The sequence below is a fragment of the Melozone crissalis genome, unplaced genomic scaffold (genome assembly GCF_028551555.1).
Source record: "Melozone crissalis strain CALT ecotype California unplaced genomic scaffold, PUWL_Pcris_2 ptg000036l_1, whole genome shotgun sequence".
NCBI lineage: Eukaryota > Metazoa > Chordata > Aves > Passeriformes > Passerellidae > Melozone > Melozone crissalis.
Window position 1 is genome coordinate 8042147 of NW_026535814.1, and position 65826 is coordinate 8107972.

Consider the following 65826-nt stretch of genomic DNA (forward strand, 5'->3'; position numbering starts at 1 on the left):
AAAAACAACAGAGCTTTAAATTGAACCTAACAACATATCTAACCCAACCTAACCTAACCTAACCTAACCTAACCTAACCTAACCTAACAGCTAACCTAACAGCTAACCTAACAGCTAACCTAAGAGCTAAACTGAGCAAATATTTACACTCTCGTGTTTCCTATCTACAGCACAGCTCCTCTTCAAACTCGGGGGATGGCTGAAGCTCGGCCTAAAGATGACGCATCCCCTTTTCCCTCCTCTCGGCTGGCGGGGCATCAGGGCCTCCTCAGGCGCAGGTGTCTCCTCTCCAGTCTTCCTGCACTCGCTTGGCTGAGATGATCAGAGCAGCCAGGCTGGAGGCAGGATCGCCTGAGGTCACAAAGGGATGCTGCCCAGAGGAAAAAGAACAAAGAAAGGAACTCTTACTTTCCAGGATCACATCCTCGCGGGCTCAAGCAGGATTCCCTGGCTATCAGCAAGACACACATCGAGCACCGAGGGCAGCATGTCACCCTGCGCCTTCCTGTCCTGGCAGCTTTCTGTGCCACGTGGCCCACACTCCTCCTCCTCATCCCTTCATGCAGGTGTCCTCAGCTGCCAGGCCTTTTTGCCCCTTTGCTTTTCCTTACCTGTAGGAGCTCCTGGGCAGACCAGCGCCTGTCCTCATCTGCCTGCAGGCAGCAGCGGAGGAAGTCGCGCAGGAGAGCCGAGTGGTGCCTGGGGTTCTGCAGTTTTGGGGGCCCGTTCCTTTCTAGCAGTTCAAAAACCTACAGCACATGGATGCAAGAGGACACTCCACCTGCTCCTTTGCTAGCCACACACAGCTCTCTCCACACAGAGCCCTCTTGCTAAGCTGCACCTTACCCGGAGACGGGCTTCCCGCTGGTAAGGAGCTTCCCCTTCCACCATTTCCAGCCCCATGATCCCCAGGGACCAGATGTCCACTTTGGGGCCGTAGGCTTCTCCTCTCACCACCTCCGGTGCCATCCAGCTGGGAGTGCCGACGCTGGAGCTGCGCTTGCTGTGCTCAGGGCTGAGCTGAGCACAGAGGCCAAAGTCACCTGAGGACAAAAACAAAGCCTGTCAAAGCCAGCTACCACTGGCAAAGCGGCCAAAACCATTGCCCACTCCAAGCCTGACCAGGCCATGCTGAATCTAGCTGAAAAAGCAGCTGAGCTCTCCTTCCACATGCCTGGAGCCAGGCAAATAAGGCATCGGCCGCTTCAAAAACACCCTGACGATTCACGCACTGGCCAAGCCGCGCTTCTGCCCCAGTGGCCGTCACCAAAATGCAAGCGCACGGCATATGCTGGACATGCTGCAGCCCAGCAGGGACACCCACCCAACTTGACGGATCCGTCCGTGCTCACAAGGACGTTGCAACTTTTGATGTCTCTGTGGATGACTTGGCGGCAATGAAGGAAATGCAGTCCTTGCAGGCACTGAGAGAGAAGAAGGAGGGAGGGAAAGTTAACGTGCAGGATCTGATTTCATCCCACCCGCAAGGAAAGAGCTCAACGGGATTGGCGGCTTTCTCAGGGAATTGTGAGCCAGGGCGAAACATCACGCTGCTGTCATCATGAAGAGCTTGCTGCTTCAACACTCTTGGAAGTTTTTTCTAGATTTCCAAGCAAAGGCACCTGGGCTCCCAAAAGTTCCACCGGCCTTGGGTAGGAAGCGCGTCACCTTTGGCTGGGAGGCGGCACGGTAAAGAATTTTGGGGAAGCCTAGTGGCAGCAGAAGAGGAAGCTGCTGGTGACAGCAGCACCTTCGAGCTGTTCCAGAATGCATCGCCATCCAGGCTGCAATGCTATCCTTTGAAGCTGAGGACAGCTCTTTGCCCTTAGCTTGAAATTCTGCCACCCGCATGCTGCCTTCCAGTGGCAAGCAATGTAGGACAGACAGACAGGCTCCAGGCAAACATTCCCAGGCAAAGCTGAGAAGAGGAAGAAAGAGAAATTGAGCCAGTGAGCGAGCACCAAGGCCAGACAACAGACAGGATGGAAGAGTGCAAGAACAGAGCCTGAGGAGTGCGAGGGCACCGGCAGGCAGTACACTTCCCATGCTCTTTCTTCTCCTGTGTGGCATGAGAGCAGCAACAGCAGCAGCAGCAGCAAAAGAAGGGTGAGAGCAAGAAATCTCGGCTCTCCTTAAGCTCCAGCTGGCAAGCAGCATCCGGGCAGGCTTGGGCAAGCACAAGCGGGATCCCTCACCTCCCGACAGACAGCGCCTATCTGTCCTTCCTCCAGGTACACTGCCCTCAGCACATCAAACAAGGTGCCGCCGTCCATGAACTCCATGGCCAGCCAGAGCTCCGCATCCACCAGGTAGCTGAAAGAAGAAAACTACGGCATGGAGAAACAGAATGGGCACAGCCTCAGTCACCCCAGGGCCTGAGCCAGGTTTTTGCAGCTGCTCTCCAAGCTACGTGGGCCACAAGAGACTATTGAACAGCAGCTCCACCTCCTCCCACGCTCTGGAGACCAGCAGAGAAATCATCCCCAGCTCTGTTCTCTGCCAGTGACCAAAGGGCATCGTCTCTTTGCGCTTGCACCAGCTAAAGCTACATTGACACCAGAATATGCCAACCTGTCTAAGTAGGTAACGATATTGGGACTCCTGTTGTCCCTCATGGCCAGGATTTCATTGGCAGCCAGCTCCTCGGACATCTCCTCCTCGAGTGACATGATCTTGATTGCCACCTGCAATGACATTGGCCACCGGTACCTTGAGAAGACGCACCCTGCTCGAGATCACAAGGAGCACGGAGCGAGTGCTGGTGCAATGAGGCAGCACGCTGGGCCAAAGCGCCTTGTCACTAGACAGCAGAGCTTAGCAGAAGCACCAAAGGCCAGCCCAAATGCATTCTGCCCCCTGAGCCTAGACTGCATTTCAGAGGAACAGCCTCTGCTGCAGACATGGAGCTGCCACCCAAACCTCCAAGCAGAGCTCACAGCAGCGGGCAAAGCGCTCCGGAGCTGCAAAATGGCATGGGGCTGTTGGCACTTTACCTGTTGTCCGCTGCTGGTGTCAAGGGCTTTATAAACAGCTCCAAACCCCCTAGAAAGACAAAAGCAGCAGAAAGACACCTTTATCCCTTTGGCAGTGAAAGCAAGCCCAGGTAGCAGATCTCCCCAGGCTGCCTGGACGCCTTCCTCAGAAAAAATGCCTGGCTGCAGCATCTCTTCTGCCAACGGCACCTCAGCCCATCAGCCCTCTGCCATGCGGCGCAGGCTGTCCGAGGGAACACTAAGGTGCAGCATGAAGACCAAGGGCCGCTGGAAATCTCCAAGGCGCACGCCCTGCCAGGTCATTTCACAACCTAAGGGGAACTCTCTCCTTGTGCGGGTGTGCATGCATGTGTGTGTCAAAAAAGGGAGAACAATTTGAGTCAGAAGACTGTCCTTGACAATCTGACCTTTCTTGGATGGCAAGGTGCTCTTTCAGGCCCGAAAGCTGCAGGGGCAGGGGTTTTCCCAGCTCCTGCTCCTCACTGCTGCAAGCAAGACACTGCCAGCATCAACTTGTCTTTGATGAGGCCTTTGGATTGCTCTGACCAAGCAGTCCGGGCAGGCCACACGAGGTCAAGCCAGAGCCTGACCATGATTGGGGCTTGCCTGACTTCACGCTTGATATTGCACCAGCCAAAGACCTGGTCCACACTTTTGTAAAATGAGCTGACGTCACGCTTACCCTCGCCCGAGTTCCTCAAATGCCGTGTATTTGCCTGTTGGCCGGCCCGGACTCACGATGCTCCCTGAAAGACAAAAGCAGTGCAGGGCGCTCACTGGCACACAGAGACGCCGCTGCCCAGAGCGTCCCAAAGGCAGCCCCACTGCCCGCAGCTCTGGGCCCTTTGCGGTCCCTCGGCTTCCAGCTGCTGAGACCAGCAAGTGGGAGGGCCATCTTCTCCACCTTTCATCAGGTGGCCTTTCCAAGAAGGCCTTGATTTCTTTCAAGAGCAGCATCCCACGCGATAAGCCAAAATGATGAGCCCTTAAGAAGGGGGCCCTAAGAGGTAACCAAGGGCCTTTGCAGCCTCCTCACTCACACCCACCATCACTGGCAGGTCCACTGCCAGGGGCACAAAGTGTCTGGGCCGGAGGAGGAGTAAGAACCAGAGCCAGAAAACAGCTGGCGCCAGACAGCTGCCTGGGCAATAGTCACTTGCTAGGTGCCAGCCTTCTGCTCAAGCAGAAACAATCTCTGCTTTTGTCTTTGGCCCACAAGGCAGCCCAGGCAGGGCCAAGCCAGGCCCAGCCGCCCTCACAGGCAGCAGGGACTCCCTGAGCGCTGCCGCGCTGCCTCAGAGCACAACAACACCTTCTGCAGAGAGGCCTAAGTGCCTCTGAGACCGAGGGGCAGCATCTGGCGCAGCCTACGCCCAGACACGCGCACAACACCCTGCTCTGGCAGACAAGAAATGCACCGGACGTACTCAGTGTCTTCAGGCCCTCCCTCATCTCGGGCTGCTGGGCTGCGCTGCTGCAGGAAGTGCCGGCAGCGGGGGTTGAGCTGGCTGCTGCAGGCCACGCTGGTCCGGCGGCACCAGGCTGAATGGCAGAGCCTGTCTTGCGCTGGGACAAGAAAGGATTGCCCGTCAGAAGGGTGGCTGGCACACATGCCCCCCCTAAGCGCACGGCAAAAGCAAGGCCTTGGGAAGGTGCTGCCAGCCACGGCCAGGCCTCTCCAGCTGGGGCAGTTCCCATGTCCCCTTCTCAAAGGCACCTTCGGGAGAAGCCCAAAGGCTACTGGCATCCAGCCCCTCCCGACCACCTCCATGCTCCACGTCTTCAGCTGTTCTGCAAGACACTGGCAACAAGGTATCGATGGGGCTGCCAAGATCCACAAAGAGATCAGAGCAGGGCCCCAGAGCCTTGCTGCTTTCCTCCTCCTGTCTTTTCCTGGGCAATGAAATCAGCCCGGAGTTGGCACGCAACAGTCTGCTCAGAAGCCCGCAGCGTGTCCCTTCTCTGATCTGTTTCACGGATTTCCCTTCTCTATGGCAGCCTTTAGGGAGCGGCCCTTGGGAGCCGCCTTCCAGCCCTGCCCAGACCCACCGGCCCTTTTACAGTGCAGGCCTGCCGAGGATTCTCCTCTCCAAACTCTGCTCTGACCGGCTGGAAGGGAAGCACAGCCTGAAGCTAATTAGTCCACGGAGAGGGCAGGTCCCTTCCAGGGCCCAGTGTCTCCCAGGTACCCTGCAAGGCTGTCAACTGCGAATTTGGGCCGCGCTGTCCGCTGACCACTGGCAGCCTGCACTGACCACGGGCACAAGGGGCTGACTCCTACACTGAGAGTCACTGAATGCTGCCTCCTGTCTGATCCCAAGAGACACTCTGGCACCCTCTCAGCATCCCAGCTTAAATGTCAAACTTCAGAACCCATTGGCCAGGGCTCCGCGGCTTGCCTGAAGCCGCACTACGCCTCAGCAGGCACACGGCCGCCAGCATCTTCCGCCACGAGCAACAAGGGCTGCTCCAAAACGGGGAAGCCTGGCCCTGCACCAAAGGCAGTGCCAAGCTCAGCTGTCACTTACTGGCTCAGCAAGTTCAGGCTGTGAAGGGACAGCAGCTGAAGGCTTCATCTTCCTTTGCTCCTCTTCAGCCTCTTCCTCAATGACAGAGGCAGCCAGAGGAGCTGCTGACCCTGCTGTTGTGCCCTGCAGGCAGACAGAAGTGAGAGAGATGGGCAAAAGCCAGTGCCTTAGGAGCTGCTTTCTATAGAGCTGGGAAAGGACCCAGAAGAAGGGCAAATCATAGACTTGGATACAAGTGGGCCTCTGAGTCACGCAAACCCGAGGAAGTTGGCTGAATGAGCTGCTACTCCATCTTGCTGTGCATTTGAGCTTCCCTGCTGCCTAGAAGCAGCAAGATGCCTCGGAGCTGTCCCATTTGCCTTTCATCTCTTGAAAGGCTCTTCACTGGAAAATCAGCAAACAGCCAGTGCTCCCTTTGCTACTGCTGATGCCAGCGGGCAGCTGGCCTTTCCTTCAGCCTCCCACGCCGGCACTCCACACTGGGCTGCAACAGGCCAAGCTGGCAGAATTGCTGCACCATTCTCACACGCCAGCAACGGCACAGCTTCCTTTGCCACTCACCAAAGGACAGGCATGTCTCCATCCGCGTGTCAGGTGACCTGCAGCCAGCAAGGCAAAAGGAACCAGAGGCCCTTAGAAAAGTGCCTGTGCTGGCCACTCCCACAGCACAAGGCAGCCCCAACACAGAGCATTTCCCTTTCCCAACATGCCTCCAGGAGCAACAGCTCTTTCCCACAGCAAGCAAGAGAACAACAAGGACGCTAGAGGAGGCTCTGTCTGCATTTGGGCCTCTTTTGCAAGGAGAGAAATAGGAAGACGGTGCTGGAAATGCCCGCTGCTCTTCAAAACTTTGAGCTCCTCTTGTGCCCAACAGCTCAAGCTGCATTTCCCTCTTCTCTTTCCTGCATTTTCCTTATACATTCTTTTAAATGGCATGCCCTAATTCCCATCCCTTGGCTGAAGATGATAGCCCAGCAAAGCTTCCACAAAGGGTCCCTTCCCTGTGGCAGCTCCCTGCTGAAGCAGCCCAGGAACAGCTGCTGGGCTCAGTAGCAAACCCTCCCTGCACTGCAGTTTCTGCTGCATCGCCAAGGCAATCGCAGTCTTGGCACAGCATCAAAGGCTCAAGTCATGCAGCCAAGGCCTCTAAGGGGCAGAATATGGAGCAAAAGGTGCTTTCCTTCACTCCTGGAGAGAACCACTGAGTTGGTAGAAGTACTTCTGAGGATCTCCCCTCAGGGTCTGCAATTTGCAGCTTGTCTTGCTTGAAGCAGCAAGCCGAGGAAATGACGGACTCCGCTGCCACGCACTCTCCCGGGGAAGGAAGGCAACCGCTGCAGGTTGCATGGCAAATACTCTGCACGCGCCACCCAGTACAGATGCCCCCTTTGGAGCTGATGCTGCTGGCAGGACACTGACCAAAGCGGTGGCACCTTCAGGGCCATTTTGTTCCCACAGAAACTGGGCCACTGGTGCGGCATAAAGAGCAGAGCCAAGCAAAAGTCGGGGGATGCCAGCCCCAGGAGAAACCTTTACTTACGAGTCAGCTGGGTCAGGTAGTAGCCAGAATAGACAACAGAAAAGACGGTGCAAACGGCGGCACAGACTTGCCCGATCATTTTGGCAGCGCTGTGCGCGTTTGCACGCTGAGTACCACCCAAGGGAAAGCCAAGACTCCTCTCGGGGTGCAGGCCGTCTGCTGAGAGCTCCTTGAGCACAAGGATCCTCCTGCAGGGAGCCAGCGGAAGAGCTGCTCTGGACGACCAGGCCTGGCGCGCACCGGGACAATGCTGTGCTGACAGCACTGTGACGTGGCACCTCTGGCTTGACCTCACAAAGGCAGCTGCTCTGGGGCTTTCTTGTGCCCAGCAAGACAACCTTCTGTACAGCTAATGCAAAAGAAAAGCCTGGGAAATTCTCCTCACTCACAAAGGCAGTGCTCAAGGCATCCCAGGGGAACTCAGAAAATGCGCCAATCCAAGCAGCATTCAAGCAATGCAAGCAAACATGACTTTTGGTCCCCAAAGCTTTGACTGAAAGCAAGTCTGCTTCTTCTAGGTGGCATCCTAGCTGGTTTGGAAAATGTCACTAACTTCTTCAGTGACATTTAGATGGCAAACAAAGCAAAGACAATAAATTTCCAGGACTATTGTAGGCTGCAGTTGCTCCTTGAACACGCGGGCGCATGCTGACCTATGGAGGGGCTTGGCAGCTGGCCTGCAAGCACAGCCGAGTTCATGGAAGAAATAGCAGTTGATGGTTTTTGAGTGTATCCATAGCAAGGAAGAAGACAAGGCTGTCAGCATGGAAACCCATTAGAAGAGATAATGGAAAACTTGCGTATGCTAGACTAGGTGCCTAAGTAGATGTGCATACGTGCCTCATAAATTTCTGTAAAACTTTTGCCAGTTATATTGACGTTAATTGCTTTGCACCACTGGATAGAAGAAGTTATTGTGATGTAGTTAGTGACTTGAGATCACGCTTTGTTAAGAGTGTATAAGCTGGAGAACATGCAGAATGAAAAAAACAAACCTTTTTCTTCTTGGACCGTGATCACGTGTGTATGCCACGTCCGGCCTAACGGTGATGCTTGCCCCATCTCTGGGTCAAGAAACAAGTCTTGTCTGACTGGTAACTTTTCAACAAGCTGAGAAAGAAATTAGTACCTGGACATGCAGGTTTCTGAAGGGAGGAAAGAAAAGTGTTGACAAGAATAAAGCTAAGTTTTAAATGCCTGAAACACTCAAACATGACATGTTGTGGGATAGTGTACCATATGTTAGACAGAGGCAAAACAAACCACAACTCATTAGTATCTGGACTTCATTGCCCACTATGCTTAGAAATGTTGCTTGAAGGCACTTTGTGTCAAGGATCCAGTTCCTGTAGATGACTGTCGACGTAGATCAAAATCCTACCAACAAATCAGTGTCAAAACCAGCAAGAGGGAGACTTTTGTCCTTGGCAGGAGCTTCCAGGTGCTCCTGGAAGTCACCAGGCCTAGACACAAAGATGTGTATTCAACGGAGGCAGAGAAGCATCATGCTTAGCTCTAAATGTGACCTTTGCTAGCAGATCATACTAGCAGCTACTAAATTACATTTCTTCTGCTCTTAGCCAGAGCCAAGATGGGAATCAAAGTCTAGATCACAGGAGAAGATCACACGAGCCTCAGCTTTTCCAGAAGAGGAAAACTACAAAGGATAGTAAATTTGCGTCGCATTTACAGGCTATTTTTGCAGATCGATAGACAAGGGATGAAGCTTAAAAGATGAGAGCAAAGGAAAATCAACAGATGTGCTGAAAGGGAGTGAAGAGGAAGGAGACCTCAAATTAACTGAAAAGCTGCACAGAAAGCTTCTCTACTTTGTGCACTTGCCTCAAGTTTTAAATGGCAAAATCTAGGAGTATTTCCAACTTAGTTTTATTAATTCTAGAAGAAAGACAATCAAAACGGTGTGCTTCTGCTTACAGTATGAAGTAAAGCACAGGAAGCCATTAGAGTAAGAAAAATTGTGTTCAGAAGGCTGAGGCAGCCTTAGGGGTAGGAGGCATGGGGACTGCTGTTAGGGACTGCTCAGGGACTGGGTGCTCCTTGAAGGTTGCCCACAGGCCTGAGTTCCACGCCTGTGGGCAACCTTCAAGGAGCACCCAGGCCCTGAGCAGTCCCTAACAGTGCGTATGCCAGCAGATGGAGGCGAAGTGGAGCCCCAGCTCGGTGGGAAAAGGGCCGGGGTGGGGAGCCGTGCTCAGCAGGGGCTCCTGCATCAAATTGCTCAAAGACAGGCGTGCTATGGTGTGTGCATGTTTCCAACACCTGGCAACAGCAGGCTGGCCCAGATGTGGGAAAAGGCCAAGGAGGCAGCAGAGTGGGAATGGGGCTCTGCAGGAGGCCCGGGCGGTTGCACACCCCTGTGGGGGATGAGGCTGGCCCAGAGGGTCCCTGGGGGTCTGGGGTGAAAAGGGGGGAGAAGAGAAGCAGGGAGGAAATGCCAGATGCCGCTGTGAGAATGCCATTCCGTCCCACAGGTGACATAGTGAGAGGAGGGTGGCAACAAAATGGTGATTGCTGCTGATCAGCCTGACATCTTCAAGACAAGAGGCCCAGAAAGGACTGCACATCTGCCTCCTAGTGTTGTCCTGAATGGGAGCTCATTACCCGGTGTTCATTACCTGTAGGTCTCTCAGCTTCCCGCAGGCATGCCACACTTGCGGTAAGCAAAGCTGCTTACCTCCCTATGTTCTTTGGGCCTCTGAAAGGGACTGTCCACTTAGCTGCAGCCTGGCAAGGAAGGGAGTCTTACAACACTGTGGATATTTTCGACTTTTATTGACACTCGGGCTGAAACCAAGTATCCCCTCGCTGCTTCTCCATCTTCAGCATTCTGTCCTGCAGGTGGCCTGCTCAGGCTGACAGCTTGGAGCGCCTGCAGGCTCCAGTTCTACTGCAGCCCAGCTTTTCCTCTCACTGCTTAATTCTTATTATGACAATTCTTTCATTTCTACTTCAAAGCTTCCCTAAATTAACAACACTCTATCCTAAGCTAAACAATCCTCTACTATCCAAGCTCTCTATGTTCTATAGTCCTTAAAAGTTGATCCCTACATCTCCTAATTTTTTTAAACTTTCATCTTTTGCAGAAAGAAAAACAACAGAGCTTTAAATTGAACCTAACAACATATCTAACCCAACCTAACCTAACCTAACCTAACCTAACCTAACCTAACCTAACCGCTAACCTAACAGCTAACCTAACAGCTAACCTAAGAGCTAAACTGAGCAAATATTTACACTATCGTGTTTCCTATCTACAGCACAGCTCCTCTTCAAACTCGGGGGATGGCTGAAGCTCGGCCTAAAGATGACGCATCCCCTTTTCCCTCCTCTCGGCTGGCGGGGCATCAGGGCCTCCTCAGGCGCAGGTGTCTCCTCTCCAGTCTTCCTGCACTCGCTTGGCTGAGATGATCAGAGCAGCCAGGCTGGAGGCAGGATCGCCTGAGGTCACAAAGGGATGCTGCCCAGAGGAAAAAGAACAAAGAAAGGAACTCTTACTTTCCAGGATCACATCCTCGCGGGCTCAAGCAGGATTCCCTGGCTATCAGCAAGACACACATCGAGCACCGAGGGCAGCATGTCACCTTGCGCCTTCCTGTCCTGGCAGCTTTCTGTGCCACGTGGCCCACACTCCTCCTCCTCATCCCTTCATGCAGGTGTCCTCAGCTGCCAGGCCTTTTTGCCCCTTTGCTTTTCCTTACCTGTAGGAGCTCCTGGGCAGACCAGCGCCTGTCCTCATCTGCCTGCAGGCAGCAGCGGAGGAAGTCGCGCAGGAGAGCCGAGTGGTGCCTGGGGTTCTGCAGTTTTGGGGGCCCGTTCCTTTCTAGCAGTTCAAAAACCTACAGCACATGGATGCAAGAGGACACTCCACCTGCTCCTTTGCTAGCCACACACAGCTCTCTCCACACAGAGCCCTCTTGCTAAGCTGCACCTTACCCGGAGACGGGCTTCCCGCTGGTAAGGAGCTTCCCCTTCCACCATTTCCAGCCCCATGATCCCCAGGGACCAGATGTCCACTTTGGGGCCGTAGGCTTCTCCTCTCACCACCTCCGGTGCCATCCAGCTGGGAGTGCCGACGCTGGAGCTGCGCTTGCTGTGCTCAGGGCTGAGCTGAGCACAGAGGCCAAAGTCACCTGAGGACAAAAACAAAGCCTGTCAAAGCCAGCTACCACTGGCAAAGCGGCCAAAACCATTGCCCACTCCAAGCCTGACCAGGCCATGCTGAATCTAGCTGAAAAAGCAGCTGAGCCCTCTTTCCACGTGCCTGGAGCCAGGCAAATAAGGCATCGGCCGCTTCAAAAACACCCTGACGATTCACGCACTGGCCAAGCCGCGCTTCTGCCCCAGTGGCCGTCACCAAAATGCAAGCGCACGGCATATGCTGGACATGCTGCAGCCCAGCAGGGACACCCACCCAACTTGACGGATCCGTCCGTGCTCACAAGGACGTTGCAACTTTTGATGTCTCTGTGGATGACTTGGCGGCAATGAAGGAAATGCAGTCCTTGCAGGCACTGAGAGAGAAGAAGGAGGGAGGGAAAGTTAACGTGCAGGATCTGATTTCATCCCACCCGCAAGGAAAGAGCTCAACGGGATTGGCGGCTTTCTCAGGGAATTGTGAGCCAGGGCGAAACATCACGCTGCTGTCATCATGAAGAGCTTGCTGCTTCAACACTCTTGGAAGTTTTTTCTAGATTTCCAAGCAAAGGCACCTGGGCTCCCAAAAGTTCCACCGGCCTTGGGTAGGAAGCGTGTCACCTTTGGCTGGGAGGCGGCACGGTAAAGAATTTTGGGGAAGCCTAGTGGCAGCAGAAGAGGAAGCTGCTGGTGACAGCAGCACCTTCGAGCTGTTCCAGAATGCATCGCCATCCAGGCTGCAATGCTATCCTTTGAAGCTGAGGACAGCTCTTTGCCCTTAGCTTGAAATTCTGCCACCCGCATGCTGCCTTCCAGTGGCAAGCAATGTAGGACAGACAGACAGGCTCCAGGCAAACATTCCCAGGCAAAGCTGAGAAGAGGAAGAAAGAGAAATTGAGCCAGTGAGCGAGCACCAAGGCCAGACAACAGACCGGATGGAAGAGTGCAAGAACAGAGCCTGAGGAGTGCGAGGGCACCGGCAGGCAGTACACTTCCCATGCTCTTTCTTCTCCTGTGTGGCATGAGAGCAGCAACAGCAGCAGCAGCAGCAAAAGAAGGGTGAGAGCAAGAAATCTCGGCTCTCCTTAAGCTCCAGCTGGCAAGCAGCATCCGGGCAGGCTTGGGCAAGCACAAGCGGGATCCCTCACCTCCCGACAGACAGCGCCTATCTGTCCTTCCTCCAGGTACACTGCCCTCAGCACATCAAACAAGGTGCCGCCGTCCATGAACTCCATGGCCAGCCAGAGCTCCGCATCCACCAGGTAGCTGAAAGAAGAAAACTACGGCATGGAGAAACAGAATGGGCACAGCCTCAGTCACCCCAGGGCCTGAGCCAGGTTTTTGCAGCTGCTCTCCAAGCTACGTGGGCCACAAGAGACTATTGAACAGCAGCTCCACCTCCTCCCACGCTCTGGAGACCAGCAGAGAAATCATCCCCAGCTCTGTTCTCTGCCAGTGACCAAAGGGCATCGTCTCTTTGCGCTTGCACCAGCTAAAGCTACATTGACACCAGAATATGCCAACCTGTCTAAGTAGGTAACGATATTGGGACTCCTGTTGTCCCTCATGGCCAGGATTTCATTGGCAGCCAGCTCCTCGGACATCTCCTCCTCGAGTGACATGATCTTGATTGCCACCTGCAATGACATCGGCCACCGGTACCTTGAGAAGACGCACCCTGCTCGAGATCACAAGGAGCACGGAGCGAGTGCTGGTGCAATGAGGCAGCACGCTGGGCCAAAGCGCCTTGTCACTAGACAGCAGAGCTTAGCAGAAGCACCAAAGGCCAGCCCAAATGCATTCTGCCCCCTGAGCCTAGACTGCATTTCAGAGGAACAGCCTCTGCTGCAGACATGGAGCTGCCACCCAAACCTCCAAGCAGAGCTCACAGCAGCGGGCAAAGTGCTCCGGAGCTGCAAAATGGCATGGGGCTGTTGGCACTTTACCTGTTGTCCGCTGCTGGTGTCAAGGGCTTTATAAACAGCTCCAAACCCCCTAGAAAGACAAAAGCAGCAGAAAGACACCTTTATCCCTTTGGCAGTGAAAGCAAGCCCAGGTAGCAGATCTCCCCAGGCTGCCTGGACGCCTTCCTCAGAAAAAATGCCTGGCTGCAGCATCTCTTCTGCCAACGGCACCTCAGCCTATCAGCCCTCTGCCATGCGGCGCAGGCTGTCCGAGGGAACACTAAGGTGCAGCATGAAGACCAAGGGCCGCTGGAAATCTCCAAGGCGCACGCCCTGCCAGGTCATTTCACAACCTAAGGGGAACTCTCTCCTTGTGCGGGTGTGCATGCATGTGTGTGTCAAAAAAGGGAGAACAATTTGAGTCAGAAGACTGTCCTTGACAATCTGACCTTTCTTGGATGGCAAGGTGCTCTTTCAGGCCCGAAAGCTGCAGGGGCAGGGGTTTTCCCAGCTCCTGCTCCTCACTGCTGCAAGCAAGACACTGCCAGCATCAACTTGTCTTTGATGAGGCCTTTGGATTGCTCTGACCAAGCAGTCCGGGCAGGCCACACGAGGTCAAGCCAGAGCCTGACCATGATTGGGGCTTGCCTGACTTCACGCTTGATATTGCACCAGCCAAAGACCTGGTCCACACTTTTGTAAAATGAGCTGACGTCACGCTTACCCTCGCCCGAGTTCCTCAAATGCCGTGTATTTGCCTGTTGGCCGGCCCGGACTCACGATGCTCCCTGAAAGACAAAAGCAGTGCAGGGTGCTCACTGGCACACAGAGACGCCGCTGCCCAGAGCGTCCCAAAGGCAGCCCCACTGCCCGCAGCTCTGGGCCCTTTGCGGTCCCTCGGCTTCCAGCTGCTGAGACCAGCAAGTGGGAGGGCCATCTTCTCCACCTTTCATCAGGTGGCCTTTCCAAGAAGGCCTTGATTTCTTTCAAGAGCAGCATCCCACGCGATAAGCCAAAATGATGAGCCCTTAAGAAGGGGGCCCTAAGAGGTAACCAAGGGCCTTTGCAGCCTCCTCACTCACACCCACCATCACTGGCAGGTCCACTGCCAGGGGCACAAAGTGTCTGGGCCGGAGGAGGAGTAAGAACCAGAGCCAGAAAACAGCTGGCGCCAGACAGCTGCCTGGGCAATAGTCACTTGCTAGGTGCCAGCCTTCTGCTCAAGCAGAAACAATCTCTGCTTTTGTCTTTGGCCCACAAGGCAGCCCAGGCAGGGCCAAGGCAGGCCCAGCCGCCCTCACAGGCAGCAGGGACTCCCTGAGCGCTGCCGCGCTGCCTCAGAGCACAACAACACCTTCTGCAGAGAGGCCTAAGTGCCTCTGAGACCGAGGGGCAGCATCTGGCGCAGCCTACACCCAGACACGCGCACAACACCCTGCTCTGGCAGACAAGAAATGCACCGGACGTACTCAGTGTCTTCAGGCCCTCCCTCATCTCGGGCTGCTGGGCTGCGCTGCTGCAGGAAGTGCCGGCAGCGGGGGTTGAGCTGGCTGCTGCAGGCCACGCTGGTCCGGCGGCACCAGGCTGAATGGCAGAGCCTGTCTTGCGCTGGGACAAGAAAGGATTGCCCGTCAGAAGGGTGGCTGGCACACATGCCCCCCCTAAGCGCACGGCAAAAGCAAGGCCTTGGGAAGGTGCTGCCAGCCACGGCCAGGCCTCTCCAGCTGGGGCAGTTCCCATGTCCCCTTCTCAAAGGCACCTTCGGGAGAAGCCCAAAGGCTACTGGCATCCAGCCCCTCCCGACCACCTCCATGCTCCACGTCTTCAGCTGTTCTGCAAGACACTGGCAACAAGGTATCGATGGGGCTGCCAAGATCCACAAAGAGATCAGAGCAGGGCCCCAGAGCCTTGCTGCTTTCCTCCTCCTGTCTTTTCCTGGGCAATGAAATCAGCCCGGAGTTGGCACGCAACAGTCTGCTCAGAAGCCCGCAGCGTGTCCCTTCTCTGATCTGTTTCACGGATTTCCCTTCTCTATGGCAGCCTTTAGGGAGCGGCCCTTGGGAGCCGCCTTCCAGCCCTGCCCAGACCCACCGGCCCTTTTACAGTGCAGGCCTGCCGAGGATTCTCCTCTCCAAACTCTGCTCTGACCGGCTGGAAGGGAAGCACAGCCTGAAGCTAATTAGTCCACGGAGAGGGCAGGTCCCTTCCAGGGCCCAGTGTCTCCCAGGTACCCTGCAAGGCTGTCAACTGCGAATTTGGGCCGCGCTGTCCGCTGACCACTGGCAGCCTGCACTGACCACGGGCACAAGGGGCTGACTCCTGAGAGTCACTGAATGCTGCCTCCTGTCTGATCCCAAGAGACACTCTGGCACCCTCTCAGCATCCCAGCTTAAATGTCAAACTTCAGAACCCATTGGCCAGGGCTCCGCGGCTTGCCTGAAGCCGCACTACGCCTCAGCAGGCACACGGCCGCCAGCATCTTCCGCCACGAGCAACAAGGGCTGCTCCAAAACGGGGAAGCCTGGCCCTGCACCAAAGGCAGTGCCAAGCTCAGCTGTCACTTACTGGCTCAGCAAGTTCAGGCTGTGAAGGGACAGCAGCTGAAGGCTTCATCTTCCTTTGCTCCTCTTCAGCCTCTTCCTCAATGACAGAGGCAGCCAGAGGAGCTGCTGACCCTGCTGTTGTGCCCTGCAGGCAGACAGAAGTGAGAGAGATGGGCAAAAGCCAGTGCCTTAGGAGCTGCTTTCTATAGAGCTGGGAAAGGACCCAGAAGAAGGGCAAATCATAGACTTGGATACAAGTGGGCCTCTGAGTCACGCAAACCCGAGGAAGTTGGCTGAATGAGCTGCTACTCCATCTTGCTGTGCATTTGAGCTTCCCTGCTGCCTAGAAGCAGCAAGATGCCTCGGAGCTGTCCCATTTGCCTTTCATCTCTTGAAAGGCTCTTCACTGGAAAATCAGCAAACAGCCAGTGCTCCCTTTGCTACTGCTGATGCCAGCGGGCAGCTGGCCTTTCCTTCAGCCTCCCACGCCGGCACTCCACACTGGGCTGCAACAGGCCAAGCTGGCAGAATTGCTGCACCATTCTCACACGCCAGCAACGGCACAGCTTCCTTTGCCACTCACCAAAGGACAGGCATGTCTCCATCCGCGTGTCAGGTGACCTGCAGCCAGCAAGGCAAAAGGAACCAGAGGCCCTTAGAAAAGTGCCTGTGCTGGCCACTCCCACAGCACAAGGCAGCCCCAACACAGAGCATTTCCCTTTCCCAACATGCCTCCAGGAGCAACAGCTCTTTCCCACAGCAAGCAAGAGAACAACAAGGACGCTAGAGGAGGCTCTGTCTGCATTTGGGCCTCTTTTGCAAGGAGAGAAATAGGAAGACGGTGCTGGAAATGCCCGCTGCTCTTCAAAACTTTGAGCTCCTCTTGTGCCCAACAGCTCAAGCTGCATTTCCCTCTTCTCTTTCCTGCATTTTCCTTATACATTCTTTTAAATGGCATGCCCTAATTCCCATCCCTTGGCTGAAGATGATAGCCCAGCAAAGCTTCCACAAAGGGTCCCTTCCCTGTGGCAGCTCCCTGCTGAAGCAGCCCAGGAACAGCTGCTGGGCTCAGTAGCAAACCCTCCCTGCACTGCAGTTTCTGCTGCATCGCCAAGGCAATCGCAGTCTTGGCACAGCATCAAAGGCTCAAGTCATGCAGCCAAGGCCTCTAAGGGGCAGAATATGGAGCAAAAGGTGCTTTCCTTCACTCCTGGAGAGAACCACTGAGTTGGTAGAAGTACTTCTGAGGATCTCCCCTCAGGGTCTGCAATTTGCAGCTTGTCTTGCTTGAAGCAGCAAGCCGAGGAAATGACGGACTCCGCTGCCACGCACTCTCCCGGGGAAGGAAGGCAACCGCTGCAGGTTGCATGGCAAATACTCTGCACGCGCCACCCAGTACAGATGCCCCCTTTGGAGCTGATGCTGCTGGCAGGACATTGACCAAAGCGGTGGCACCTTCAGGGCCATTTTGTTCCCACAGAAACTGGGCCACTGGTGCGGCATAAAGAGCAGAGCCAAGCAAAAGTCGGGGGATGCCAGCCCCAGGAGAAACCTTTACTTACGAGTCAGCTGGGTCAGGTAGTAGCCAGAATAGACAACAGAAAAGACGGTGCAAACGGCGGCACAGACTTGCCCGATCATTTTGGCAGCGCTGTGCGCGTTTGCACGCTGAGTACCACCCAAGGGAAAGCCAAGACTCCTCTCGGGGTGCAGGCCGTCTGCTGAGAGCTCCTTGAGCACAAGGATCCTCCTGCAGGGAGCCAGCGGAAGAGCTGCTCTGGACGACCAGGCCTGGCGCGCACCGGGACAACGCTGTGCTGACAGCACTGTGACGTGGCACCTCTGGCTTGACCTCACAAAGGCAGCTGCTCTGGGGCTTTCTTGTGCCCAGCAAGACAACCTTCTGTACAGCTAATGCAAAAGAAAAGCCTGGGAAATTCTCCTCACTCACAAAGGCAGTGCTCAAGGCATCCCAGGGGAACTCAGAAAATGCGCCAATCCAAGCAGCATTCAAGCAATGCAAGCAAACATGACTTTTGGTCCCCAAAGCTTTGACTGAAAGCAAGTCTGCTTCTTCTAGGTGGCATCCTAGCTGGTTTGGAAAATGTCACTAACTTCTTCAGTGACATTTAGATGGCAAACAAAGCAAAGACAATAAATTTCCAGGACTATTGTAGGCTGCAGTTGCTCCTTGAACACGCGGGCGCATGCTGACCTATGGAGGGGCTTGGCAGCTGGCCTGCAAGCACAGCCGAGTTCATGGAAGAAATAGCAGTTGATGGTTTTTGAGTGTATCCATAGCAAGGAAGAAGACAAGGCTGTCAGCATGGAAACCCATTAGAAGAGATAATGGAAAACTTGCGTATGCTAGACTAGGTGCCTAAGTAGATGTGCATACGTGCCTCATAAATTTCTGTAAAACTTTTGCCAGTTATATTGACGTTAATTGCTTTGCACCACTGGATAGAAGAAGTTATTGTGATGTAGTTAGTGACTTGAGATCACGCTTTGTTAAGAGTGTATAAGCTGGAGAACATGCAGAATGAAAAAAACAAACCTTTTTCTTCTTGGACCGTGATCACGTGTGTATGCCACGTCCGGCCTAACGGTGATGCTTGCCCCATCTCTGGGTCAAGAAACAAGTCTTGTCTGACTGGTAACTTTTCAACAAGCTGAGAAAGAAATTAGTACCTGGACATGCAGGTTTCTGAAGGGAGGAAAGAAAAGTGTTGACAAGAATAAAGCTAAGTTTTAAATGCCTGAAACACTCAAACATGACATGTTGTGGGATAGTGTACCATATGTTAGACAGAGGCAAAACAAACCACAACTCATTAGTATCTGGACTTCATTGCCCACTATGCTTAGAAATGTTGCTTGAAGGCACTTTGTGTCAAGGATCCAGTTCCTGTAGATGACTGTCGACGTAGATCAAAATCCTACCAACAAATCAGTGTCAAAACCAGCAAGAGGGAGACTTTTGTCCTTGGCAGTAGCTTCCAGGTGCTCCTGGAAGCCACCAGGCCTAGACACAAAGATGTGTATTCAACGGAGGCAGAGAAGCATCATGCTTAGCTCTAAATGTGACCTTTGCTAGCAGATCATACTAGCAGCTACTAAATTACATTTCTTCTGCTCTTAGCCAGAGCCAAGATGGGAATCAAAGTCTAGATCACAGGAGAAGATCACACGAGCCTCAGCTTTTCCAGAAGAGGAAAACTACAAAGGATAGTAAATTTGCGTCGCATTTACAGGCTATTTTTGCAGATCGATAGACAAGGGATGAAGCTTAAAAGATGAGAGCAAAGGAAAATCAACAGATGTGCTGAAAGGGAGTGAAGAGGAAGGAGACCTCAAATTAACTGAAAAGCTGCACAGAAAGCTTCTCTACTTTGTGCACTTGCCTCAAGTTTTAAATGGCAAAATCTAGGAGTATTTCCAACTTAGTTTTATTAATTCTAGAAGAAAGACAATCAAAACGGTGTGCTTCTGCTTACAGTATGAAGTAAAGCACAGGAAGCCATTAGAGTAAGAAAAATTGTGTTCAGAAGGCTGAGGCAGCCTTAGGGGTAGGAGGCATGGGGACTGCTGTTAGGGACTGCTCAGGGACTGGGTGCTCCTTGAAGGTTGCCCACAGGCCTGAGTTCCACGCCTGTGGGCAACCTTCAAGGAGCACCCAGTCCCTGAGCAGTCCCTAACAGTGCGTATGCCAGCAGATGGAGGCGAAGCGGAGCCCCAGCTCGGTGGGAAAAGGGCCAGGGTGGGGAGCCGTGCTCAGCAGGGGCTCCTGCATCAAATTGCTCAAAGACAGGCGTGCTATGGTGTGTGCATGTTTCCAACACCTGGCAACAGCAGGCTGGCCCAGATGTGGGAAAAGGCCAAGGAGGCAGCAGAGTGGGAATGGGGCTCTGCAGGAGGCCCGGGCGGTTGCACACCCCTGTGGGGGATGAGGCTGGCCCAGAGGGTCCCTGGGGGTCTGGGGTGAAAAGGGGGGAGAAGAGAAGCAGGGAGGAAATGCCAGATGCCGCTGTGAGAATGCCATTCCGTCCCACAGGTGACATAGTGAGAGGAGGGTGGCAACAAAATGGTGATTGCTGCTGATCAGCCTGACATCTTCAAGACAAGAGGCCCAGAAAGGACTGCACATCTGCCTCCTAGTGTTGTCCTGAATGGGAGCTCATTACCCGGTGTTCATTACCTGTAGGTCTCTCAGCTTCCCGCAGGCATGCCACACTTGCGGTAAGCAAAGCTGCTTACCTCCCTATGTTCTTTGGGCCTCTGAAAGGGACTGTCCACTTAGCTGCAGCCTGGCAAGGAAGGGAGTCTTACAACACTGTGGATATTTTCGACTTTTATTGACACTCGGGCTGAAACCAAGTATCCCCTCGCTGCTTCTCCATCTTCAGCATTCTGTCCTGCAGGTGGCCTGCTCAGGCTGACAGCTTGGAGCGCCTGCAGGCTCCAGTTCTACTGCAGCCCAGCTTTTCCTCTCACTGCTTAATTCTTATTATGACAATTCTTTCATTTCTACTTCAAAGCTTCCCTAAATTAACAACACTCTATCCTAAGCTAAACAATCCTCTACTATCCAAGCTCTCTACGTTCTATAGTCCTTAAAAGTTGATCCCTACATCTCCTAATTTTTTTAAACTTTCATCTTTTGCAGAAAGAAAAACAACAGAGCTTTAAATTGAACCTAACAACATATCTAACCCAACCTAACCTAACCTAACCTAACCTAACCTAACCTAACCTAACCGCTAACCTAACAGCTAACCTAACAGCTAACCTAAGAGCTAAACTGAGCAAATATTTACACTCTCGTGTTTCCTATCTACAGCACAGCTCCTCTTCAAACTCGGGGGATGGCTGAAGCTCGGCCTAAAGATGACGCATCCCCTTTTCCCTCCTCTCGGCTGGCGGGGCATCAGGGCCTCCTCAGGCGCAGGTGTCTCCTCTCCAGTCTTCCTGCACTCGCTTGGCTGAGATGATCAGAGCAGCCAGGCTGGAGGCAGGATCGCCTGAGGTCACAAAGGGATGCTGCCCAGAGGAAAAAGAACAAAGAAAGGAACTCTTACTTTCCAGGATCACATCCTCGCGGGCTCAAGCAGGATTCCCTGGCTATCAGCAAGACACACATCGAGCACCGAGGGCAGCATGTCACCCTGCGCCTTCCTGTCCTGGCAGCTTTCTGTGCCACGTGGCCCACACTCCTCCTCCTCATCCCTTCATGCAGGTGTCCTCAGCTGCCAGGCCTTTTTGCCCCTTTGCTTTTCCTTACCTGTAGGAGCTCCTGGGCAGACCAGCGCCTGTCCTCATCTGCCTGCAGGCAGCAGCGGAGGAAGTCGCGCAGGAGAGCCGAGTGGTGCCTGGGGTTCTGCAGTTTTGGGGGCCCGTTCCTTTCTAGCAGTTCAAAAACCTACAGCACATGGATGCAAGAGGACACTCCACCTGCTCCTTTGCTAGCCACACACAGCTCTCTCCACACAGAGCCCTCTTGCTAAGCTGCACCTTACCCGGAGACGGGCTTCCCGCTGGTAAGGAGCTTCCCCTTCCACCATTTCCAGCCCCATGATCCCCAGGGACCAGATGTCCACTTTGGGGCCGTAGGCTTCTCCTCTCACCACCTCCGGTGCCATCCAGCTGGGAGTGCCGACGCTGGAGCTGCGCTTGCTGTGCTCAGGGCTGAGCTGAGCACAGAGGCCAAAGTCACCTGAGGACAAAAACAAAGCCTGTCAAAGCCAGCTACCACTGGCAAAGTGGCCAAAACCATTGCCCACTCCAAGCCTGACCAGGCCATGCTGAATCTAGCTGAAAAAGCAGCTGAGCCCTCTTTCCACGTGCCTGGAGCCAGGCAAATAAGGCATCGGCCGCTTCAAAAACACCCTGACGATTCACGCACTGGCCAAGCCGCGCTTCTGCCCCAGTGGCCGTCACCAAAATGCAAGCGCACGGCATATGCTGGACATGCTGCAGCCCAGCAGGGACACCCACCCAACTTGACGGATCCGTCCGTGCTCACAAGGACGTTGCAACTTTTGATGTCTCTGTGGATGACTTGGCGGCAATGAAGGAAATGCAGTCCTTGCAGGCACTGAGAGAGAAGAAGGAGGGAGGGAAAGTTAACGTGCAGGATCTGATTTCATCCCACCCGCAAGGAAAGAGCTCAACGGGATTGGCGGCTTTCTCAGGGAATTGTGAGCCAGGGCGAAACATCACGCTGCTGTCATCATGAAGAGCTTGCTGCTTCAACACTCTTGGAAGTTTTTTCTAGATTTCCAAGCAAAGGCACCTGGGCTCCCAAAAGTTCCACCGGCCTTGGGTAGGAAGCGCGTCACCTTTGGCTGGGAGGCGGCACGGTAAAGAATTTTGGGGAAGCCTAGTGGCAGCAGAAGAGGAAGCTGCTGGTGACAGCAGCACCTTCGAGCTGTTCCAGAATGCATCGCCATCCAGGCTGCAATGCTATCCTTTGAAGCTGAGGACAGCTCTTTGCCCTTAGCTTGAAATTCTGCCACCCGCATGCTGCCTTCCAGTGGCAAGCAATGTAGGACAGACAGACAGGCTCCAGGCAAACATTCCCAGGCAAAGCTGAGAAGAGGAAGAAAGAGAAATTGAGCCAGTGAGCGAGCACCAAGGCCAGACAACAGACAGGATGGAAGAGTGCAAGAACAGAGCCTGAGGAGTGCGAGGGCACCGGCAGGCAGTACACTTCCCATGCTCTTTCTTCTCCTGTGTGGCATGAGAGCAGCAACAGCAGCAGCAGCAGCAAAAGAAGGGTGAGAGCAAGAAATCTCGGCTCTCCTTAAGCTCCAGCTGGCAAGCAGCATCCGGGCAGGCTTGGGCAAGCACAAGCGGGATCCCTCACCTCCCGACAGACAGCGCCTATCTGTCCTTCCTCCAGGTACACTGCCCTCAGCACATCAAACAAGGTGCCGCCGTCCATGAACTCCATGGCCAGCCAGAGCTCCGCATCCACCAGGTAGCTGAAAGAAGAAAACTACGGCATGGAGAAACAGAATGGGCACAGCCTCAGTCACCCCAGGGCCTGAGCCAGGTTTTTGCAGCTGCTCTCCAAGCTACGTGGGCCACAAGAGACTATTGAACAGCAGCTCCACCTCCTCCCACGCTCTGGAGACCAGCAGAGAAATCATCCCCAGCTCTGTTCTCTGCCAGTGACCAAAGGGCATCGTCTCTTTGCGCTTGCACCAGCTAAAGCTACATTGACACCAGAATATGCCAACCTGTCTAAGTAGGTAACGATATTGGGACTCCTGTTGTCCCTCATGGCCAGGATTTCATTGGCAGCCAGCTCCTCGGACATCTCCTCCTCGAGTGACATGATCTTGATTGCCACCTGCAATGACATTGGCCACCGGTACCTTGAGAAGACGCACCCTGCTCGAGATCACAAGGAGCACGGAGCGAGTGCTGGTGCAATGAGGCAGCACGCTGGGCCAAAGCGCCTTGTCACTAGACAGCAGAGCTTAGCAGAAGCACCAAAGGCCAGCCCAAATGCATTCTGCCCCCTGAGCCTAGACTGCATTTCAGAGGAACAGCCTCTGCTGCAGACATGGAGCTGCCACCCAAACCTCCAAGCAGAGCTCACAGCAGCGGGCAAAGCGCTCCGGAGCTGCAAAATGGCATGGGGCTGTTGGCACTTTACCTGTTGTCCGCTGCTGGTGTCAAGGGCTTTATAAACAGCTCCAAACCCCCTAGAAAGACAAAAGCAGCAGAAAGACACCTTTATCCCTTTGGCAGTGAAAGCAAGCCCAGGTAGCAGATCTCCCCAGGCTGCCTGGACGCCTTCCTCAGAAAAAATGCCTGGCTGCAGCATCTCTTCTGCCAACGGCACCTCAGCCCATCAGCCCTCTGCCATGCGGCGCAGGCTGTCCGAGGGAACACTAAGGTGCAGCATGAAGACCAAGGGCCGCTGGAAATCTCCAAGGCGCACGCCCTGCCAGGTCATTTCACAACCTAAGGGGAACTCTCTCCTTGTGCGGGTGTGCATGCATGTGTGTGTCAAAAAAGGGAGAACAATTTGAGTCAGAAGACTGTCCTTGACAATCTGACCTTTCTTGGATGGCAAGGTGCTCTTTCAGGCCCGAAAGCTGCAGGGGCAGGGGTTTTCCCAGCTCCTGCTCCTCACTGCTGCAAGCAAGACACTGCCAGCATCAACTTGTCTTTGATGAGGCCTTTGGATTGCTCTGACCAAGCAGTCCGGGCAGGCCACACGAGGTCAAGCCAGAGCCTGACCATGATTGGGGCTTGCCTGACTTCACGCTTGATATTGCACCAGCCAAAGACCTGGTCCACACTTTTGTAAAATGAGCTGACGTCACGCTTACCCTCGCCCGAGTTCCTCAAATGCCGTGTATTTGCCTGTTGGCCGGCCCGGACTCACGATGCTCCCTGAAAGACAAAAGCAGTGCAGGGCGCTCACTGGCACACAGAGACGCCGCTGCCCAGAGCGTCCCAAAGGCAGCCCCACTGCCCGCAGCTCTGGGCCCTTTGCGGTCCCTCGGCTTCCAGCTGCTGAGACCAGCAAGTGGGAGGGCCATCTTCTCCACCTTTCATCAGGTGGCCTTTCCAAGAAGGCCTTGATTTCTTTCAAGAGCAGCATCCCACGCGATAAGCCAAAATGATGAGCCCTTAAGAAGGGGGCCCTAAGAGGTAACCAAGGGCCTTTGCAGCCTCCTCACTCACACCCACCATCACTGGCAGGTCCACTGCCAGGGGCACAAAGTGTCTGGGCCGGAGGAGGAGTAAGAACCAGAGCCAGAAAACAGCTGGCGCCAGACAGCTGCCTGGGCAATAGTCACTTGCTAGGTGCCAGCCTTCTGCTCAAGCAGAAACAATCTCTGCTTTTGTCTTTGGCCCACAAGGCAGCCCAGGCAGGGCCAAGCCAGGCCCAGCCGCCCTCACAGGCAGCAGGGACTCCCTGAGCGCTGCCGCGCTGCCTCAGAGCACAACAACACCTTCTGCAGAGAGGCCTAAGTGCCTCTGAGACCGAGGGGCAGCATCTGGCGCAGCCTACGCCCAGACACGCGCACAACACCCTGCTCTGGCAGACAAGAAATGCACCGGACGTACTCAGTGTCTTCAGGCCCTCCCTCATCTCGGGCTGCTGGGCTGCGCTGCTGCAGGAAGTGCCGGCAGCGGGGGTTGAGCTGGCTGCTGCAGGCCACGCTGGTCCGGCGGCACCAGGCTGAATGGCAGAGCCTGTCTTGCGCTGGGACAAGAAAGGATTGCCCGTCAGAAGGGTGGCTGGCACACATGCCCCCCCTAAGCGCACGGCAAAAGCAAGGCCTTGGGAAGGTGCTGCCAGCCACGGCCAGGCCTCTCCAGCTGGGGCAGTTCCCATGTCCCCTTCTCAAAGGCACCTTCGGGAGAAGCCCAAAGGCTACTGGCATCCAGCCCCTCCCGACCACCTCCATGCTCCACGTCTTCAGCTGTTCTGCAAGACACTGGCAACAAGGTATCGATGGGGCTGCCAAGATCCACAAAGAGATCAGAGCAGGGCCCCAGAGCCTTGCTGCTTTCCTCCTCCTGTCTTTTCCTGGGCAATGAAATCAGCCCGGAGTTGGCACGCAACAGTCTGCTCAGAAGCCCGCAGCGTGTCCCTTCTCTGATCTGTTTCACGGATTTCCCTTCTCTATGGCAGCCTTTAGGGAGCGGCCCTTGGGAGCCGCCTTCCAGCCCTGCCCAGACCCACCGGCCCTTTTACAGTGCAGGCCTGCCGAGGATTCTCCTCTCCAAACTCTGCTCTGACCGGCTGGAAGGGAAGCACAGCCTGAAGCTAATTAGTCCACGGAGAGGGCAGGTCCCTTCCAGGGCCCAGTGTCTCCCAGGTACCCTGCAAGGCTGTCAACTGCGAATTTGGGCCGCGCTGTCCGCTGACCACTGGCAGCCTGCACTGACCACGGGCACAAGGGGCTGACTCCTACACTGAGAGTCACTGAATGCTGCCTCCTGTCTGATCCCAAGAGACACTCTGGCACCCTCTCAGCATCCCAGCTTAAATGTCAAACTTCAGAACCCATTGGCCAGGGCTCCGCGGCTTGCCTGAAGCCGCACTACGCCTCAGCAGGCACACGGCCGCCAGCATCTTCCGCCACGAGCAACAAGGGCTGCTCCAAAACGGGGAAGCCTGGCCCTGCACCAAAGGCAGTGCCAAGCTCAGCTGTCACTTACTGGCTCAGCAAGTTCAGGCTGTGAAGGGACAGCAGCTGAAGGCTTCATCTTCCTTTGCTCCTCTTCAGCCTCTTCCTCAATGACAGAGGCAGCCAGAGGAGCTGCTGACCCTGCTGTTGTGCCCTGCAGGCAGACAGAAGTGAGAGAGATGGGCAAAAGCCAGTGCCTTAGGAGCTGCTTTCTATAGAGCTGGGAAAGGACCCAGAAGAAGGGCAAATCATAGACTTGGATACAAGTGGGCCTCTGAGTCACGCAAACCCGAGGAAGTTGGCTGAATGAGCTGCTACTCCATCTTGCTGTGCATTTGAGCTTCCCTGCTGCCTAGAAGCAGCAAGATGCCTCGGAGCTGTCCCATTTGCCTTTCATCTCTTGAAAGGCTCTTCACTGGAAAATCAGCAAACAGCCAGTGCTCCCTTTGCTACTGCTGATGCCAGCGGGCAGCTGGCCTTTCCTTCAGCCTCCCACGCCGGCACTCCACACTGGGCTGCAACAGGCCAAGCTGGCAGAATTGCTGCACCATTCTCACACGCCAGCAACGGCACAGCTTCCTTTGCCACTCACCAAAGGACAGGCATGTCTCCATCCGCGTGTCAGGTGACCTGCAGCCAGCAAGGCAAAAGGAACCAGAGGCCCTTAGAAAAGTGCCTGTGCTGGCCACTCCCACAGCACAAGGCAGCCCCAACACAGAGCATTTCCCTTTCCCAACATGCCTCCAGGAGCAACAGCTCTTTCCCACAGCAAGCAAGAGAACAACAAGGACGCTAGAGGAGGCTCTGTCTGCATTTGGGCCTCTTTTGCAAGGAGAGAAATAGGAAGACGGTGCTGGAAATGCCCGCTGCTCTTCAAAACTTTGAGCTCCTCTTGTGCCCAACAGCTCAAGCTGCATTTCCCTCTTCTCTTTCCTGCATTTTCCTTATACATTCTTTTAAATGGCATGCCCTAATTCCCATCCCTTGGCTGAAGATGATAGCCCAGCAAAGCTTCCACAAAGGGTCCCTTCCCTGTGGCAGCTCCCTGCTGAAGCAGCCCAGGAACAGCTGCTGGGCTCAGTAGCAAACCCTCCCTGCACTGCAGTTTCTGCTGCATCGCCAAGGCAATCGCAGTCTTGGCACAGCATCAAAGGCTCAAGTCATGCAGCCAAGGCCTCTAAGGGGCAGAATATGGAGCAAAAGGTGCTTTCCTTCACTCCTGGAGAGAACCACTGAGTTGGTAGAAGTACTTCTGAGGATCTCCCCTCAGGGTCTGCAATTTGCAGCTTGTCTTGCTTGAAGCAGCAAGCCGAGGAAATGACGGACTCCGCTGCCACGCACTCTCCCGGGGAAGGAAGGCAACCGCTGCAGGTTGCATGGCAAATACTCTGCACGCGCCACCCAGTACAGATGCCCCCTTTGGAGCTGATGCTGCTGGCAGGACACTGACCAAAGCGGTGGCACCTTCAGGGCCATTTTGTTCCCACAGAAACTGGGCCACTGGTGCGGCATAAAGAGCAGAGCCAAGCAAAAGTCGGGGGATGCCAGCCCCAGGAGAAACCTTTACTTACGAGTCAGCTGGGTCAGGTAGTAGCCAGAATAGACAACAGAAAAGACGGTGCAAACGGCGGCACAGACTTGCCCGATCATTTTGGCAGCGCTGTGCGCGTTTGCACGCTGAGTACCACCCAAGGGAAAGCCAAGACTCCTCTCGGGGTGCAGGCCGTCTGCTGAGAGCTCCTTGAGCACAAGGATCCTCCTGCAGGGAGCCAGCGGAAGAGCTGCTCTGGACGACCAGGCCTGGCGCGCACCGGGACAATGCTGTGCTGACAGCACTGTGACGTGGCACCTCTGGCTTGACCTCACAAAGGCAGCTGCTCTGGGGCTTTCTTGTGCCCAGCAAGACAACCTTCTGTACAGCTAATGCAAAAGAAAAGCCTGGGAAATTCTCCTCACTCACAAAGGCAGTGCTCAAGGCATCCCAGGGGAACTCAGAAAATGCGCCAATCCAAGCAGCATTCAAGCAATGCAAGCAAACATGACTTTTGGTCCCCAAAGCTTTGACTGAAAGCAAGTCTGCTTCTTCTAGGTGGCATCCTAGCTGGTTTGGAAAATGTCACTAACTTCTTCAGTGACATTTAGATGGCAAACAAAGCAAAGACAATAAATTTCCAGGACTATTGTAGGCTGCAGTTGCTCCTTGAACACGCGGGCGCATGCTGACCTATGGAGGGGCTTGGCAGCTGGCCTGCAAGCACAGCCGAGTTCATGGAAGAAATAGCAGTTGATGGTTTTTGAGTGTATCCATAGCAAGGAAGAAGACAAGGCTGTCAGCATGGAAACCCATTAGAAGAGATAATGGAAAACTTGCGTATGCTAGACTAGGTGCCTAAGTAGATGTGCATACGTGCCTCATAAATTTCTGTAAAACTTTTGCCAGTTATATTGACGTTAATTGCTTTGCACCACTGGATAGAAGAAGTTATTGTGATGTAGTTAGTGACTTGAGATCACGCTTTGTTAAGAGTGTATAAGCTGGAGAACATGCAGAATGAAAAAAACAAACCTTTTTCTTCTTGGACCGTGATCACGTGTGTATGCCACGTCCGGCCTAACGGTGATGCTTGCCCCATCTCTGGGTCAAGAAACAAGTCTTGTCTGACTGGTAACTTTTCAACAAGCTGAGAAAGAAATTAGTACCTGGACATGCAGGTTTCTGAAGGGAGGAAAGAAAAGTGTTGACAAGAATAAAGCTAAGTTTTAAATGCCTGAAACACTCAAACATGACATGTTGTGGGATAGTGTACCATATGTTAGACAGAGGCAAAACAAACCACAACTCATTAGTATCTGGACTTCATTGCCCACTATGCTTAGAAATGTTGCTTGAAGGCACTTTGTGTCAAGGATCCAGTTCCTGTAGATGACTGTCGACGTAGATCAAAATCCTACCAACAAATCAGTGTCAAAACCAGCAAGAGGGAGACTTTTGTCCTTGGCAGGAGCTTCCAGGTGCTCCTGGAAGTCACCAGGCCTAGACACAAAGATGTGTATTCAACGGAGGCAGAGAAGCATCATGCTTAGCTCTAAATGTGACCTTTGCTAGCAGATCATACTAGCAGCTACTAAATTACATTTCTTCTGCTCTTAGCCAGAGCCAAGATGGGAATCAAAGTCTAGATCACAGGAGAAGATCACACGAGCCTCAGCTTTTCCAGAAGAGGAAAACTACAAAGGATAGTAAATTTGCGTCGCATTTACAGGCTATTTTTGCAGATCGATAGACAAGGGATGAAGCTTAAAAGATGAGAGCAAAGGAAAATCAACAGATGTGCTGAAAGGGAGTGAAGAGGAAGGAGACCTCAAATTAACTGAAAAGCTGCACAGAAAGCTTCTCTACTTTGTGCACTTGCCTCAAGTTTTAAATGGCAAAATCTAGGAGTATTTCCAACTTAGTTTTATTAATTCTAGAAGAAAGACAATCAAAACGGTGTGCTTCTGCTTACAGTATGAAGTAAAGCACAGGAAGCCATTAGAGTAAGAAAAATTGTGTTCAGAAGGCTGAGGCAGCCTTAGGGGTAGGAGGCATGGGGACTGCTGTTAGGGACTGCTCAGGGACTGGGTGCTCCTTGAAGGTTGCCCACAGGCCTGAGTTCCACGCCTGTGGGCAACCTTCAAGGAGCACCCAGTCCCTGAGCAGTCCCTAACAGTGCGTATGCCAGCAGATGGAGGCGAAGCGGAGCCCCAGCTCGGTGGGAAAAGGGCCGGGGTGGGGAGCCGTGCTCAGCAGGGGCTCCTGCATCAAATTGCTCAAAGACAGGCGTGCTATGGTGTGTGCATGTTTCCAACACCTGGCAACAGCAGGCTGGCCCAGATGTGGGAAAAGGCCAAGGAGGCAGCAGAGTGGGAATGGGGCTCTGCAGGAGGCCCGGGCGGTTGCACACCCCTGTGGGGGATGAGGCTGGCCCAGAGGGTCCCTGGGGGTCTGGGGTGAAAAGGGGGGAGAAGAGAAGCAGGGAGGAAATGCCAGATGCCGCTGTGAGAATGCCATTCCGTCCCACAGGTGACATAGTGAGAGGAGGGTGGCAACAAAATGGTGATTGCTGCTGATCAGCCTGACATCTTCAAGACAAGAGGCCCAGAAAGGACTGCACATCTGCCTCCTAGTGTTGTCCTGAATGGGAGCTCATTACCCGGTGTTCATTACCTGTAGGTCTCTCAGCTTCCCGCAGGCATGCCACACTTGCGGTAAGCAAAGCTGCTTACCTCCCTATGTTCTTTGGGCCTCTGAAAGGGACTGTCCACTTAGCTGCAGCCTGGCAAGGAAGGGAGTCTTACAACACTGTGGATATTTTCGACTTTTATTGACACTCGGGCTGAAACCAAGTATCCCCTCGCTGCTTCTCCATCTTCAGCATTCTGTCCTGCAGGTGGCCTGCTCAGGCTGACAGCTTGGAGCGCCTGCAGGCTCCAGTTCTACTGCAGCCCAGCTTTTCCTCTCACTGCTTAATTCTTATTATGACAATTCTTTCATTTCTACTTCAAAGCTTCCCTAAATTAACAACACTCTATCCTAAGCTAAACAATCCTCTACTATCCAAGCTCTCTATGTTCTATAGTCCTTAAAAGTTGATCCCTACATCTCCTAATTTTTTTAAACTTTCATCTTTTGCAGAAAGAAAAACAACAGAGCTTTAAATTGAACCTAACAACATATCTAACCCAACCTAACCTAACCTAACCTAACCTAACCTAACCTAACCTAACCGCTAACCTAACAGCTAACCTAACAGCTAACCTAAGAGCTAAACTGAGCAAATATTTACACTATCGTGTTTCCTATCTACAGCACAGCTCCTCTTCAAACTCGGGGGATGGCTGAAGCTCGGCCTAAAGATGACGCATCCCCTTTTCCCTCCTCTCGGCTGGCGGGGCATCAGGGCCTCCTCAGGCGCAGGTGTCTCCTCTCCAGTCTTCCTGCACTCGCTTGGCTGAGATGATCAGAGCAGCCAGGCTGGAGGCAGGATCGCCTGAGGTCACAAAGGGATGCTGCCCAGAGGAAAAAGAACAAAGAAAGGAACTCTTACTTTCCAGGATCACATCCTCGCGGGCTCAAGCAGGATTCCCTGGCTATCAGCAAGACACACATCGAGCACCGAGGGCAGCATGTCACCTTGCGCCTTCTGTAGGAGCTCCTGGGCAGACCAGCGCCTGTCCTCATCTGCCTGCAGGCAGCAGCGGAGGAAGTCGCGCAGGAGAGCCGAGTGGTGCCTGGGGTTCTGCAGTTTTGGGGGCCCGTTCCTTTCTAGCAGTTCAAAAACCTACAGCACATGGATGCAAGAGGACACTCCACCTGCTCCTTTGCTAGCCACACACAGCTCTCTCCACACGGAGCCCTCTTGCTAAGCTGCACCTTACCCGGAGACGGGCTTCCCGCTGGTAAGGAGCTTCCCCTTCCACCATTTCCAGCCCCATGATCCCCAGGGACCAGATGTCCACTTTGGGGCCGTAGGCTTCTCCTCTCACCACCTCCGGTGCCATCCAGCTGGGAGTGCCGACGCTGGAGCTGCGCTTGCTGTGCTCAGGGCTGAGCTGAGCACAGAGGCCAAAGTCACCTGAGGACAAAAACAAAGCCTGTCAAAGCCAGCTACCACTGGCAAAGCGGCCAAAACCATTGCCCACTCCAAGCCTGACCAGGCCATGCTGAATCTAGCTGAAAAAGCAGCTGAGCCCTCTTTCCACGTGCCTGGAGCCAGGCAAATAAGGCATCGGCCGCTTCAAAAACACCCTGACGATTCACGCACTGGCCAAGCCGCGCTTCTGCCCCAGTGGCCGTCACCAAAATGCAAGCGCACGGCATATGCTGGACATGCTGCAGCCCAGCAGGGACACCCACCCAACTTGACGGATCCGTCCGTGCTCACAAGGACGTTGCAACTTTTGATGTCTCTGTGGATGACTTGGCGGCAATGAAGGAAATGCAGTCCTTGCAGGCACTGAGAGAGAAGAAGGAGGGAGGGAAAGTTAACGTGCAGGATCTGATTTCATCCCACCCGCAAGGAAAGAGCTCAACGGGATTGGCGGCTTTCTCAGGGAATTGTGAGCCAGGGCGAAACATCACGCTGCTGTCATCATGAAGAGCTTGCTGCTTCAACACTCTTGGAAGTTTTTTCTAGATTTCCAAGCAAAGGCACCTGGGCTCCCAAAAGTTCCACCGGCCTTGGGTAGGAAGCGCGTCACCTTTGGCTGGGAGGCGGCACGGTAAAGAATTTTGGGGAAGCCTAGTGGCAGCAGAAGAGGAAGCTGCTGGTGACAGCAGCACCTTCGAGCTGTTCCAGAATGCATCGCCATCCAGGCTGCAATGCTATCCTTTGAAGCTGAGGACAGCTCTTTGCCCTTAGCTTGAAATTCTGCCACCCGCATGCTGCCTTCCAGTGGCAAGCAATGTAGGACAGACAGACAGGCTCCAGGCAAACATTCCCAGGCAAAGCTGAGAAGAGGAAGAAAGAGAAATTGAGCCAGTGAGCGAGCACCAAGGCCAGACAACAGACCGGATGGAAGAGTGCAAGAACAGAGCCTGAGGAGTGCGAGGGCACCGGCAGGCAGTACACTTCCCATGCTCTTTCTTCTCCTGTGTGGCATGAGAGCAGCAACAGCAGCAGCAGCAGCAAAAGAAGGGTGAGAGCAAGAAATCTCGGCTCTCCTTAAGCTCCAGCTGGCAAGCAGCATCCGGGCAGGCTTGGGCAAGCACAAGCGGGATCCCTCACCTCCCGACAGACAGCGCCTATCTGTCCTTCCTCCAGGTACACTGCCCTCAGCACATCAAACAAGGTGCCGCCGTCCATGAACTCCATGGCCAGCCAGAGCTCCGCATCCACCAGGTAGCTGAAAGAAGAAAACTACGGCATGGAGAAACAGAATGGGCACAGCCTCAGTCACCCCAGGGCCTGAGCCAGGTTTTTGCAGCTGCTCTCCAAGCTACGTGGGCCACAAGAGACTATTGAACAGCAGCTCCACCTCCTCCCACGCTCTGGAGACCAGCAGAGAAATCATCCCCAGCTCTGTTCTCTGCCAGTGACCAAAGGGCATCGTCTCTTTGCGCTTGCACCAGCTAAAGCTACATTGACACCAGAATATGCCAACCTGTCTAAGTAGGTAACGATATTGGGACTCCTGTTGTCCCTCATGGCCAGGATTTCATTGGCAGCCAGCTCCTCGGACATCTCCTCCTCGAGTGACATGATCTTGATTGCCACCTGCAATGACATTGGCCACCGGTACCTTGAGAAGACGCACCCTGCTCGAGATCACAAGGAGCACGGAGCGAGTGCTGGTGCAATGAGGCAGCACGCTGGGCCAAAGCGCCTTGTCACTAGACAGCAGAGCTTAGCAGAAGCACCAAAGGCCAGCCCAAATGCATTCTGCCCCCTGAGCCTAGACTGCATTTCAGAGGAACAGCCTCTGCTGCAGACATGGAGCTGCCACCCAAACCTCCAAGCAGAGCTCACAGCAGCGGGCAAAGTGCTCCGGAGCTGCAAAATGGCATGGGGCTGTTGGCACTTTACCTGTTGTCCGCTGCTGGTGTCAAGGGCTTTATAAACAGCTCCAAACCCCCTAGAAAGACAAAAGCAGCAGAAAGACACCTTTATCCCTTTGGCAGTGAAAGCAAGCCCAGGTAGCAGATCTCCCCAGGCTGCCTGGACGCCTTCCTCAGAAAAAATGCCTGGCTGCAGCATCTCTTCTGCCAACGGCACCTCAGCCTATCAGCCCTCTGCCATGCGGCGCAGGCTGTCCGAGGGAACACTAAGGTGCAGCATGAAGACCAAGGGCCGCTGGAAATCTCCAAGGCGCACGCCCTGCCAGGTCATTTCACAACCTAAGGGGAACTCTCTCCTTGTGCGGGTGTGCATGCATGTGTGTGTCAAAAAAGGGAGAACAATTTGAGTCAGAAGACTGTCCTTGACAATCTGACCTTTCTTGGATGGCAAGGTGCTCTTTCAGGCCCGAAAGCTGCAGGGGCAGGGGTTTTCCCAGCTCCTGCTCCTCACTGCTGCAAGCAAGACACTGCCAGCATCAACTTGTCTTTGATGAGGCCTTTGGATTGCTCTGACCAAGCAGTCCGGGCAGGCCACACGAGGTCAAGCCAGAGCCTGACCATGATTGGGGCTTGCCTGACTTCACGCTTGATATTGCACCAGCCAAAGACCTGGTCCACACTTTTGTAAAATGAGCTGACGTCACGCTTACCCTCGCCCGAGTTCCTCAAATGCCGTGTATTTGCCTGTTGGCCGGCCCGGACTCACGATGCTCCCTGAAAGACAAAAGCAGTGCAGGGTGCTCACTGGCACACAGAGACGCCGCTGCCCAGAGCGTCCCAAAGGCAGCCCCACTGCCCGCAGCTCTGGGCCCTTTGCGGTCCCTCGGCTTCCAGCTGCTGAGACCAGCAAGTGGGAGGGCCATCTTCTCCACCTTTCATCAGGTGGCCTTTCCAAGAAGGCCTTGATTTCTTTCAAGAGCAGCATCCCACGCGATAAGCCAAAATGATGAGCCCTTAAGAAGGGGGCCCTAAGAGGTAACCAAGGGCCTTTGCAGCCTCCTCACTCACACCCACCATCACTGGCAGGTCCACTGCCAGGGGCACAAAGTGTCTGGGCCGGAGGAGGAGTAAGAACCAGAGCCAGAAAACAGCTGGCGCCAGACAGCTGCCTGGGCAATAGTCACTTGCTAGGTGCCAGCCTTCTGCTCAAGCAGAAACAATCTCTGCTTTTGTCTTTGGCCCACAAGGCAGCCCAGGCAGGGCCAAGGCAGGCCCAGCCGCCCTCACAGGCAGCAGGGACTCCCTGAGCGCTGCCGCGCTGCCTCAGAGCACAACAACACCTTCTGCAGAGAGGCCTAAGTGCCTCTGAGACCGAGGGGCAGCATCTGGCGCAGCCTACACCCAGACACGCGCACAACACCCTGCTCTGGCAGACAAGAAATGCACCGGACGTACTCAGTGTCTTCAGGCCCTCCCTCATCTCGGGCTGCTGGGCTGCGCTGCTGCAGGAAGTGCCGGCAGCGGGGGTTGAGCTGGCTGCTGCAGGCCACGCTGGTCCGGCGGCACCAGGCTGAATGGCAGAGCCTGTCTTGCGCTGGGACAAGAAAGGATTGCCCGTCAGAAGGGTGGCTGGCACACATGCCCCCCCTAAGCGCACGGCAAAAGCAAGGCCTTGGGAAGGTGCTGCCAGCCACGGCCAGGCCTCTCCAGCTGGGGCAGTTCCCATGTCCCCTTCTCAAAGGCACCTTCGGGAGAAGCCCAAAGGCTACTGGCATCCAGCCCCTCCCGACCACCTCCATGCTCCACGTCTTCAGCTGTTCTGCAAGACACTGGCAACAAGGTATCGATGGGGCTGCCAAGATCCACAAAGAGATCAGAGCAGGGCCCCAGAGCCTTGCTGCTTTCCTCCTCCTGTCTTTTCCTGGGCAATGAAATCAGCCCGGAGTTGGCACGCAACAGTCTGCTCAGAAGCCCGCAGCGTGTCCCTTCTCTGATCTGTTTCACGGATTTCCCTTCTCTATGGCAGCCTTTAGGGAGCGGCCCTTGGGAGCCGCCTTCCAGCCCTGCCCAGACCCACCGGCCCTTTTACAGTGCAGGCCTGCCGAGGATTCTCCTCTCCAAACTCTGCTCTGACCGGCTGGAAGGGAAGCACAGCCTGAAGCTAATTAGTCCACGGAGAGGGCAGGTCCCTTCCAGGGCCCAGTGTCTCCCAGGTACCCTGCAAGGCTGTCAACTGCGAATTTGGGCCGCGCTGTCCGCTGACCACTGGCAGCCTGCACTGACCACGGGCACAAGGGGCTGACTCCTGAGAGTCACTGAATGCTGCCTCCTGTCTGATCCCAAGAGACACTCTGGCACCCTCTCAGCATCCCAGCTTAAATGTCAAACTTCAGAACCCATTGGCCAGGGCTCCGCGGCTTGCCTGAAGCCGCACTACGCCTCAGCAGGCACACGGCCGCCAGCATCTTCCGCCACGAGCAACAAGGGCTGCTCCAAAACGGGGAAGCCTGGCCCTGCACCAAAGGCAGTGCCAAGCTCAGCTGTCACTTACTGGCTCAGCAAGTTCAGGCTGTGAAGGGACAGCAGCTGAAGGCTTCATCTTCCTTTGCTCCTCTTCAGCCTCTTCCTCAATGACAGAGGCAGCCAGAGGAGCTGCTGACCCTGCTGTTGTGCCCTGCAGGCAGACAGAAGTGAGAGAGATGGGCAAAAGCCAGTGCCTTAGGAGCTGCTTTCTATTGAGCTGGGAAAGGACCCAGAAGGGCAAATCATAGACTTGGATACAAGTGGGCCTCTGAGTCACGCAAACCCGAGGAAGTTGGCTGAATGAGCTGCTACTCCATCTTGCTGTGCATTTGAGCTTCCCTGCTGCCTAGAAGCAGCAAGATGCCTCGGAGCTGTCCCATTTGCCTTTCATCTCTTGAAAGGCTCTTCACTGGAAAATCAGCAAACAGCCAGTGCTCCCTTTGCTACTGCTGATGCCAGCGGGCAGCTGGCCTTTCCTTCAGCCTCCCACGCCGGCACTCCACACTGGGCTGCAACAGGCCAAGCTGGCAGAATTGCTGCACCATTCTCACACGCCAGCAACGGCACAGCTTCCTTTGCCACTCACCAAAGGACAGGCATGTCTCCATCCGCGTGTCAGGTGACCTGCAGCCAGCAAGGCAAAAGGAACCAGAGGCCCTTAGAAAAGTGCCTGTGCTGGCCACTCCCACAGCACAAGGCAGCCCCAACACAGAGCATTTCCCTTTCCCAACATGCCTCCAGGAGCAACAGCTCTTTCCCACAGCAAGCAAGAGAACAACAAGGACGCTAGAGGAGGCTCTGTCTGCATTTGGGCCTCTTTTGCAAGGAGAGAAATAGGAAGACGGTGCTGGAAATGCCCGCTGCTCTTCAAAACTTTGAGCTCCTCTTGTGCCCAACAGCTCAAGCTGCATTTCCCTCTTCTCTTTCCTGCATTTTCCTTATACATTCTTTTAAATGGCATGCCCTAATTCCCATCCCTTGGCTGAAGATGATAGCCCAGCAAAGCTTCCACAAAGGGTCCCTTCCCTGTGGCAGCTCCCTGCTGAAGCAGCCCAGGAACAGCTGCTGGGCTCAGTAGCAAACCCTCCCTGCACTGCAGTTTCTGCTGCATCGCCAAGGCAATCGCAGTCTTGGCACAGCATCAAAGGCTCAAGTCATGCAGCCAAGGCCTCTAAGGGGCAGAATATGGAGCAAAAGGTGCTTTCCTTCACTCCTGGAGAGAACCACTGAGTTGGTAGAAGTACTTCTGAGGATCTCCCCTCAGGGTCTGCAATTTGCAGCTTGTCTTGCTTGAAGCAGCAAGCCGAGGAAATGACGGACTCCGCTGCCACGCACTCTCCCGGGGAAGGAAGGCAACCGCTGCAGGTTGCATGGCAAATACTCTGCACGCGCCACCCAGTACAGATGCCCCCTTTGGAGCTGATGCTGCTGGCAGGACATTGACCAAAGCGGTGGCACCTTCAGGGCCATTTTGTTCCCACAGAAACTGGGCCACTGGTGCGGCATAAAGAGCAGAGCCAAGCAAAAGTCGGGGGATGCCAGCCCCAGGAGAAACCTTTACTTACGAGTCAGCTGGGTCAGGTAGTAGCCAGAATAGACAACAGAAAAGACGGTGCAAACGGCGGCACAGACTTGCCCGATCATTTTGGCAGCGCTGTGCGCGTTTGCACGCTGAGTACCACCCAAGGGAAAGCCAAGACTCCTCTCGGGGTGCAGGCCGTCTGCTGAGAGCTCCTTGAGCACAAGGATCCTCCTGCAGGGAGCCAGCGGAAGAGCTGCTCTGGACGACCAGGCCTGGCGCGCACCGGGACAACGCTGTGCTGACAGCACTGTGACGTGGCACCTCTGGCTTGACCTCACAAAGGCAGCTGCTCTGGGGCTTTCTTGTGCCCAGCAAGACAACCTTCTGTACAGCTAATGCAAAAGAAAAGCCTGGGAAATTCTCCTCACTCACAAAGGCAGTGCTCAAGGCATCCCAGGGGAACTCAGAAAATGCGCCAATCCAAGCAGCATTCAAGCAATGCAAGCAAACATGACTTTTGGTCCCCAAAGCTTTGACTGAAAGCAAGTCTGCTTCTTCTAGGTGGCATCCTAGCTGGTTTGGAAAATGTCACTAACTTCTTCAGTGACATTTAGATGGCAAACAAAGCAAAGACAATAAATTTCCAGGACTATTGTAGGCTGCAGTTGCTCCTTGAACACGCGGGCGCATGCTGACCTATGGAGGGGCTTGGCAGCTGGCCTGCAAGCACAGCCGAGTTCATGGAAGAAATAGCAGTTGATGGTTTTTGAGTGTATCCATAGCAAGGAAGAAGACAAGGCTGTCAGCATGGAAACCCATTAGAAGAGATAATGGAAAACTTGCGTATGCTAGACTAGGTGCCTAAGTAGATGTGCATACGTGCCTCATAAATTTCTGTAAAACTTTTGCCAGTTATATTGACGTTAATTGCTTTGCACCACTGGATAGAAGAAGTTATTGTGATGTAGTTAGTGACTTGAGATCACGCTTTGTTAAGAGTGTATAAGCTGGAGAACATGCAGAATGAAAAAAACAAACCTTTTTCTTCTTGGACCGTGATCACGTGTGTATGCCACGTCCGGCCTAACGGTGATGCTTGCCCTATCTCTGGGTCAAGAAACAAGTCTTGTCTGACTGGTAACTTTTCAACAAGCTGAGAAAGAAATTAGTACCTGGACATGCAGGTTTCTGAAGGGAGGAAAGAAAAGTGTTGACAAGAATAAAGCTAAGTTTTAAATGCCTGAAACACTCAAACATGACATGTTGTGGGATAGTGTACCATATGTTAGACAGAGGCAAAACAAACCACAACTCATTAGTATCTGGACTTCATTGCCCACTATGCTTAGAAATGTTGCTTGAAGGCACTTTGTGTCAAGGATCCAGTTCCTGTAGATGACTGTCGACGTAGATCAAAATCCTACCAACAAATCAGTGTCAAAACCAGCAAGAGGGAGACTTTTGTCCTTGGCAGTAGCTTCCAGGTGCTCCTGGAAGTCACCAGGCCTAGACACAAAGATGTGTATTCAACGGAGGCAGAGAAGCATCATGCTTAGCTCTAAATGTGACCTTTGCTAGCAGATCATACTAGCAGCTACTAAATTACATTTCTTCTGCTCTTAGCCAGAGCCAAGATGGGAATCAAAGTCTAGATCACAGGAGAAGATCACACGAGCCTCAGCTTTTCCAGAAGAGGAAAACTACAAAGGATAGTAAATTTGCGTCGCATTTACAGGCTATTTTTGCAGATCGATAGACAAGGGATGAAGCTTAAAAGATGAGAGCAAAGGAAAATCAACAGATGTGCTGAAAGGGAGTGAAGAGGAAGGAGACCTCAAATTAACTGAAAAGCTGCACAGAAAGCTTCTCTACTTTGTGCACTTGCCTCAAGTTTTAAATGGCAAAATCTAGGAGTATTTCCAACTTAGTTTTATTAATTCTAGAAGAAAGACAATCAAAACGGTGTGCTTCTGCTTACAGTATGAAGTAAAGCACAGGAAGCCATTAGAGTAAGAAAAATTGTGTTCAGAAGGCTGAGGCAGCCTTAGGGGTAGGAGGCATGGGGACTGCTGTTAGGGACTGCTCAGGGACTGGGTGCTCCTTGAAGGTTGCCCACAGGCCTGAGTTCCACGCCTGTGGGCAACCTTCAAGGAGCACCCAGTCCCTGAGCAGTCCCTAACAGTGCGTATGCCAGCAGATGGAGGCGAAGCGGAGCCCCAGCTCGGTGGGAAAAGGGCCGGGGTGGGGAGCCGTGCTCAGCAGGGGCTCCTGCATCAAATTGCTCAAAGACAGGCGTGCTATGGTGTGTGCATGTTTCCAACACCTGGCAGCAGCAGGCTGGCCCAGATGTGGGAAAAGGCCAAGGAGGCAGCAGAGTGGGAATGGGGCTCTGCAGGAGGCCCGGGCGGTTGCACACCCCTGTGGGGGATGAGGCTGGCCCAGAGGGTCCCTGGGGGTCTGGGGTGAAAAGGGGGGAGAAGAGAAGCAGGGAGGAAATGCCAGATGCCGCTGTGAGAATGCCATTCCGTCCCACAGGTGACATAGTGAGAGGAGGGTGGCAACAAAATGGTGATTGCTGCTGATCAGCCTGACATCTTCAAGACAAGAGGCCCAGAAAGGACTGCACATCTGCCTCCTAGTGTTGTCCTGAATGGGAGCTCATTACCCGGTGTTCATTACCTGTAGGTCTCTCAGCTTCCCGCAGGCATGCCACACTTGCGGTAAGCAAAGCTGCTTACCTCCCTATGTTCTTTGGGCCTCTGAAAGGGACTGTCCACTTAGCTGCAGCCTGGCAAGGAAGGGAGTCTTACAACACTGTGGATATTTTCGACTTTTATTGACACTCGGGCTGAAACCAAGTATCCCCTCGCTGCTTCTCCATCTTCAGCATTCTGTCCTGCAGGTGGCCTGCTCAGGCTGACAGCTTGGAGCGCCTGCAGGCTCCAGTTCTACTGCAGCCCAGCTTTTCCTCTCACTGCTTAATTCTTATTATGACAATTCTTTCATTTCTACTTCAAAGCTTCCCTAAATTAACAACACTCTATCCTAAGCTAAACAATCCTCTACTATCCAAGCTCTCTACGTTCTATAGTCCTTAAAAGTTGATCCCTACATCTCCTAATTTTTTTAAACTTTCATCTTTTGCAGAAAGAAAAACAACAGAGCTTTAAATTGAACCTAACAACATATCTAACCCAACCTAACCTAACCTAACCTAACCTAACCTAACCTAACAGCTAACCTAACAGCTAACCTAACAGCTAACCTAAGAGCTAAACTGAGCAAATATTTACACTCTCATGTTTCCTATCTACAGCACAGCTCCTCTTCAAACTCGGGGGATGGCTGAAGCTCGGCCTAAAGATGACGCATCCCCTTTTCCCTCCTCTCGGCTGGCGGGGCATCAGGGCCTCCTCAGGCGCAGGTGTCTCCTCTCCAGTCTTCCTGCACTCGCTTGGCTGAGATGATCAGAGCAGCCAGGCTGGAGGCAGGATCGCCTGAGGTCACAAAGGGATGCTGCCCAGAGGAAAAAGAGCAAAGAAAGGAACTCTTACTTTCCAGGATCACATCCTCGCGGGCTCAAGCAGGATTCCCTGGCTATCAGCAAGACACACATCGAGCACCGAGGGCAGCATGTCACCCTGCGCCTTCCTGTCCTGGCAGCTTTCTGTGCCACGTGGCCCACACTCCTCCTCCTCATCCCTTCATGCAGGTGTCCTCAGCTGCCAGGCCTTTTTGCCCCTTTGCTTTTCCTTACCTGTAGGAGCTCCTGGGCAGACCAGCGCCTGTCCTCATCTGCCTGCAGGCAGCAGCGGAGGAAGTCGCGCAGGAGAGCCGAGTGGTGCCTGGGGTTCTGCAGTTTTGGGGGCCCGTTCCTTTCTAGCAGTTCAAAAACCTACAGCACATGGATGCAAGAGGACACTCCACCTGCTCCTTTGCTAGCCACACACAGCTCTCTCCACACAGAGCCCTCTTGCTAAGCTGCACCTTACCCGGAGACGGGCTTCCCGCTGGTAAGGAGCTTCCCCTTCCACCATTTCCAGCCCCATGATCCCCAGGGACCAGATGTCCACTTTGGGGCCGTAGGCTTCTCCTCTCACCACCTCCGGTGCCATCCAGCTGGGAGTGCCGACGCTGGAGCTGCGCTTGCTGTGCTCAGGGCTGAGCTGAGCACAGAGGCCAAAGTCACCTGAGGACAAAAACAAAGCCTGTCAAAGCCAGCTACCACTGGCAAAGCGGCCAAAACCATTGCCCACTCCAAGCCTGACCAGGCCATGCTGAATCTAGCTGAAAAAGCAGCTGAGCCCTCTTTCCACGTGCCTGGAGCCAGGCAAATAAGGCATCGGCCGCTTCAAAAACACCCTGACGATTCACGCACTGGCCAAGCCGCGCTTCTGCCCCAGTGGCCGTCACCAAAATGCAAGCGCACGGCATATGCTGGACATGCTGCAGCCCAGCAGGGACACCCACCCAACTTGACGGATCCGTCCGTGCTCACAAGGACGTTGCAACTTTTGATGTCTCTGTGGATGACTTGGCGGCAATGAAGGAAATGCAGTCCTTGCAGGCACTGAGAGAGAAGAAGGAGGGAGGGAAAGTTAACGTGCAGGATCTGATTTCATCCCACCCGCAAGGAAAGAGCTCAACGGGATTGGCGGCTTTCTCAGGGAATTGTGAGCCAGGGCGAAACATCACGCTGCTGTCATCATGAAGAGCTTGCTGCTTCAACACTCTTGGAAGTTTTTTCTAGATTTCCAAGCAAAGGCACCTGGGCTCCCAAAAGTTCCACCGGCCTTGGGTAGGAAGCGCGTCACCTTTGGCTGGGAGGCGGCACGGTAAAGAATTTTGGGGAAGCCTAGTGGCAGCAGAAGAGGAAGCTGCTGGTGACAGCAGCACCTTCGAGCTGTTCCAGAATGCATCGCCATCCAGGCTGCAATGCTATCCTTTGAAGCTGAGGACAGCTCTTTGCCCTTAGCTTGAAATTCTGCCACCCGCATGCTGCCTTCCAGTGGCAAGCAATGTAGGACAGACAGACAGGCTCCAGGCAAACATTCCCAGGCAAAGCTGAGAAGAGGAAGAAAGAGAAATTGAGCCAGTGAGCGAGCACCAAGGCCAGACAACAGACAGGATGGAAGAGTGCAAGAACAGAGCCTGAGGAGTGCGAGGGCACCGGCAGGCAGTACACTTCCCATGCTCTTTCTTCTCCTGTGTGGCATGAGAGCAGCAACAGCAGCAGCAGCAGCAAAAGAAGGGTGAGAGCAAGAAATCTCGGCTCTCCTTAAGCTCCAGCTGGCAAGCAGCATCCGGGCAGGCTTGGGCAAGCACAAGCGGGATCCCTCACCTCCCGACAGACAGCGCCTATCTGTCCTTCCTCCAGGTACACTGCCCTCAGCACATCAAACAAGGTGCCGCCGTCCATGAACTCCATGGCCAGCCAGAGCTCCGCATCCACCAGGTAGCTGAAAGAAGAAAACTACGGCATGGAGAAACAGAATGGGCACAGCCTCAGTCACCCCAGGGCCTGAGCCAGGTTTTTGCAGCTGCTCTCCAAGCTACGTGGGCCACAAGAGACTATTGAACAGCAGCTCCACCTCCTCCCACGCTCTGGAGACCAGCAGAGAAATCATCCCCAGCTCTGTTCTCTGCCAGTGACCAAAGGGCATCGTCTCTTTGCGCTTGCACCAGCTAAAGCTACATTGACACCAGAATATGCCAACCTGTCTAAGTAGGTAACGATATTGGGACTCCTGTTGTCCCTCATGGCCAGGATTTCATTGGCAGCCAGCTCCTCGGACATCTCCTCCTCGAGTGACATGATCTTGATTGCCACCTGCAATGACATTGGCCACCGGTACCTTGAGAAGACGCACCCTGCTCGAGATCACAAGGAGCACGGAGCGAGTGCTGGTGCAATGAGGCAGCACGCTGGGCCAAAGCGCCTTGTCACTAGACAGCAGAGCTTAGCAGAAGCACCAAAGGCCAGCCCAAATGCATTCTGCCCCCTGAGCCTAGACTGCATTTCAGAGGAACAGCCTCTGCTGCAGACATGGAGCTGCCACCCAAACCTCCAAGCAGAGCTCACAGCAGCGGGCAAAGCGCTCCGGAGCTGCAAAATGGCATGGGGCTGTTGGCACTTTACCTGTTGTCCGCTGCTGGTGTCAAGGGCTTTATAAACAGCTCCAAACCCCCTAGAAAGACAAAAGCAGCAGAAAGACACCTTTATCCCTTTGGCAGTGAAAGCAAGCCCAGGCAGCAGATCTCCCCAGGCTGCCTGGACGCCTTCCTCAGAAAAAATGCCTGGCTGCAGCATCTCTTCTGCCAACGGCACCTCAGCCCATCAGCCCTCTGCCATGCGGCGCAGGCTGTCCGAGGGAACACTAAGGTGCAGCATGAAGACCAAGGGCCGCTGGAAATCTCCAAGGCGCACGCCCTGCCAGGTCATTTCACAACCTAAGGGGAACTCTCTCCTTGTGCGGGTGTGCATGCATGTGTGTGTCAAAAAAGGGAGAACAATTTGAGTCAGAAGACTGTCCTTGACAATCTGACCTTTCTTGGATGGCAAGGTGCTCTTTCAGGCCCGAAAGCTGCAGGGGCAGGGGTTTTCCCAGCTCCTGCTCCTCACTGCTGCAAGCAAGACACTGCCAGCATCAACTTGTCTTTGATGAGGCCTTTGGATTGCTCTGACCAAGCAGTCCGGGCAGGCCACACGAGGTCAAGCCAGAGCCTGACCATGATTGGGGCTTGCCTGACTTCACGCTTGATATTGCACCAGCCAAAGACCTGGTCCACACTTTTGTAAAATGAGCTGATGTCACGCTTACCCTCGCCCGAGTTCCTCAAATGCCGTGTATTTGCCTGTTGGCCGGCCCGGACTCACGATGCTCCCTGAAAGACAAAAGCAGTGCAGGGTGCTCACTGGCACACAGAGACGCCGCTGCCCAGAGCGTCCCAAAGGCAGCCCCACTGCCCGCAGCTCTGGGCCCTTTGCGGTCCCTCGGCTTCCAGCTGCTGAGACCAGCAAGTGGGAGGGCCATCTTCTCCACCTTTCATCAGGTGGCCTTTCCAAGAAGGCCTTGATTTCTTTCAAGAGCAGCATCCCACGCGATAAGCCAAAATGATGAGCCCTTAAGAAGGGGGCCCTAAGAGGTAACCAAGGGCCTTTGCAGCCTCCTCACTCACACCCACCATCACTGGCAGGTCCACTGCCAGGGGCACAAAGTGTCTGGGCCGGAGGAGGAGTAAGAACCAGAGCCAGAAAACAGCTGGCGCCAGACAGCTGCCTGGGCAATAGTCACTTGCTAGGTGCCAGCCTTCTGCTCAAGCAGAAACAATCTCTGCTTTTGTCTTTGGCCCACAAGGCAGCCCAGGCAGGGCCAAGGCAGGCCCAGCCGCCCTCACAGGCAGCAGGGACTCCCTGAGCGCTGCCGCGCTGCCTCAGAGCACAACAACACCTTCTGCAGAGAGGCCTAAGTGCCTCTGAGACCGAGGGGCAGCATCTGGCGCAGCCTACACCCAGACACGCGCACAACACCCTGCTCTGGCAGACAAGAAATGCACCGGACGTACTCAGTGTCTTCAGGCCCTCCCTCATCTCGGGCTGCTGGGCTGCGCTGCTGCAGGAAGTGCCGGCAGCGGGGGTTGAGCTGGCTGCTGCAGGCCACGCTGGTCCAGCAGCACCAGGCTGAATGGCAGAGCCTGTCTTGCGCTGGGACAAGAAAGGATTGCCCGTCAGAAGGGTGGCTGGCACACATGCCCCCCCTAAGCGCACGGCAAAAGCAAGGCCTTGGGAAGGTGCTGCCAGCCACGGCCAGGCCTCTCCAGCTGGGGCAGTTCCCATGTCCCCTTCTCAAAGGCACCTTCGGGAGAAGCCCAAAGGCTACTGGCATCCAGCCCCTCCCGACCACCTCCATGCTCCACGTCTTCAGCTGTTCTGCAAGACACTGGCAACAAGGTATCGATGGGGCTGCCAAGATCCACAAAGAGATCAGAGCAGGGCCCCAGAGCCTTGCTGCTTTCCTCCTCCTGTCTTTTCCTGGGCAATGAAATCAGCCCGGAGTTGGCACACAACAGTCTGCTCAGAAGCCCGCAGCGTGTCCCTTCTCTGATCTGTTTCACGGATTTCCCTTCTCTATGGCAGCCTTTAGGGAGCGGCCCTTGGGAGCCGCCTTCCAGCCCTGCCCAGACCCACCGGCCCTTTTACAGTGCAGGCCTGCCGAGGATTCTCCTCTCCAAACTCTGCTCTGACCGGCTGGAAGGGAAGCACAGCCTGAAGCTAATTAGTCCACGGAGAGGGCAGGTCCCTTCCAGGGCCCAGTGTCTCCCAGGTACCCTGCAAGGCTGTCAACTGCGAATTTGGGCCGCGCTGTCCGCTGACCACTGGCAGCCTGCACTGACCACGGGCACAAGGGGCTGACTCCTGAGAGTCACTGAATGCTGCCTCCTGTCTGATCCCAAGAGACACTCTGGCACCCTCTCAGCATCCCAGCTTAAATGTCAAACTTCCGAACCCATTGACCAGGGCTCCGCGGCTTGCCTGAAGCCGCACTACGCCTCAGCAGGCACACGGCCGCCAGCATCTTCCGCCACGAGCAACAAGGGCTGCTCCAAAACGGGGAAGCCTGGCCCTGCACCAAAGGCAGTGCCAAGCTCAGCTGTCACTTACTGGCTCAGCAAGTTCAGGCTGTGAAGGGACAGCAGCTGAAGGCTTCATCTTCCTTTGCTCCTCTTCAGCCTCTTCCTCAATGACAGAGGCAGCCAGAGGAGCTGCTGACCCTGCTGTTGTGCCCTGCAGGCAGACAGAAGTGAGAGAGATGGGCAAAAGCCAGTGCCTTAGGAGCTGCTTTCTATAGAGCTGGGAAAGGACCCAGAAGAAGGGCAAATCATAGACTTGGATACAAGTGGGCCTCTGAGTCACGCAAACCCGAGGAAGTTGGCTGAATGAGCTGCTACTCCATCTTGCTGTGCATTTGAGCTTCCCTGCTGCCTAGAAGCAGCAAGATGCCTCGGAGCTGTCCCATTTGCCTTTCATCTCTTGAAAGGCTCTTCACTGGAAAATCAGCAAACAGCCAGTGCTCCCTTTGCTACTGCTGATGCCAGCGGGCAGCTGGCCTTTCCTTCAGCCTCCCACGCCGGCACTCCACACTGGGCTGCAACAGGCCAAGCTGGCAGAATTGCTGCACCATTCTCACACGCCAGCAACGGCACAGCTTCCTTTGCCACTCACCAAAGGACAGGCATGTCTCCATCCGCGTGTCAGGTGACCTGCAGCCAGCAAGGCAAAAGGAACCAGAGGCCCTTAGAAAAGTGCCTGTGCTGGCCACTCCCACAGCACAAGGCAGCCCCAACACAGAGCATTTCCCTTTCCCAACATGCCTCCAGGAGCAACAGCTCTTTCCCACAGCAAGCAAGAGAACAACAAGGACGCTAGAGGAGGCTCTGTCTGCATTTGGGCCTCTTTTGCAAGGAGAGAAATAGGAAGACGGTGCTGGAAATGCCCGCTGCTCTTCAAAACTTTGAGCTCCTCTTGTGCCCAACAGCTCAAGCTGCATTTCCCTCTTCTCTTTCCTGCATTTTCCTTATACATTCTTTTAAATGGCATGCCCTAATTCCCATCCCTTGGCTGAAGATGATAGCCCAGCAAAGCTTCCACAAAGGGTCCCTTCCCTGTGGCAGCTCCCTGCTGAAGCAGCCCAGGAACAGCTGCTGGGCTCAGCAGCAAACCCTCCCTGCACTGCAGTTTCTGCTGCATCGCCAAGGCAATCGCAGTCTTGGCACAGCATCAAAGGCTCAAGTCATGCAGCCAAGGCCTCTAAGGGGCAGAATATGGAGCAAAAGGTGCTTTCCTTCACTCCTGGAGAGAACCACTGAGTTGGTAGAAGTACTTCTGAGGATCTCCCCTCAGGGTCTGCAATTTGCAGCTTGTCTTGCTTGAAGCAGCAAGCCGAGGAAATGACGGACTCCGCTGCCACGCACTCTCCCGGGGAAGGAAGGCAACCGCTGCAGGTTGCATGGCAAATACTCTGCACGCGCCACCCAGTACAGATGCCCCCTTTGGAGCTGATGCTGCTGGCAGGACACTGACCAAAGCGGTGGCACCTTCAGGGCCATTTTGTTCCCACAGAAACTGGGCCACTGGTGCGGCATAAAGAGCAGAGCCAAGCAAAAGTCGGGGGATGCCAGCCCCAGGAGAAACCTTTACTTACGAGTCAGCTGGGTCAGGTAGTAGCCAGAATAGACAACAGAAAAGACGGTGCAAACGGCGGCACAGACTTGCCCGATCATTTTGGCAGCGCTGTGCGCGTTTGCACGCTGAGTACCACCCAAGGGAAAGCCAAGACTCCTCTCGGGGTGCAGGCCGTCTGCTGAGAGCTCCTTGAGCACAAGGATCCTCCTGCAGGGAGCCAGCGGAAGAGCTGCTCTGGACGACCAGGCCTGGCGCGCACCGGGACAACGCTGTGCTGACAGCACTGTGACGTGGCACCTCTGGCTTGACCTCACAAAGGCAGCTGCTCTGGGGCTTTCTTGTGCCCAGCAAGACAACCTTCTGTACAGCTAATGCAAAAGAAAAGCCTGGGAAATTCTCCTCACTCACAAAGGCAGTGCTCAAGGCATCCCAGGGGAACTCAGAAAATGCGCCAATCCAAGCAGCATTCAAGCAATGCAAGCAAACATGACTTTTGGTCCCCAAAGCTTTGACTGAAAGCAAGTCTGCTTCTTCTAGGTGGCATCCTAGCTGGTTTGGAAAATGTCACTAACTTCTTCAGTGACATTTAGATGGCAAACAAAGCAAAGACAATAAATTTCCAGGACTATTGTAGGCTGCAGTTGCTCCTTGAACACGCGGGCGCATGCTGACCTATGGAGGGGCTTGGCAGCTGGCCTGCAAGCACAGCCGAGTTCATGGAAGAAATAGCAGTTGATGGTTTTTGAGTGTATCCATAGCAAGGAAGAAGACAAGGCTGTCAGCATGGAAACCCATTAGAAGAGATAATGGAAAACTTGCGTATGCTAGACTAGGTGCCTAAGTAGATGTGCATACGTGCCTCATAAATTTCTGTAAAACTTTTGCCAGTTATATTGACGTTAATTGCTTTGCACCACTGGATAGAAGAAGTTATTGTGATGTAGTTAGTGACTTGAGATCACGCTTTGTTAAGAGTGTATAAGCTGGAGAACATGCAGAATGAAAAAAACAAACCTTTTTCTTCTTGGACCGTGATCACGTGTGTATGCCACGTCCGGCCTAACGGTGATGCTTGCCCTATCTCTGGGTCAAGAAACAAGTCTTGTCTGACTGGTAACTTTTCAACAAGCTGAGAAAGAAATTAGTACCTGGACATGCAGGTTTCTGAAGGGAGGAAAGAAAAGTGTTGACAAGAATAAAGCTAAGTTTTAAATGCCTGAAACACTCAAACATGACATGTTGTGGGATAGTGTACCATATGTTAGACAGAGGCAAAACAAACCACAACTCATTAGTATCTGGACTTCATTGCCCACTATGCTTAGAAATGTTGCTTGAAGGCACTTTGTGTCAAGGATCCAGTTCCTGTAGATGACTGTCGACGTAGATCAAAATCCTACCAACAAATCAGTGTCAAAACCAGCAAGAGGGAGACTTTTGTCCTTGGCAGTAGCTTCCAGGTGCTCCTGGAAGTCACCAGGCCTAGACACAAAGATGTGTATTCAACGGAGGCAGAGAAGCATCATGCTTAGCTCTAAATGTGACCTTTGCTAGCAGATCATACTAGCAGCTACTAAATTACATTTCTTCTGCTCTTAGCCAGAGCCAAGATGGGAATCAAAGTCTAGATCACAGGAGAAGATCACACGAGCCTCAGCTTTTCCAGAAGAGGAAAACTACAAAGGATAGTAAATTTGCGTCGCATTTACAGGCTATTTTTGCAGATCGATAGACAAGGGATGAAGCTTAAAAGATGAGAGCAAAGGAAAATCAACAGATGTGCTGAAAGGGAGTGAAGAGGAAGGAGACCTCAAATTAACTGAAAAGCTGCACAGAAAGCTTCTCTACTTTGTGCACTTGCCTCAAGTTTTAAATGGCAAAATCTAGGAGTATTTCCAACTTAGTTTTATTAATTCTAGAAGAAAGACAATCAAAACGGTGTGCTTCTGCTTACAGTATGAAGTAAAGCACAGGAAGCCATTAGAGTAAGAAAAATTGTGTTCAGAAGGCTGAGGCAGCCTTAGGGGTAGGAGGCATGGGGACTGCTGTTAGGGACTGCTCAGGGACTGGGTGCTCCTTGAAGGTTGCCCACAGGCCTGAGTTCCACGCCTGTGGGCAACCTTCAAGGAGCACCCAGTCCCTGAGCAGTCCCTAACAGTGCGTATGCCAGCAGATGGAGGCGAAGCGGAGCCCCAGCTCGGTGGGAAAAGGGCCGGGGTGGGGAGCCGTGCTCAGCAGGGGCTCCTGCATCAAATTGCTCAAAGACAGGCGTGCTATGGTGTGTGCATGTTTCCAACACCTGGCAACAGCAGGCTGGCCCAGATGTGGGAAAAGGCCAAGGAGGCAGCAGAGTGGGAATGGGGCTCTGCAGGAGGCCCGGGCGGTTGCACACCCCTGTGGGGGATGAGGCTGGCCCAGAGGGTCCCTGGGGGTCTGGGGTGAAAAGGGGGGAGAAGAGAAGCAGGGAGGAAATGCCAGATGCCGCTGTGAGAATGCCATTCCGTCCCACAGGTGACATAGTGAGAGGAGGGTGGCAACAAAATGGTGATTGCTGCTGATCAGCCTGACATCTTCAAGACAAGAGGCCCAGAAAGGACTGCACATCTGCCTCCTAGTGTTGTCCTGAATGGGAGCTCATTACCCGGTGTTCATTACCTGTAGGTCTCTCAGCTTCCCGCAGGCATGCCACACTTGCGGTAAGCAAAGCTGCTTACCTCCCTATGTTCTTTGGGCCTCTGAAAGGGACTGTCCACTTAGCTGCAGCCTGGCAAGGAAGGGAGTCTTACAACACTGTGGATATTTTCGACTTTTATTGACACTCGGGCTGAAACCAAGTATCCCCTCGCTGCTTCTCCATCTTCAGCATTCTGTCCTGCAGGTGGCCTGCTCAGGCTGACAGCTTGGAGCGCCTGCAGGCTCCAGTTCTACTGCAGCCCAGCTTTTCCTCTCACTGCTTAATTCTTATTATGACAATTCTTTCATTTCTACTTCAAAGCTTCCCTAAATTAACAACACTCTATCCTAAGCTAAACAATCCTCTACTATCCAAGCTCTCTACGTTCTATAGTCCTTAAAAGTTGATCCCTACATCTCCTAATTTTTTAAACTTTCATCTTTTGCAGAAAGAAAAACAACAGAGCTTTAAATTGAACCTAACAACATATCTAACCCAACCTAACCTAACCTAACCTAACCTAACCTAACCTAACCTAACCGCTAACCTAACAGCTAACCTAACAGCTAACCTAAGAGCTAAACTGAGCAAATATTTACACTATCGTGTTTCCTATCTACAGCACAGCTCCTCTTCAAACTCGGGGGATGGCTGAAGCTCGGCCTAAAGATGACGCATCCCCTTTTCCCTCCTCTCGGCTGGCGGGGCATCAGGGCCTCCTCAGGCGCAGGTGTCTCCTCTCCAGTCTTCCTGCACTCGCTTGGCTGAGATGATCAGAGCAGCCAGGCTGGAGGCAGGATCGCCTGAGGTCACAAAGGGATGCTGCCCAGAGGAAAAAGAACAAAGAAAGGAACTCTTACTTTCCAGGATCACATCCTCGCGGGCTCAAGCAGGATTCCCTGGCTATCAGCAAGACACACATCGAGCACCGAGGGCAGCATGTCACCCTGCGCCTTCCTGTCCTGGCAGCTTTCTGTGCCACGTGGCCCACACTCCTCCTCCTCATCCCTTCATGCAGGTGTCCTCAGCTGCCAGGCCTTTTTGCCCCTTTGCTTTTCCTTACCTGTAGGAGCTCCTGGGCAGACCAGCGCCTGTCCTCATCTGCCTGCAGGCAGCAGCGGAGGAAGTCACGCAGGAGAGCCGAGTGGTGCCTGGGGTTCTGCAGTTTTGGGGGCCCGTTCCTTTCTAGCAGTTCAAAAACCTACAGCACATGGATGCAAGAGGACACTCCACCTGCTCCTTTGCTAGCCACACACAGCTCTCTCCACACAGAGCCCTCTTGCTAAGCTGCACCTTACCCGGAGACGGGCTTCCCGCTGGTAAGGAGCTTCCCCTTCCACCATTTCCAGCCCCATGATCCCCAGGGACCAGATGTCCACTTTGGGGCCGTAGGCTTCTCCTCTCACCACCTCCGGTGCCATCCAGCTGGGAGTGCCGACGCTGGAGCTGCGCTTGCTGTGCTCAGGGCTGAGCTGAGCACAGAGGCCAAAGTCACCTGAGGACAAAAACAAAGCCTGTCAAAGCCAGCTACCACTGGCAAAGCGGCCAAAACCATTGCCCACTCCAAGCCTGACCAGGCCATGCTGAATCTAGCTGAAAAAGCAGCTGAGCTCTCCTTCCACGTGCCTGGAGCCAGGCAAATAAGGCATCGGCCGCTTCAAAAACACCCTGACGATTCACGCACTGGCCAAGCCGCGCTTCTGCCCCAGTGGCCGTCACCAAAATGCAAGCGCACGGCATATGCTGGACATGCTGCAGCCCAGCAGGGACACCCACCCAACTTGACGGATCCGTCCGTGCTCACAAGGACGTTGCAACTTTTGATGTCTCTGTGGATGACTTGGCGGCAATGAAGGAAATGCAGTCCTTGCAGGCACTGAGAGAGAAGAAGGAGGGAGGGAAAGTTAACGTGCAGGATCTGATTTCATCCCACCCGCAAGGAAAGAGCTCAACGGGATTGGCGGCTTTCTCAGGGAATTGTGAGCCAGGGCGAAACATCACGCTGCTGTCATCATGAAGAGCTTGCTGCTTCAACACTCTTGGAAGTTTTTTCTAGATTTCCAAGCAAAGGCACCTGGGCTCCCAAAAGTTCCACCGGCCTTGGGTAGGAAGCGCGTCACCTTTGGCTGGGAGGCGGCACGGTAAAGAATTTTGGGGAAGCCTAGTGGCAGCAGAAGAGGAAGCTGCTGGTGACAGCAGCACCTTCGAGCCGTTCCAGAATGCATCGCCATCCAGGCTGCAATGCTATCCTTTGAAGCTGAGGACAGCTCTTTGCCCTTAGCTTGAAATTCTGCCACCCGCATGCTGCCTTCCAGTGGCAAGCAATGTAGGACAGACAGACAGGCTCCAGGCAAACATTCCCAGGCAAAGCTGAGAAGAGGAAGAAAGAGAAATTGAGCCAGTGAGCGAGCACCAAGGCCAGACAACAGACAGGATGGAAGAGTGCAAGAACAGAGCCTGAGGAGTGCGAGGGCACCGGCAGGCAGTACACTTCCCATGCTCTTTCTTCTCCTGTGTGGCATGAGAGCAGCAACAGCAGCAGCAGCAGCAAAAGAAGGGTGAGAGCAAGAAATCTCGGCTCTCCTTAAGCTCCAGCTGGCAAGCAGCATCCGGGCAGGCTTGGGCAAGCACAAGCGGGATCCCTCACCTCCCGACAGACAGCGCCTATCTGTCCTTCCTCCAGGTACACTGCCCTCAGCACATCAAACAAGGTGCCGCCGTCCATGAACTCCATGGCCAGCCAGAGCTCCGCATCCACCAGGTAGCTGAAAGAAGAAAACTACGGCATGGAGAAACAGAATGGGCACAGCCTCAGTCACCCCAGGGCCTGAGCCAGGTTTTTGCAGCTGCTCTCCAAGCTACGTGGGCCACAAGAGACTATTGAACAGCAGCTCCACCTCCTCCCACGCTCTGGAGACCAGCAGAGAAATCATCCCCAGCTCTGTTCTCTGCCAGTGACCAAAGGGCATCGTCTCTTTGCGCTTGCACCAGCTAAAGCTACATTGACACCAGAATATGCCAACCTGTCTAAGTAGGTAACGATATTGGGACTCCTGTTGTCCCTCATGGCCAGGATTTCATTGGCAGCCAGCTCCTCGGACATCTCCTCCTCGAGTGACATGATCTTGATTGCCACCTGCAATGACATTGGCCACCGGTACCTTGAGAAGACGCACCCTGCTCGAGATCACAAGGAGCACGGAGCGAGTGCTGGTGCAATGAGGCAGCACGCTGGGCCAAAGTGCCTTGTCACTAGACAGCAGAGCTTAGCAGAAGCACCAAAGGCCAGCCCAAATGCATTCTGCGCCCTGAGCCTAGACTGCATTTCAGAGGAACAGCCTCTGCTGCAGACATGGAGCTGCCACCCAAACCTCCAAGCAGAGCTCACAGCAGCGGGCAAAGCGCTCCGGAGCTGCAAAATGGCATGGGGCTGTTGGCACTTTACCTGTTGTCCGCTGCTGGTGTCAAGGGCTTTATAAACAGCTCCAAACCCCCTAGAAAGACAAAAGCAGCAGAAAGACACCTTTATCCCTTTGGCAGTGAAAGCAAGCCCAGGTAGCAGATCTCCCCAGGCTGCCTGGACGCCTTCCTCAGAAAAAATGCCTGGCTGCAGCATCTCTTCTGCCAACGGCACCTCAGCCCATCAGCCCTCTGCCATGCGGCGCAGGCTGTCCGAGGGAACACTAAGGTGCAGCATGAAGACCAAGGGCCGCTGGAAATCTCCAAGGCGCACGCCCTGCCAGGTCATTTCACAACCTAAGGGGAACTCTCTCCTTGTGCGGGTGTGCATGCATGTGTGTGTCAAAAAAGGGAGAACAATTTGAGTCAGAAGACTGTCCTTGACAATCTGACCTTTCTTGGATGGCAAGGTGCTCTTTCAGGCCCGAAAGCTGCAGGGGCAGGGGTTTTCCCAGCTCCTGCTCCTCACTGCTGCAAGCAAGACACTGCCAGCATCAACTTGTCTTTGATGAGGCCTTTGGATTGCTCTGACCAAGCAGTCCGGGCAGGCCACACGAGGTCAAGCCAGAGCCTGACCATGATTGGGGCTTGCCTGACTTCACGCTTGATATTGCACCAGCCAAAGACCTGGTCCACACTTTTGTAAAATGAGCTGATGTCACGCTTACCCTCGCCCGAGTTCCTCAAATGCCGTGTATTTGCCTGTTGGCCGGCCCGGACTCACGATGCTCCCTGAAAGACAAAAGCAGTGCAGGGTGCTCACTGGCACACAGAGACGCCGCTGCCCAGAGCGTCCCAAAGGCAGCCCCACTGCCCGCAGCTCTGGGCCCTTTGCGGTCCCTCGGCTTCCAGCTGCTGAGACCAGCAAGTGGGAGGGCCATCTTCTCCACCTTTCATCAGGTGGCCTTTCCAAGAAGGCCTTGATTTCTTTCAAGAGCAGCATCCCACGCGATAAGCCAAAATGATGAGCCCTTAAGAAGGGGGCCCTAAGAGGTAACCAAGGGCCTTTGCAGCCTCCTCACTCACACCCACCATCACTGGCAGGTCCACTGCCAGGGGCACAAAGTGTCTGGGCCGGAGGAGGAGTAAGAACCAGAGCCAGAAAACAGCTGGCGCCAGACAGCTGCCTGGGCAATAGTCACTTGCTAGGTGCCAGCCTTCTGCTCAAGCAGAAACAATCTCTGCTTTTGTCTTTGGCCCACAAGGCAGCCCAGGCAGGGCCAAGCCAGGCCCAGCCGCCCTCACAGGCAGCAGGGACTCCCTGAGCGCTGCCGCGCTGCCTCAGAGCACAACAACACCTTCTGCAGAGAGGCCTAAGTGCCTCTGAGACCGAGGGGCAGCATCTGGCGCAGCCTACACCCAGACACGCGCACAACACCCTGCTCTGGCAGACAAGAAATGCACCGGACGTACTCAGTGTCTTCAGGCCCTCCCTCATCTCGGGCTGCTGGGCTGCGCTGCTGCAGGAAGTGCCGGCAGCGGGGGTTGAGCTGGCTGCTGCAGGCCACGCTGGTCCGGCGGCACCAGGCTGAATGGCAGAGCCTGTCTTGCGCTGGGACAAGAAAGGATTGCCCGTCAGAAGGGTGGCTGGCACACATGCCCCCCCTAAGCGCACGGCAAAAGCAAGGCCTTGGGAAGGTGCTGCCAGCCACGGCCAGGCCTCTCCAGCTGGGGCAGTTCCCATGTCCCCTTCTCAAAGGCACCTTCGGGAGAAGCCCAAAGGCTACTGGCATCCAGCCCCTCCCGACCACCTCCATGCTCCACGTCTTCAGCTGTTCTGCAAGACACTGGCAACAAGGTATCGATGGGGCTGCCAAGATCCACAAAGAGATCAGAGCAGGGCCCCAGAGCCTTGCTGCTTTCCTCCTCCTGTCTTTTCCTGGGCAATGAAATCAGCCCGGAGTTGGCACGCAACAGTCTGCTCAGAAGCCCGCAGCGTGTCCCTTCTCTGATCTGTTTCACGGATTTCCCTTCTCTATGGCAGCCTTTAGGGAGCGGCCCTTGGGAGCCGCCTTCCAGCCCTGCCCAGACCCACCGGCCCTTTTACAGTGCAGGCCTGCCGAGGATTCTCCTCTCCAAACTCTGCTCTGACCGGCTGGAAGGGAAGCACAGCCTGAAGCTAATTAGTCCACGGAGAGGGCAGGTCCCTTCCAGGGCCCAGTGTCTCCCAGGTACCCTGCAAGGCTGTCAACTGCGAATTTGGGCCGCGCTGTCCGCTGACCACTGGCAGCCTGCACTGACCACGGGCACAAGGGGCTGACTCCTACACTGAGAGTCACTGAATGCTGCCTCCTGTCTGATCCCAAGAGACACTCTGGCACCCTCTCAGCATCCCAGCTTAAATGTCAAACTTCAGAACCCATTGGCCAGGGCTCTGCGGCTTGCCTGAAGCCGCACTACGCCTCAGCAGGCACACGGCCGCCAGCATCTTCCACCACGAGCAACAAGGGCTGCTCCAAAACGGGGAAGCCTGGCCCTGCACCAAAGGCAGTGCCAAGCTCAGCTGTCACTTACTGGCTCAGCAAGTTCAGGCTGTGAAGGGACAGCAGCTGAAGGCTTCATCTTCCTTTGCTCCTCTTCAGCCTCTTCCTCAATGACAGAGGCAGCCAGAGGAGCTGCTGACCCTGCTGTTGTGCCCTGCAGGCAGACAGAAGTGAGAGAGATGGGCAAAAGCCAGTGCCTTAGGAACTGCTTTCTATAGAGCTGGGAAAGGACCCAGAAGAAGGGCAAATCATAGACTTAGATACAAGTGGGCCTCTGAGTCACGCAAACCCGAGGAAGTTGGCTGAATGAGCTGCTACTCCATCTTGCTGTGCATTTGAGCTTCCCTGCTGCCTAGAAGCAGCAAGATGCCTCGGAGCTGTCCCATTTGCCTTTCATCTCTTGAAAGGCTCTTCACTGGAAAATCAGCAAACAGCCAGTGCTCCCTTTGCTACTGCTGATGCCAGCGGGCAGCTGGCCTTTCCTTCAGCCTCCCACGCCGGCACTCCACACTGGGCTGCAACAGGCCAAGCTGGCAGAATTGCTGCACCATTCTCACACGCCAGCAACGGCACAGCTTCCTTTGCCACTCACCAAAGGACAGGCATGTCTCCATCCGCGTGTCAGGTGACCTGCAGCCAGCAAGGCAAAAGGAACCAGAGGCCCTTAGAAAAGTGCCTGTGCTGGCCACTCCCACAGCACAAGGCAGCCCCAACACAGAGCATTTCCCTTTCCCAACATGCCTCCAGGAGCAACAGCTCTTTCCCACAGCAAGCAAGAGAACAACAAGGACGCTAGAGGAGGCTCTGTCTGCATTTGGGCCTCTTTTGCAAGGAGAGAAATAGGAAGACGGTGCTGGAAATGCCCGCTGCTCTTCAAAACTTTGAGCTCCTCTTGTGCCCAACAGCTCAAGCTGCATTTCCCTCTTCTCTTTCCTGCATTTTCCTTATACATTCTTTTAAATGGCATGCCCTAATTCCCATCCCTTGGCTGAAGATGATAGCCCAGCAAAGCTTCCACAAAGGGTCCCTTCCCTGTGGCAGCTCCCTGCTGAAGCAGCCCAGGAACAGCTGCTGGGCTCAGTAGCAAACCCTCCCTGCACTGCAGTTTCTGCTGCATCGCCAAGGCAATCGCAGTCTTGGCACAGCATCAAAGGCTCAAGTCATGCAGCCAAGGCCTCTAAGGGGCAGAATATGGAGCAAAAGGTGCTTTCCTTCACTCCTGGAGAGAACCACTGAGTTGGTAGAAGTACTTCTGAGGATCTCCCCTCAGGGTCTGCAATTTGCAGCTTGTCTTGCTTGAAGCAGCAAGCCGAGGAAATGACGGACTCCGCTGCCACGCACTCTCCCGGGGAAGGAAGGCAACCGCTGCAGGTTGCATGGCAAATACTCTGCACGCGCCACCCAGTACAGATGCCCCCTTTGGAGCTGATGCTGCTGGCAGGACATTGACCAAAGCGGTGGCACCTTCAGGGCCATTTTGTTCCCACAGAAACTGGGCCACTGGTGCGGCATAAAGAGCAGAGCCAAGCAAAAGTCGGGGGATGCCAGCCCCAGGAGAAACCTTTACTTACGAGTCAGCTGGGTCAGGTAGTAGCCAGAATAGACAACAGAAAAGACGGTGCAAATGGCGGCACAGACTTGCCCGATCATTTTGGCAGCGCTGTGCGCGTTTGCACGCTGAGTACCACCCAAGGGAAAGCCAAGACTCCTCTCGGAGTGCAGGCCGTCTGCTGAGAGCTCCTTGAGCACAAGGATCCTCCTGCAGGGAGCCAGCGGAAGAGCTGCTCTGGACGACCAGGCCTGGCGCGCACCGGGACAACGCTGTGCTGACAGCACTGTGACGTGGCACCTCTGGCTTGACCTCACAAAGGCAGCTGCTCTGGGGCTTTCTTGTGCCCAGCAAGACAACCTTCTGTACAGCTAATGCAAAAGAAAAGCCTGGGAAATTCTCCTCACTCACAAAGGCAGTGCTCAAGGCATCCCAGGGGAACTCAGAAAATGCGCCAATCCAAGCAGCATTCAAGCAATGCAAGCAAACATGACTTTTGGTCCCCAAAGCTTTGACTGAAAGCAAGTCTGCTTCTTCTAGGTGGCATCCTAGCTGGTTTGGAAAATGTCACTAACTTCTTCAGTGACATTTAGATGGCAAACAAAGCAAAGACAATAAATTTCCAGGACTATTGTAGGCTGCAGTTGCTCCTTGAACACGCGGGCGCATGCTGACCTATGGAGGGGCTTGGCAGCTGGCCTGCAAGCACAGCCGAGTTCATGGAAGAAATAGCAGTTGATGGTTTTTGAGTGTATCCATAGCAAGGAAGAAGACAAGGCTGTCAGCATGGAAACCCATTAGAAGAGATAATGGAAAACTTGCGTATGCTAGACTAGGTGCCTAAGTAGATGTGCATACGTGCCTCATAAATTTCTGTAAAACTTTTGCCAGTTATATTGACGTTAATTGCTTTGCACCACTGGATAGAAGAAGTTATTGTGATGTAGTTAGTGACTTGAGATCACGCTTTGTTAAGAGTGTATAAGCTGGAGAACATGCAGAATGAAAAAAACAAACCTTTTTCTTCTTGGACCGTGATCACGTGTGTATGCCACGTCCGGCCTAACGGTGATGCTTGCCCTATCTCTGGGTCAAGAAACAAGTCTTGTCTGACTGGTAACTTTTCAACAAGCTGAGAAAGAAATTAGTACCTGGACATGCAGGTTTCTGAAGGGAGGAAAGAAAAGTGTTGACAAGAATAAAGCTAAGTTTTAAATGCCTGAAACACTCAAACATGACATGTTGTGGGATAGTGTACCATATGTTAGACAGAGGCAAAACAAACCACAACTCATTAGTATCTGGACTTCATTGCCCACTATGCTTAGAAATGTTGCTTGAAGGCACTTTGTGTCAAGGATCCAGTTCCTGTAGATGACTGTCGACGTAGATCAAAATCCTACCAACAAATCAGTGTCAAAACCAGCAAGAGGGAGACTTTTGTCCTTGGCAGTAGCTTCCAGGTGCTCCTGGAAGTCACCAGGCCTAGACACAAAGATGTGTATTCAACGGAGGCAGAGAAGCATCATGCTTAGCTCTAAATGTGACCTTTGCTAGCAGATCATACTAGCAGCTACTAAATTACATTTCTTCTGCTCTTAGCCAGAGCCAAGATGGGAATCAAAGTCTAGATCACAGGAGAAGATCACACGAGCCTCAGCTTTTCCAGAAGAGGAAAACTACAAAGGATAGTAAATTTGCGTCGCATTTACAGGCTATTTTTGCAGATCGATAGACAAGGGATGAAGCTTAAAAGATGAGAGCAAAGGAAAATCAACAGATGTGCTGAAAGGGAGTGAAGAGGAAGGAGACCTCAAATTAACTGAAAAGCTGCACAGAAAGCTTCTCTACTTTGTGCACTTGCCTCAAGTTTTAAATGGCAAAATCTAGGAGTATTTCCAACTTAGTTTTATTAATTCTAGAAGAAAGACAATCAAAACGGTGTGCTTCTGCTTACAGTATGAAGTAAAGCACAGGAAGCCATTAGAGTAAGAAAAATTGTGTTCAGAAGGCTGAGGCAGCCTTAGGGGTAGGAGGCATGGGGACTGCTGTTAGGGACTGCTCAGGGACTGGGTGCTCCTTGAAGGTTGCCCACAGGCCTGAGTTCCACGCCTGTGGGCAACCTTCAAGGAGCACCCAGTCCCTGAGCAGTCCCTAACAGTGCGTATGCCAGCAGATGGAGGCGAAGCGGAGCCCCAGCTCGGTGGGAAAAGGGCCGGGGTGGGGAGCCGTGCTCAGCAGGGGCTCCTGCATCAAATTGCTCAAAGACAGGCGTGCTATGGTGTGTGCATGTTTCCAACACCTGGCAACAGCAGGCTGGCCCAGATGTGGGAAAAGGCCAAGGAGGCAGCAGAGTGGGAATGGGGCTCTGCAGGAGGCCCGGGCGGTTGCACACCCCTGTGGGGGATGAGGCTGGCCCAGAGGGTCCCTGGGGGTCTGGGGTGAAAAGGGGGGAGAAGAGAAGCAGGGAGGAAATGCCAGATGCCGCTGTGAGAATGCCATTCCGTCCCACAGGTGACATAGTGAGAGGAGGGTGGCAACAAAATGGTGATTGCTGCTGATCAGCCTGACATCTTCAAGACAAGAGGCCCAGAAAGGACTGCACATCTGCCTCCTAGTGTTGTCCTGAATGGGAGCTCATTACCCGGTGTTCATTACCTGTAGGTCTCTCAGCTTCCCGCAGGCATGCCACACTTGCGGTAAGCAAAGCTGCTTACCTCCCTATGTTCTTTGGGCCTCTGAAAGGGACTGTCCACTTAGCTGCAGCCTGGCAAGGAAGGGAGTCTTACAACACTGTGGATATTTTCGACTTTTATTGACACTCGGGCTGAAACCAAGTATCCCCTCGCTGCTTCTCCATCTTCAGCATTCTGTCCTGCAGGTGGCCTGCTCAGGCTGACAGCTTGGAGCGCCTGCAGGCTCCAGTTCTACTGCAGCCCAGCTTTTCCTCTCACTGCTTAATTCTTATTATGACAATTCTTTCATTTCTACTTCAAAGCTTCCCTAAATTAACAACACTCTATCCTAAGCTAAACAATCCTCTACTATCCAAGCTCTCTACGTTCTATAGTCCTTAAAAGTTGATCCCTACATCTCCTAATTTTTTAAACTTTCATCTTTTGCAGAAAGAAAAACAACAGAGCTTTAAATTGAACCTAACAACATATCTAACCCAACCTAACCTAACCTAACCTAACCTAACCTAACCTAACCTAACCGCTAACCTAACAGCTAACCTAACAGCTAACCTAAGAGCTAAACTGAGCAAATATTTACACTATCGTGTTTCCTATCTACAGCACAGCTCCTCTTCAAACTCGGGGGATGGCTGAAGCTCGGCCTAAAGATGACGCATCCCCTTTTCCCTCCTCTCGGCTGGCGGGGCATCAGGGCCTCCTCAGGCGCAGGTGTCTCCTCTCCAGTCTTCCTGCACTCGCTTGGCTGAGATGATCAGAGCAGCCAGGCTGGAGGCAGGATCGCCTGAGGTCACAAAGGGATGCTGCCCAGAGGAAAAAGAACAAAGAAAGGAACTCTTACTTTCCAGGATCACATCCTCGCGGGCTCAAGCAGGATTCCCTGGCTATCAGCAAGACACACATCGAGCACCGAGGGCAGCATGTCACCCTGCGCCTTCCTGTCCTGGCAGCTTTCTGTGCCACGTGGCCCACACTCCTCCTCCTCATCCCTTCATGCAGGTGTCCTCAGCTGCCAGGCCTTTTTGCCCCTTTGCTTTTCCTTACCTGTAGGAGCTCCTGGGCAGACCAGCGCCTGTCCTCATCTGCCTGCAGGCAGCAGCGGAGGAAGTCGCGCAGGAGAGCCGAGTGGTGCCTGGGGTTCTGCAGTTTTGGGGGCCCGTTCCTTTCTAGCAGTTCAAAAACCTACAGCACATGGATGCAAGAGGACACTCCACCTGCTCCTTTGCTAGCCACACACAGCTCTCTCCACACAGAGCCCTCTTGCTAAGCTGCACCTTACCCGGAGACGGGCTTCCCGCTGGTAAGGAGCTTCCCCTTCCACCATTTCCAGCCCCATGATCCCCAGGGACCAGATGTCCACTTTGGGGCCGTAGGCTTCTCCTCTCACCACCTCCGGTGCCATCCAGCTGGGAGTGCCGACGCTGGAGCTGCGCTTGCTGTGCTCAGGGCTGAGCTGAGCACAGAGGCCAAAGTCACCTGAGGACAAAAACAAAGCCTGTCAAAGCCAGCTACCACTGGCAAAGCGGCCAAAACCATTGCCCACTCCAAGCCTGACCAGGCCATGCTGAATCTAGCTGAAAAAGCAGCTGAGCTCTCCTTCCACGTGCCTGGAGCCAGGCAAATAAGGCATCGGCCGCTTCAAAAACACCCTGACGATTCACGCACTGGCCAAGCCGCGCTTCTGCCCCAGTGGCCGTCACCAAAATGCAAGCGCACGGCATATGCTGGACATGCTGCAGCCCAGCAGGGACACCCACCCAACTTGACGGATCCGTCCGTGCTCACAAGGACGTTGCAACTTTTGATGTCTCTGTGGATGACTTGGCGGCAATGAAGGAAATGCAGTCCTTGCAGGCACTGAGAGAGAAGAAGGAGGGAGGGAAAGTTAACGTGCAGGATCTGATTTCATCCCACCCGCAAGGAAAGAGCTCAACGGGATTGGCGGCTTTCTCAGGGAATTGTGAGCCAGGGCGAAACATCACGCTGCTGTCATCATGAAGAGCTTGCTGCTTCAACACTCTTGGAAGTTTTTTCTAGATTTCCAAGCAAAGGCACCTGGGCTCCCAAAAGTTCCACCGGCCTTGGGTAGGAAGCGCGTCACCTTTGGCTGGGAGGCGGCACGGTAAAGAATTTTGGGGAAGCCTAGTGGCAGCAGAAGAGGAAGCTGCTGGTGACAGCAGCACCTTCGAGCCGTTCCAGAATGCATCGCCATCCAGGCTGCAATGCTATCCTTTGAAGCTGAGGACAGCTCTTTGCCCTTAGCTTGAAATTCTGCCACCCGCATGCTGCCTTCCAGTGGCAAGCAATGTAGGACAGACAGACAGGCTCCAGGCAAACATTCCCAGGCAAAGCTGAGAAGAGGAAGAAAGAGAAATTGAGCCAGTGAGCGAGCACCAAGGCCAGACAACAGACAGGATGGAAGAGTGCAAGAACAGAGCCTGAGGAGTGCGAGGGCACCGGCAGGCAGTACACTTCCCATGCTCTTTCTTCTCCTGTGTGGCATGAGAGCAGCAACAGCAGCAGCAGCAGCAAAAGAAGGGTGAGAGCAAGAAATCTCGGCTCTCCTTAAGCTCCAGCTGGCAAGCAGCATCCGGGCAGGCTTGGGCAAGCACAAGCGGGATCCCTCACCTCCCGACAGACAGCGCCTATCTGTCCTTCCTCCAGGTACACTGCCCTCAGCACATCAAACAAGGTGCCGCCGTCCATGAACTCCATGGCCAGCCAGAGCTCCGCATCCACCAGGTAGCTGAAAGAAGAAAACTACGGCATGGAGAAACAGAATGGGCACAGCCTCAGTCACCCCAGGGCCTGAGCCAGGTTTTTGCAGCTGCTCTCCAAGCTACGTGGGCCACAAGAGACTATTGAACAGCAGCTCCACCTCCTCCCACGCTCTGGAGACCAGCAGAGAAATCATCCCCAGCTCTGTTCTCTGCCAGTGACCAAAGGGCATCGTCTCTTTGCGCTTGCACCAGCTAAAGCTACATTGACACCAGAATATGCCAACCTGTCTAAGTAGGTAACGATATTGGGACTCCTGTTGTCCCTCATGGCCAGGATTTCATTGGCAGCCAGCTCCTCGGACATCTCCTCCTCGAGTGACATGATCTTGATTGCCACCTGCAATGACATTGGCCACCGGTACCTTGAGAAGACGCACCCTGCTCGAGATCACAAGGAGCACGGAGCGAGTGCTGGTGCAATGAGGCAGATGAGGCAGCACGCTGGGCCAAAGCGCCTTGTCACTAGACAGCAGAGCTTAGCAGAAGCACCAAAGGCCAGCCCAAATGCATTCTGCCCCCTGAGCCTAGACTGCATTTCAGAGGAACAGCCTCTGCTGCAGACATGGAGCTGCCACCCAAACCTCCAAGCAGAGCTCACAGCAGCGGGCAAAGCGCTCCGGAGCTGCAAAATGGCATGGGGCTGTTGGCACTTTACCTGTTGTCCGCTGCTGGTGTCAAGGGCTTTATAAACAGCTCCAAACCCCCTAGAAAGACAAAAGCAGCAGAAAGACACCTTTATCCCTTTGGCAGTGAAAGCAAGCCCAGGTAGCAGATCTCCCCAGGCTGCCTGGACGCCTTCCTCAGAAAAAATGCCTGGCTGCAGCATCTCTTCTGCCAACGGCACCTCAGCCCATCAGCCCTCTGCCATGCGGCGCAGGCTGTCCGAGGGAACACTAAGGTGCAGCATGAAGACCAAGGGCCGCTGGAAATCTCCAAGGCGCACGCCCTGCCAGGTCATTTCACAACCTAAGGGGAACTCTCTCCTTGTGCGGGTGTGCATGCATGTGTGTGTCAAAAAAGGGAGAACAATTTGAGTCAGAAGACTGTCCTTGACAATCTGACCTTTCTTGGATGGCAAGGTGCTCTTTCAGGCCCGAAAGCTGCAGGGGCAGGGGTTTTCCCAGCTCCTGCTCCTCACTGCTGCAAGCAAGACACTGCCAGCATCAACTTGTCTTTGATGAGGCCTTTGGATTGCTCTGACCAAGCAGTCCGGGCAGGCCACACGAGGTCAAGCCAGAGCCTGACCATGATTGGGGCTTGCCTGACTTCACGCTTGATATTGCACCAGCCAAAGACCTGGTCCACACTTTTGTAAAATGAGCTGATGTCACGCTTACCCTCGCCCGAGTTCCTCAAATGCCGAGTATTTGCCTGTTGGCCGGCCCGGACTCACGATGCTCCCTGAAAGACAAAAGCAGTGCAGGGTGCTCACTGGCACACAGAGACGCCGCTGCCCAGAGCGTCCCAAAGGCAGCCCCACTGCCCGCAGCTCTGGGCCCTTTGCGGTCCCTCGGCTTCCAGCTGCTGAGACCAGCAAGTGGGAGGGCCATCTTCTCCACCTTTAATCAGGTGGCCTTTCCAAGAAGGCCTTGATTTCTTTCAAGAGCAGCATCCCACGCGATAAGCCAAAATGATGAGCCCTTAAGAAGGGGGCCCTAAGAGGTAACCAAGGGCCTTTGCAGCCTCCTCACTCACACCCACCATCACTGGCAGGTCCACTGCCAGGGGCACAAAGTGTCTGGGCCGGAGGAGGAGTAAGAACCAGAGCCAGAAAACAGCTGGCGCCAGACAGCTGCCTGGGCAATAGTCACTTGCTAGGTGCCAGCCTTCTGCTCAAGCAGAAACAATCTCTGCTTTTGTCTTTGGCCCACAAGGCAGCCCAGGCAGGGCCAAGCCAGGCCCAGCCGCCCTCACAGGCAGCAGGGACTCCCTGAGCGCTGCCGCGCTGCCTCAGAGCACAACAACACCTTCTGCAGAGAGGCCTAAGTGCCTCTGAGACCGAGGGGCAGCATCTGGCGCAGCCTACGCCCAGACACGCGCACAACACCCTGCTCTGGCAGACAAGAAATGCACCGGACGTACTCAGTGTCTTCAGGCCCTCCCTCATCTCGGGCTGCTGGGCTGCGCTGCTGCAGGAAGTGCCGGCAGCGGGGGTTGAGCTGGCTGCTGCAGGCCACGCTGGTCCGGCGGCACCAGGCTGAATGGCAGAGCCTGTCTTGCGCTGGGACAAGAAAGGATTGCCCGTCAGAAGGGTGGCTGGCACACATGCCCCCCCTAAGCGCACGGCAAAAGCAAGGCCTTGGGAAGGTGCTGCCAGCCACGGCCAGGCCTCTCCAGCTGGGGCAGTTCCCATGTCCCCTTCTCAAAGGCACCTTCGGGAGAAGCCCAAAGGCTACTGGCATCCAGCCCCTCCCGACCACCTCCATGCTCCACGTCTTCAGCTGTTCTGCAAGACACTGGCAACAAGGTATCGATGGGGCTGCCAAGATCCACAAAGAGATCAGAGCAGGGCCCCAGAGCCTTGCTGCTTTCCTCCTCCTGTCTTTTCCTGGGCAATGAAATCAGCCCGGAGTTGGCACACAACAGTCTGCTCAGAA

At 54.2% G+C, this 65826-nt stretch overlaps 7 protein-coding genes across 7 annotated transcripts in view; all 7 read right to left on the bottom strand.

The window, feature by feature from the left end:
* Window positions 1-268: 268 nt before the first annotated feature.
* On the bottom strand, window positions 269-7140 carry LOC128941701 (serine/threonine-protein kinase PAK 3-like). Its single transcript, XM_054283591.1, has 13 exons — window positions 7062-7140; window positions 6083-6120; window positions 5518-5644; window positions 5446-5457; window positions 4421-4549; window positions 3676-3739; window positions 2994-3042; window positions 2572-2684; window positions 2196-2313; window positions 1325-1424; window positions 847-1043; window positions 612-749; window positions 269-370 (listed from the first exon to the last, which is right to left on the bottom strand). Exons 1-13 carry the CDS (start codon window positions 7138-7140, stop codon window positions 269-271), a joined length of 1266 nt encoding a protein of 421 aa, XP_054139566.1.
* Window positions 7141-10437: 3297 nt separating this feature from the next.
* On the bottom strand, window positions 10438-17304 carry LOC128941699 (serine/threonine-protein kinase PAK 3-like). The gene is made up of 13 exons (XM_054283589.1): window positions 17226-17304; window positions 16247-16284; window positions 15682-15808; window positions 15610-15621; window positions 14590-14718; window positions 13845-13908; window positions 13163-13211; window positions 12741-12853; window positions 12365-12482; window positions 11494-11593; window positions 11016-11212; window positions 10781-10918; window positions 10438-10539 (listed from the first exon to the last, which is right to left on the bottom strand). The coding sequence occupies exons 1-13, from the start codon at window positions 17302-17304 to the stop codon at window positions 10438-10440; spliced, it is 1266 nt and encodes a 421-aa protein (XP_054139564.1).
* A 3297-nt stretch (window positions 17305-20601) lies between these two features.
* On the bottom strand, window positions 20602-27473 carry LOC128941700 (serine/threonine-protein kinase PAK 3-like). Its single transcript, XM_054283590.1, has 13 exons — window positions 27395-27473; window positions 26416-26453; window positions 25851-25977; window positions 25779-25790; window positions 24754-24882; window positions 24009-24072; window positions 23327-23375; window positions 22905-23017; window positions 22529-22646; window positions 21658-21757; window positions 21180-21376; window positions 20945-21082; window positions 20602-20703 (listed from the first exon to the last, which is right to left on the bottom strand). Exons 1-13 carry the CDS (start codon window positions 27471-27473, stop codon window positions 20602-20604), a joined length of 1266 nt encoding a protein of 421 aa, XP_054139565.1.
* A 3297-nt stretch (window positions 27474-30770) lies between these two features.
* On the bottom strand, window positions 30771-37527 carry LOC128941455 (serine/threonine-protein kinase PAK 3-like). The gene is made up of 13 exons (XM_054283230.1): window positions 37449-37527; window positions 36470-36507; window positions 35908-36034; window positions 35836-35847; window positions 34816-34944; window positions 34071-34134; window positions 33389-33437; window positions 32967-33079; window positions 32591-32708; window positions 31720-31819; window positions 31242-31438; window positions 31004-31144; window positions 30771-30872 (listed from the first exon to the last, which is right to left on the bottom strand). The coding sequence occupies exons 1-13, from the start codon at window positions 37525-37527 to the stop codon at window positions 30771-30773; spliced, it is 1269 nt and encodes a 422-aa protein (XP_054139205.1).
* A 3292-nt stretch (window positions 37528-40819) lies between these two features.
* LOC128941457 (serine/threonine-protein kinase PAK 3-like) lies at window positions 40820-47686 on the bottom strand. The gene is made up of 13 exons (XM_054283232.1): window positions 47608-47686; window positions 46629-46666; window positions 46064-46190; window positions 45992-46003; window positions 44972-45100; window positions 44227-44290; window positions 43545-43593; window positions 43123-43235; window positions 42747-42864; window positions 41876-41975; window positions 41398-41594; window positions 41163-41300; window positions 40820-40921 (listed from the first exon to the last, which is right to left on the bottom strand). Exons 1-13 carry the CDS (start codon window positions 47684-47686, stop codon window positions 40820-40822), a joined length of 1266 nt encoding a protein of 421 aa, XP_054139207.1.
* A 3296-nt stretch (window positions 47687-50982) lies between these two features.
* LOC128941706 (serine/threonine-protein kinase PAK 3-like) lies at window positions 50983-57854 on the bottom strand. Its single transcript, XM_054283597.1, has 13 exons — window positions 57776-57854; window positions 56797-56834; window positions 56232-56358; window positions 56160-56171; window positions 55135-55263; window positions 54390-54453; window positions 53708-53756; window positions 53286-53398; window positions 52910-53027; window positions 52039-52138; window positions 51561-51757; window positions 51326-51463; window positions 50983-51084 (listed from the first exon to the last, which is right to left on the bottom strand). Exons 1-13 carry the CDS (start codon window positions 57852-57854, stop codon window positions 50983-50985), a joined length of 1266 nt encoding a protein of 421 aa, XP_054139572.1.
* A 3296-nt stretch (window positions 57855-61150) lies between these two features.
* The window catches only part of LOC128941456 (serine/threonine-protein kinase PAK 3-like), a 6881-nt gene continuing 2205 nt past the window's right edge, over window positions 61151-65826 (bottom strand). The window contains exons 5-13 of the mRNA XM_054283231.1: window positions 65312-65440; window positions 64567-64630; window positions 63885-63933; window positions 63454-63566; window positions 63078-63195; window positions 62207-62306; window positions 61729-61925; window positions 61494-61631; window positions 61151-61252 (exon numbers count right to left, since the gene is read on the bottom strand). Of these exons, the coding sequence (XP_054139206.1) occupies window positions 61151-61252; window positions 61494-61631; window positions 61729-61925; window positions 62207-62306; window positions 63078-63195; window positions 63454-63566; window positions 63885-63933; window positions 64567-64630; window positions 65312-65440 (1010 nt within the window). The remainder of the gene's footprint in view (window positions 61253-61493; window positions 61632-61728; window positions 61926-62206; window positions 62307-63077; window positions 63196-63453; window positions 63567-63884; window positions 63934-64566; window positions 64631-65311; window positions 65441-65826) is intronic.

Bases quoted from the DNA above. Each gene is read 5' to 3' on its own strand.
- LOC128941701 (XM_054283591.1), bottom strand. From the start codon at position 7,140: ATGATCGGGCAAGTCTGTGCCGCCGTTTGCACCGTCTTTTCTGTTGTC. The intron at 6,121-7,061 runs GTAAGTAAAGGT...TGCTGGCTGCAG, and splicing joins CTACCTGACCCAGCTGACTC to GTCACCTGACACGCGGATGG. The intron at 2,685-2,993 runs GTAAAGTGCCAA...ATGTCATTGCAG, and splicing joins ACACCAGCAGCGGACAACAG to GTGGCAATCAAGATCATGTC.
- LOC128941699 (XM_054283589.1), bottom strand. From the start codon at position 17,304: ATGATCGGGCAAGTCTGTGCCGCCGTTTGCACCGTCTTTTCTGTTGTC. The intron at 16,285-17,225 runs GTAAGTAAAGGT...TGCTGGCTGCAG, and splicing joins CTACCTGACCCAGCTGACTC to GTCACCTGACACGCGGATGG. The intron at 11,213-11,493 runs GTGGGTGTCCCT...TTTTGTCCTCAG, and splicing joins GGACGGATCCGTCAAGTTGG to GTGACTTTGGCCTCTGTGCT.
- LOC128941700 (XM_054283590.1), bottom strand. From the start codon at position 27,473: ATGATCGGGCAAGTCTGTGCCGCCGTTTGCACCGTCTTTTCTGTTGTC. The intron at 25,978-26,415 runs GTGAGTGGCAAA...GTCTGCCTGCAG, and splicing joins GGAGACATGCCTGTCCTTTG to GGCACAACAGCAGGGTCAGC. The intron at 22,647-22,904 runs GTTGGCATATTC...TTCTTCTTTCAG, and splicing joins ATCGTTACCTACTTAGACAG to CTACCTGGTGGATGCGGAGC.
- LOC128941455 (XM_054283230.1), bottom strand. From the start codon at position 37,527: ATGATCGGGCAAGTCTGTGCCGCCGTTTGCACCGTCTTTTCTGTTGTC. The intron at 31,439-31,719 runs GTGGGTGTCCCT...TTTTGTCCTCAG, and splicing joins GGACGGATCCGTCAAGTTGG to GTGACTTTGGCCTCTGTGCT. The intron at 31,145-31,241 runs GTAAGGTGCAGC...CATGTGCTGTAG, and splicing joins AGCGGGAAGCCCGTCTCCGG to GTTTTTGAACTGCTAGAAAG.
- LOC128941457 (XM_054283232.1), bottom strand. From the start codon at position 47,686: ATGATCGGGCAAGTCTGTGCCGCCGTTTGCACCGTCTTTTCTGTTGTC. The intron at 42,865-43,122 runs GTTGGCATATTC...TTCTTCTTTCAG, and splicing joins ATCGTTACCTACTTAGACAG to CTACCTGGTGGATGCGGAGC. The intron at 41,976-42,746 runs GTGAGGGATCCC...CTTCTCTCTCAG, and splicing joins TAGGCGCTGTCTGTCGGGAG to TGCCTGCAAGGACTGCATTT.
- LOC128941706 (XM_054283597.1), bottom strand. From the start codon at position 57,854: ATGATCGGGCAAGTCTGTGCCGCCATTTGCACCGTCTTTTCTGTTGTC. The intron at 56,835-57,775 runs GTAAGTAAAGGT...TGCTGGCTGCAG, and splicing joins CTACCTGACCCAGCTGACTC to GTCACCTGACACGCGGATGG. The intron at 53,399-53,707 runs GTAAAGTGCCAA...ATGTCATTGCAG, and splicing joins ACACCAGCAGCGGACAACAG to GTGGCAATCAAGATCATGTC.